Source organism: Dendronephthya gigantea, unplaced genomic scaffold (assembly GCF_004324835.1).
Source record: "Dendronephthya gigantea isolate DGI-Jeju-01 unplaced genomic scaffold, DenGig_1.0 000041F, whole genome shotgun sequence".
Lineage (NCBI taxonomy): Eukaryota > Metazoa > Cnidaria > Anthozoa > Malacalcyonacea > Nephtheidae > Dendronephthya > Dendronephthya gigantea.
In genome coordinates this window covers 501,089-573,177 of record NW_021163051.1, presented here as the reverse complement: position 1 = coordinate 573,177, position 72,089 = coordinate 501,089, and the positions used below count along the sequence as shown (strand labels likewise).

The window sequence follows — 72,089 nt, the reverse complement described above, 5'->3', positions numbered from 1 at the left end:
GTAACATCCTGTGGTTCCCTCTTTTGGTATACTGCCATAGCAGTTCCATGTAATGTCGACTGCCCATTGTAGATATCTTCTGCGAAATCAATGTTATCAAACGCAAAAAATATATGCCTTCCCTCAACGATATGCTATACGATATGTGCTTGCCTTGAAAAAGGTATACAGTGGACTTGCAGGCTGCTTGCAAGGATTGGGACATTCCATCAAGGCCATAATAGCGTCGGGTCGATTCTGGATTGAGCAATTCTGATTCTTGGCATTGACTAGTCTTTAAGAAAAGAAAGGACGAACAAACATTGAATAAGACTGTTGCACATTCACTTGATAAAATATCTGGTTAAATTATTTAATTACAAACACTCCCGTAAAATAAAAAAATAAATTAAATTAAATGAAAAGAAAATGTATAAATAGCGCTTTTGTTTACGTTTCTGCTCCACACTGCAGCGTTGACATTTTGACGAGTGTTATTTACCTCATCTCTTGTGTAACATCCTGTGGTTCCCTCTTTTGGTATACTGCCATAGCAGTTCCATGTAATGTCGACTGCCCATTGTAGATATCTTCTGCGAAATCAATGTTATCAAACGCAAAAAATATATGCCTTCCCTCAACGATATCCAGTGGGATGTATATGCTGTCATTTTTCATACGCTCTAGAACGGTTGCTTCTATTTGCGCTTCTATTCTCATCACTGTAGTATTCCACAGCCATCCCAAAACCGTGGAGCATGTTGACTAAATCTTTGCTCCTTGTCGCTTGGCAAGACCCACAGCTAGTTGTTGGGGCATCTCTCTTGAAAAGTTGAGGGTTATGCTTTTCTTGTTATCACATTGCCTGTCAGTAAGGCACAGCGAAATTGCTGATTGACACAAACTCAATGCCCGCTTTTTTGTCTTTTCTGTCTTCTCTTTAATCATAGATTCTTTTTTAGTCCCTTGGATAAGCCATCTAGCAAACAATAACAGTTCATCAGATACTACATTGTCATCAATGCCAGTTAAGGTTCCAGTAAACTCCCACCTCTTGCTGTTATTTATTACCTTTCTCAGGGTAGCTGCAGCATCAGATAAAACTTTTAAGGTCTATCGCATTTGTAGGTTCGTTGCTTTGTTTAGGCTTATGTATCTCTGGAATCTCATCCTCAAGAAAAGCTTTAATTGTCTTACGGTAACATAAGATACACCATTACCTTCAAATACTTGTTCTAATGTACTTTGTAAATCAGCCACAGTCAATATCTCTCCACGCCTGAGACTGCTCTCTGTTACCGCAAGAAATTCAATTCTCTCTGCAATTTCTGCCATGAAGTCAGATTTAGATTCATCTGGTGAAAAGGTCTTTCGTAGCACATTAGTAACATTTTTAAGCAAACACTTTTTCTGGTAAACATCGTAAAACATCATTCTGAGACAATGTTACTGCTTCGTTGTCTTATTGCAATGAAAGTGCTTACATTGTGAAGAGCGAGCTTTGCATTTTCAGGTTCGTCATGAAAGAAGAGACATTTTATTATGCAGGGTTGTTTTGGACCTCACAAGCAGCAAAGGTTCTGATGTTCTTCTTTGCAACTCATTTGGTTCTTCTAGTTGTCTGTCATATCTAAGGAAAAACTCAACTTAGAATCGTCCTTGTATATATCAACCACCTTATTATATCCACAAACTTAAAGCACCAACTGCAATAACCAATAATTGTTTACCTTTCTTTTGCTCTCTTGGGCATTCTTGTGTTAGACTTGCTCCAAGTCTGCCTCTTGATGGTATAAAATTACTATTATAGCTCAGTGACTGGCACCCTAAAAAAATTTAATGGCACCCTAAAAAAATTAGTATAATGGCACCCTAAAATCGGGCGAGGAAAATGGCGAGGAGAGAGGGAGGGGAGAGGCAGACTTGTTTCCCTTGCAGGAATTTGAATCTTGTTACGAATTTGGCGGGAAAAGTGATTGACATTTTTGTGTTTATTAATAATTTGCATATGGCGAACAAAAACACAACGCCTACGAAAGTTCATTCTCGCCTGGATATTTCACCTGCTTCAAGGAATAAAATTTGCGTTTTGTGCGGTGTATCGGTTGAGAAAGCAGACCTTCGCAGACGATTGTTTGGGCCATCGTTCCAAAAAAACAAAGCTTGTTTAAGTTTAGAACTTCTACTCGGAGTGGAGCTTGATAGAAATTTAGTTTTAACGGATATTATTTGCCGCAAATGTTTCGACCGTAACGAGACTTTGGTTAAAAAGATTGTTGAACTCAGAGTAAGATTTGAGTGTTCGAAAGAAAAATTACACGATGAAGGAGTCACAAAGTACACGAAGCGTATGGCAAAGGATGATCAACATGAGAAAGTTGTCGCATCAGGTGCAATGCCAACGGACAGGAAATCATTGTTTCAAGACCACAGCGAAGTTGAGGAGCCTTATTGTAGTGCAAAGACTTTAAAGACACGCTCAAGTTCAACTGAAACCGTTTCAGTAGAAAAGGATTCTCCTACAGTTTCGTCGGTTGAGGTAAAAAGTAGTTTGTATGTACCTTATTATCTTATATTGCGGTTTGTTGACGATGAGTTTCACAACATCTCTAATTTAAATTATTTAATAGAATTTGAATATTAATATCAAATGAAAAATCCAAACATAAAAAAGATATATCTAATATATGCATTATACCGTGTGTATAAAAAAAACTGAACCCTTTCTAATTCAAATTAGCTATAATGTATCGTAGTAATTAGCATTTCAAAGCCTATACAGCTAAATTAAACTTGTCATCTACAATGCTAAAATGCTATTTAAAGCTAAATAGCTAAAGCCAAGTGGAAAAATTAGAAGTAGGAAAGAACAGTTTTCTTTAGCTGTGTCGAAATTATCCGTTAAATCGAGATATACGGAAAACAATCAGCGAAGAGCCAAAATTTTGAACAAAATGGTACTTTTAGCTTTGTCAAGGACAACCTTAATTCATTTAGCTGTATGCATACAGGCTTTGAAATGCCAACTACAATCTACATTGGATGTTATTCAAATTAGAGTGTTTGCAGTTTTTTTGATACACCCTGTAGTTCATTTGAATTTGAAATTCTATCTGTTGGAGCTCCTCCATAAACACAGTAAATTAACTCTATAAACATTTGGCAGAGTAAAACACTCAATAAAGTTTGTCATCAGTAGCAAAAGGGTATATATACTGAATATATCATATGAACATGTAACTTTCATCATTGATACTAAAAGAAAAAATTGTACTTTTGTTATTTTACACTTTAATTAAGGTAATTATCAACTATCCCAAGAGTACAAAAAGAATTAAATTGCCAGACAATGCATGTGCTATTGGACGCCAGTTAGCAGTTGGCAATCCAAAGTCACTTGCTGCATCTATTATGAAACACAATGACTTTTGTGATGCTGTATATGAAGAAGCATGTTCAATAGTGCAGAAAGAACTAAAAAATCTGTGTTCCCTCTCCCATCCTTCACTTCTTCGTAAAACTACTTCAAATGATCTTGCGTCATTTGAATGGAACAATATGAATGCCGAACTTGTTGAAAGAGCTCCAAGATTTCATCAGATAATAACTGCCACTGTGAACAATCAATCTCATGCAAGGAATGTTAACAAAAAGGAATCTGCTCTAATCCCACCAATGTGTGATGCTGCTTGCCAATTAATTTCTATCTTCAATGATGACATGAATGCAACTAGAAGACTGAAATCAGTAATTTTGAAGAAGGCTGGTTTAAAGAAAATTGGTTTCAAACGTTTGTCTGCTCTAAATAACTGCATGGGATACAAATCAACAAGTCGAATGTTCGATTATTTTGGAAAAGACTTTGACAAAAAGTTGATCATGTGGAAAGAAGAAATGGAAGCAGATGTTCAAAAGGAAAAAGAGATGCTATCAACATCAGATCATGCATTACAGGCTGCCAACAAAGAAGAATTGGACAAACATAGAAAAGAAATGCATCCTGGTTACTCTTTCACAGGAGATAATGTGGACATAAGATGCAAGCCACGGCAGATGACAGCAAAGAATCAAAATAAAGATCACCACATGTATCAATATGTGGCATTCAAAAATAGGATATCGTCAAATCACTTGCCAAATGACAAACCAATAATGAAAGTTGCAAATGTTCCACTCACAACATTCTTGCCAAGTTCTGCTGAACAGAAGATGTTGGTTGACGAGTTTGTATTCATTGTTGGACAAATATGGGCAACACATGTACCTGCATTATCATGGTTTAAAGAGCATCTCCCAGATAGAATTATGCATGTGTACATGGAAGAAACCAAACAGAAAACAGAGAAGGTACACAGAAAATTTATGATACTCTTATAAAATATTGCTTCAGAACATATAGTTGATTTTAAAACATTCATCTAATTACATAGGTAAATCTCGGGGTGTTGAACAAGAATGAGCAATATGAAGCTGAAATGATAGAATTATGTGATTGGATACACCAGTATGTTCCTGGACACTCGGAAAAAGATGACGCATTATCCAGGCCTGTTAAAGTATTGAGTGGAGGTGATTACCTGACATTTGAAAGGCATAAAGAAGCACAAGCTGCAATGCAGGATGCAAGGACACCTTCAAGCAGACTTGAGGGTCTTATCCCAAAAACTGAAGATTTTCATACTCAGGCAGAATGGATAAAGGTACTAACAGTACCTTGATCATTGGCTTAATCATCCTTGCTCAGGGGGCCCCTAATTAGTATAGAGATGTTTAGTACTATGTAAAAAGTAAATACATATACTATCTGGCTACAATTATAACTGTAAGTACTTCCCATGAATAAAGGGTCAAAGTAACAATGTAAGAACCATATTTTCCAAATTTAGTAATTTACATTTGTTAATGCCAAACAAATCCTTAGTCCACAAGGCTACAAATCTGCCCAGTGTGCCCTACTTAATTATTTTTCAGAAAGTTAAATAAGTGTCCAGGCAGGAAAGAGTGAAATTGATTTTATGGTTATTTTAATTGTTTAATTCAAAGGGTTCTGTATGACATCTTAGATTCATGTGGGGGTCAACTCAAAGTCAACACACATTTGTCAGAGTGAGTTTGTAGCAAATATTTGCAGTTTCGTATCATTTGCTCACTCTTGTGCACCATACAGTAAATGTCAATACATTTGAGGTTGACCTCCCACTTGATTCCCAATGTATGATGCTTAATTAATGAAACCGACCAATATTACCAAATTGCACAACACTCTCCTTAAAAAGCAATCAATTATTTATAGGTGATATGGAATCATCTTTACAGTACATCTTCAGGCAGAGATATTGGAACTCTTTATGCAGCCAGAAATGCCATTGATGCAAGAAATGTTTCCTGTGACCATGATAAGAACTTCTACGCATCAAGTGAATTTCTTGACAAGGTCATGGATGCATATTTGATTGTAGGAGCACTGGACTTTTTTGGAATGAAATCTGTAGATGATGAACCCACCAAGAACAAAAGTGATGGCCTTGATGGAAATTGTGATGAGAGGACATATGTCATAAACACCATCACTAAGTTTATAGAGGAACATGTTGTTCACCAAATACCAGAAGTGATAATTCCACCAGAGACAAAGGAGTTGAAATGCCAAATTTGTGGAAAGCAGTATGTCCGTCCTCATGCTTTGCGGGCCCATGAAAGAAAGATCCATGACGTTGAAGAGCCAATTAGCATCCCTATCCCTAAAGAGCCCAAGCAAGTTGACCACCTGTATAATTACACTCACCAGCTACTAGTTATGCTACTGCTCAGAGCAAACCATAACAACGCTATCAAGTTTGGTGACGGTGCACGTGTGATTCGACTGTACAAGTATTTCATGTTGTTTTTTAAAGTTTCTCAGTGCCCGAAATATGCAATTGCAATGTTGCATCTACAAGCGCAGGTCAACTGTTTGCTTACACCAAGGTTAGCACACTCTCTTGTTTGGAACAGGTTTGTAAATCATCAAGGTAAAGCAAACACAAACCATCCAATGGACTTAGAGATCGAACACGACAATAAGTACTTCAAAAATGACTGTCACAGTTATAGAGGCGAATTTACAGATAAAACTATTAATCGAATTGGCAGAAGTACAGATACTTCTGAGAAGATAGTAAAGAATTTTGACCACACTACATCAGTACAAAGGCCTTCTGGGCAGCACACTAGATTGTCGACTGAAGAGGATGTCAAATCCCTTGTTGAGCATATAGTATCAGCAGAAGTATTCAAAAACATTCCTGGACGAGCTCATTTGGCATTCCCAAATATTCCTCACAACCTTTTGGAACAGATAGAAATGGACAAACTCTACACCTGGATGAAGCAGTCTCTGCAAAAAATTAGTAAGAAACATTTTTATAACATTTCTTAAATATTAGGTGAGAGCAACTTGTTTGTCAAACTGAAAATGACAGCATGCACATGATCTAAGCAATGTGAAAACAATATTTCAAATATTTATGGCCTGAATGCCCAGCAATGTGAAAACAATATTTCAAATATTTATGGCCTGAATGCCCAAAGCCATTTAATGTGAAAACAAGGCCTAGTGCTAAATTTTTAAATTTTATTAACTTTGCCATATTATCAGCAATATACATAAAATACAAAAACATGCATATAGACCTCTATAAAATGTCTGCCTTGTAACACAGGAAATTTTAATGTTTTTTGTTAAAAATTAACACTAAGCCTCAAATTGATGTTATTGTTCTAGTGTAATGTGGAAATGAGTTAAATAATATACTGTACTGTTGTAAAAAGAGAGAAAAGGTATCTAACATATTTTAGTCTGAGCAAGTTTCTTCTCCCTCTGAACTACTTACAATGTGCAGCTTTAATGTTCTTTCTGCAATACCAATGTTACTGTCATCACTATCACGAGCATTATCTTGGTCATCACTAGAATCTTCAGCAGCCATGGAATTAGTCTCACAGGAATTAATCTCACTGACTTGATCATGGACAAGCTGCAAAACGTCACACATAATCTCCCAAGTCTTGATGGCATGTTCATCATCATAGAAGAAGAATCGACTTTTCAGTGATTGCAAGCTGTCAATATACTTAGCATTCTTCAAAATGTCATTGACCAACACAGAAGAATAACCAGTTGCATAGTCAAGTCCAGTTAATAATTTCTCGTGACTGCAATGTTGTGCTAGTTCCGATCGATAAGCCATCAGATGATCCTGAAGATCAGCAAGTTCATCCTCAGTGATAATATTCACTATTTTCTCTGTTTTCATATTTTCATGTATTTTTTTAGCATGTATTTTTCGTATTGCTATTTCTGCTGTTGATTGATACTGCTGTTTGGGACAAATGTTGTTGCATTCACATTCACTTGTACGGCAAATACATATGCACCTACAAGATTCTGCACATATGTCACAACAGGAATGTTTCTCAATACTACAAGTGGCCATTTCTGGGTTGCATGAAAAGGGTCTCAGCAACAAGATCCGTCTGCATTCCGAAACATTATTTACATAACTTTTCATTTGTTTTGATATGTTCTTGCTTCTAGTACATCCTTTGTATCGCAAAAGAACAGCATGGTTTACTTTGTTACCTGTTCGTCCAATCCTACCAGACTCTTGGGTAATCATCCAGATCAGTAGATGGTCCAACATGAATTACAAGATGCGCACCCTTTACATTCAGACCCATTCCAAACGCGATAGTACAGAATACAACGCGAACTATACCTTCTTGTTTGCAGAATTCTGTTTCAATTGTAGACTTTACCAATTTATGAGTTTTTTTGTGGTACATTGCAAAAATCCTTGATCTGTCATCAGTTGGTTCTTGTCCAGATGGTCGGTAATAAGAATGTGTACCCAAATGCTCCATAAACAGTTCATAAAGGTCCTTAACATGTTCTTTTCTGCGACAAAATACTAAAACTTTTGATGCTTTTATGTTATTCTCTCTAATATCATCAATAATATGACTAAATGATCCATAAAGATCATTTGAATCAATGTCAATGACAGCATACCTGATATTTGGCTTGTTGGGATTACCAATAACCTTAACACAGTCTCTCATAGTTAAATCTTTTACAATTCTTTCTCTCACCTCCTGTGTTGCAGTAGCAGTCAACGCAATGAATGGTACGTTACAATTTAACAATGACCTCAGTTCCCCAATCCGTCCATAATCTTTTCTAAAGGCTTCTTCTGTCTTAGTATCGGCTCCCCTTAAATTTTTTAATATTAACATATGAATACAGTATGTGCTACTAAAGACACTTCTCCAATTTGCTTGAGTACAACAAAATGAAACTACACTATAATTAAACACTCTCAATTAAAAATATTCACATTAACTTAAAAGAAAATTTGCCAATTTTAGTAAACACACCAAGAATAATGTATACTTGAAATATTAAAAAATTGATTGTTAATCATATACAAAACATAAAACGACACAAAGCTTAGCCAACAAATCTTACCATGACATCTTTATTATTAAGCCATAATTTAAATTTGTATTAGAGTAATCATGTGGCAACATTAAGAGACTCTAATGCTCTGAATGTTGGTATATATTGATTTGATGAAGGGCTGATTCAAAAGGGGCCATTCCATTTAATGTCACACCCCCCTATGTCACACCCCCCCCTATGGATGAATTTTTCTGAAGGGTGACCCCAAAGTCGTTTCTGAGGGGTTAAGCCTGTTGGCATCCTTTGATCTTTGCAATTGTTCTGAGGGGTAATGGGAAATTTACAAATTTCTTAGGGGTGTTTTGTGTCGGCACTTTGATCTTTTTTTCCTAGGGGTTAAAATTTTTCTGACGTCATAACGCCATATTAAATGGATGGCCCAAGGTCGAAAGCATTTGAAGTGTTCTAACTTCTAAACGCAATCCGAATCTTTATGTATTTATTGTCGCTTCAAGCGATGTCAAGGAACATTCTTAGCTTACCATTTTGCAATACAATGACTTTCGTCAACAAATACGGCTTTTAAATGCTTCTTAAGAAGAGAGCCGCGGAAAATACCACGGTGGCTGTTGAGCAGTGCTTCAGGAGTTTCAAATACAATCTTGTAATTGCCTTTAGAAATGTCTCGTATCTTATCTGGGCTTGATTCACCTCCAATACAAGTAGCAGACAGTCCTCGAGAAGTCAAAGAAGCTACTTGATCGTTCATTAATGCAATAAGTGGCACAACAACTAGACATACCGATTGAGCCTCTTCGACAACTGCGTTTGGATCGCTTGTTAGAAAATCAAAAGCATATGGAGCAATCTCAAACGTAAAGCTTTTGCCTGATCCAGTGGGGGCAGACATAAATACATCTCGTCCTGAAAGATATGCTTCTGCAACCTGCCTTTGCTGGTCTCTGATCGTTTCGAAACCACATTTAGTTGCCCCGTATTGAATGGCATCCTTTATTGATCTCATTTTCAGTATTTTTACATTGTATTTGGGGGGCCTCGCGATCGTGTAATATGATCGAATGTCAAACTCGCAAATATCACGCAATAAATAATAGGCCCCGCCTCCGGCTGAAAATTCAACCGGCAAATTTGGCGCGCTGCAAGGGAAACAAGTCTGCCTCTCCCAGTGGCTCTCCTCGCCATTTTCCTCGCCCGATTTTAGGGTGCCATTATCTCCTCTACTATCCCTACATTACCACTATTATATTGTATGCTAAAAGCCTCTGCGGAGGAGAGTGGTGCCAGTATACTAATTTTATACCATCAAGAGGCAGACTTGGAGCAAGTCTATTCTTGTGTGAACAGTGGCTTTGTAACAGCTCCTGTGCCACGATAATATTTTTTCTTTTGGGATATCCACTGATATGGATTTCAATTTGGACCAAATATCAAAATATGCCACATTACCATAACTAGCATATTTTTGGATAAATTCTAAAACTTTCTTGTGAGATGTTGGGTTCTCAACCAGCCCTTCGCTTTTTGCTTTTTACATAGAAGACAAAGTGTGAAATCAAACGCATTTGCTTCCATCGCACATGGTAGAGTTACGCCTTATTTGAATTTGCAAAATGGCGGACACGTGTTGTGATGAAAATAACCGCTGAACAGTGTACAAATCTGAGTCACAGAGACCGGCCCTAAGACGGCAGAATAGCGCAATTTATACAGGCATAAATTTTAGTCTATCAAATCTTGTCGAAAATAGGTTATTTATTCTAGTTATAATGCTCTTTTGTTTTCTAGGAACCAGGTCAAACCGTTATTTTTCATGTATTGCATGACTATAACACTTCATCACACACCCCCCCCCCCATAATCTCAACGACACTGCAGTCGCAGTGTCATGAAAATCGCAGTTGACACATGTAATTATGAAAATTCTTAAATTGAGGTGTTTTAAGATATAATGCAAATCCATATTCGTAACCAAATACACATGAAATCGCAGAATAGGGAATCAGAAAATCAACAATGTAATAGTATTTCATTTCATTTTGCAACTAGAAGCTATATAAACTATCAACACTAGTAGTTTCACACTAATAATTTGCTCTTTTACTCTTTGGTTGTATTTCAGTGTTTTATGTATCCACCATTCAAAGCAGCCTTTTGCCAATGGAACTTGTGAAATTCCTGATAACATCCTTATTAATATATTTTGCTGCATCTTTCATAGCATTCCACAGTTCATCCTTCGAATTGTACTGCTTACCACAAATGTACACTTCTTGTCTGATGATTGACCATAGATTTTCACTGGGATTTAAATCTGAAGAGTATGGAGGCCATACCATGAGCTTGTCATCCTTAATGCCTTGTTTCATCAGCCAGTCTGTGGTGTATCTTGAAGCATGCAAGGAGCATTGTTGTGCGTGTACATGAGAGTTTTCCTTAGCTTAAGATGTTGTTTCTTCCACCAGGGTTGAAAGGTGATCCAGCCTCTGGCCCAGCCATCAGGTGCATCTAATGTAGCGCAGCATCCATCAGTGAATATCATGGAGAGAAATCTGTTTTCATTAAATTTCTTTACCCCCGAAGCCTTCTGTCTTTGTGCCGTTGCGTGAGAGGTGGATTTCTTATGGCTTTACGAATGATTGCTAGTTCTCTTAAAGCTTTGCAACAACATAACAAGCATAAAAAATTTGCCTGCTCAAGGCAAATGGCGTTTGCACAAATTGTCAACGAATTTGGCTTGGTTGTCGTTCATTAATCTTATTGAACTTGTGTTGTATTTACAATAAATGGTAAACAAAGATCATTTTGAGGAAGCATTGGATATATATTGTGAGATTATTTAGGTTCTCAGCTACTAGGTGGATTTAAAGGGGGCTCCCAAGTTTATCGTAAATTGGGCTCATTATGGGTGAATAAATTTAGCACTTTCATAGACACAATTTGTTAAAGTGTATATGAACGATTTTTTAATTTTATAAATAAGAATTATAGTTTTACTAGTATTCATCTTTTTTATGAACGAATTCGATTTGCATTATTTTTATATATTTTGAAATCCAAAACTGCATCAAAAATAGCATTTGGGCTAATAACCCATAAGGAGTATTTTAATGTTAATGTAAACACAGTTTATGTAAATCAATGAGGAAATCAATCAAAGTAGGTGAAGTTAAACCACATTTAATGGCAGCATGTAGATTGCAAAGTTCGAAGCAAAGTTATAGATGAACTCTCAAAAGTCCACATGACAGAATAAATTTAGTAAATCTTTGTCCCTTGATGTTTCTCAAGAGGCTAGGCGAGATCCCTAGAGGCTACACAAGATCCCGTAGGTAAAATGAAGTGATCTTAAATACCTCATAGTGTGTATTTTGTGGTCAGGCGACTTTGACTTCTTATTGCAGTAATTATGGAATATATTTGGCAAGCCTTTGGTTACCCTTCGTCCTGCTGTTCTCACTATTCTTATTCATGACTATAAGAAAATACTGTGCGGTTATTAGCTACTTTTAGTAAGCCACATGTATTGAAGAAAAAATTCCTAATAGATATATTGCTTATGGTTGTCCATTCTTTCATGACCCTTCATGCAACATTGACCTTTATAAGTTCCCCCAAAATAACAATTTCACCTTTTTATGTAGATCCTTGAAAGCAAGTTTGAAATTAGATGGATATGAATCAAGTTTTGAAATAGTAATAAATTTAAAGATGGAAGGTTTAAAAAGTAAAAATTTATAAATATCGATCATGATAAATTTAAAGAACAATGTGCACATTTTTAGAAAATTGTGCAACATGATATGGTACTGTACTCCACAGCTTTGCAATGTAACTTCTTCTAACTATCAAGTTTTGAAGACTTCACACAGCTACTATATTTGTTTGTCATACATTACAGTTTTGACTTAATTTTCCTGGTATTATATAATTGGCTGGCAGTAAAAGACAAAAACACATATTTGTCTGATTGAAAATATAGATGTCCCCTTTACAAGTTAAAATATCTGTTGTAGTATGGTATGTTAAGGTACCATATCTCAACCAGGGGCGGATCCAGACTGATGCTACCGATGCTAAAGCATCGGTCAAAATTTTCTAATATGCGAAATGTTTCATAATACCCACTTTCGTAGCTTAATCACTCAATTAAACGTTGAAACAACACACATGTTTAAAAACTGGGGAATATTTAGTGTCTATGCAGCGCCAGTGGGGAATAATTTGCACCAGTGAAGCATGATTTAGCAACAGTCCCAAGTCCTCTAACCGTGTTTTCCCACAGGAAGTCTATTGTATTCTTGTGGCATTTGAGTTTTACTGATGCTACTAATGTATTTATACATATCCACTGATGCTGACCGCCGCTTCAACTCTTTCATCGCTTGCATTTCTCGAAGCAAAATGGTGGACGATATGCAAATTAGCAGTGAACTTTGCTCATTCTTTCGAGACGAAAAGGCTATTCAAATAGAGTCGATTAGGAAGGATTGTGAGATGAAAGCCTTGTCAAAAGTCGAACAAACAAAAGCTTGGGATCCCTTTCGAGGTGGTAAGCATACTCGTGATTTGTACGCTGAGTTGCTTATTCCTCGGCATATAACGAAGGAATGGGAACGTCAGGGTGGAGAGTTGAGAGCTTTAAAGTGAGTAACTTCAATGACATATTAAATTGCATGATTTTTTAAAAGTAAACATGTTTCAACATCTCATGATGCCATCCTCAGTATGAGATATTGAGTAATTGATATTGGGAATATGTATTTACGATTTAAGATATATTGATATTGGGAAGACGTATTTACTAAATTTACTTGCACACAGCCTGAGTAATATACAGGCATTTTGTGCTAGAAGTTTGTTTCTTGGCGTAATATGATAAACTACAGTCCTCAGCTGCAAAGGTAGAACAGAAGTAGCAAAACCTTCTATTTATAACTATTTCTTGATTCAGACTAGACTAGACATTAATGACATTATAACATTACCAAGCCCATGAGGTTCAACTGGAGTAATTAATTTGTCTTCTAGGGGCTGGGAAGTCTTTATATTCAGAGGTTGCAGAGGCAATATGAAAGCATAATATTTATCAAAGTTAATATGTTTATCAAAGCAATATTCATACCAATTACATGACCTTTCACATTGTTTCAGAACCCTGGGAGATGGAAATTGCTTATACCGAGCATGCTCCAAAATGTTGTGTGGTAAAGACCAACTATGGCATGTGTTGCAAATGTTGACAAGCATTGAATTGTTCAATAATCAGCAGTTTTACGCATTTCATCCTTTTATTAAAGAAAAGTCACATCTCTTCCATTGTGACAATACTGCATTCTCTGCAGCTGTCTCTGATGAAGCATTAGCTGAAGGTTATGACAGGAAAAATCCATCCACAAGAACTACAGTCGTTCAGCGAGAGGCTTTGAGAACAACTGTTAGTGGAAAATTTTCTTCTCTTTTATGCATGTTGGCCTTGTCTTCAGTGACTGGGATGAATATAAGAACTGTTTACCCAGAGAAAATAGCTGAGAAAACCAAGTATTCTCAGTTCATGAATGGCATCATTTCTCCAAGAGCAGCCCATACTAAATTTTCAAACAAGGTCATGCAACATCCTCTTGTTTTCTTATGGTCAAGTCTTGGTACTATCACTACCCTTCCTGGTATGGATTCAAACATCTTTCAACCTAATCACTTTGTTCCTTTGTTGGAATTCAAACATAAAGAAAGTCATGTGACAGAGTCAAAGTGTGAACAACCACAAAAAGTTAGACAGCAGCTGAAGATCACTGATGTCCTAAAGAGCAAGGGAAATATTTCTGAAGGTATTCCCTTTGATTAATATAATTTTAGATATTTAGGTGCTTGTTTTGTAAATGTATAAATATTATAGTGGTGCAAAGTTAATCATACATGTCATTTGTATTTCAGTTGCTCATTGTACATTTTTTGAATTATAGTAATAGTTTTCTCTTCCTATTATAGACAATCCTGATAATCTTGTAAAAGATGCTACAACAAAAAATGAAAAGCCTCAAAACAGTGGTAAGACCAATTACACATCAAACTATTTTTTATTTTAAGATTTTTCAGCAACTTCATTGTAATTTATATCAATTTCTTGTTTTAGATAAGGGAAACAACTGTAAAGATCTTCTGACAGCAGTAAGAGTAGATGCCAAGAAATTGTCAAGTGGTATTTAAAACTTATCTATTCTGTTTCAGGAACTAATTAGAAGTTATAGAATTTTGTTCTATTTTTGTTAAATCATATTGGTTAAATTTAGCTAGTGTACCAGGTTAAACAGGTGCATGCACATTGTTGCCAAGATCATACAGCTTACTAGTTAGTAGTTACGAAAGTACTAGCTGTATATCAATGTATAATGTTTACCAATAAAAATGTTGTGTGGTTTCAGAGTTATTAAAATGGAAAGTTGCAAACAAGGATATGGAGATTGCGAAAAAATTGAAATTGTATGCCTCTGACATTGATCCACTTGACGTTGGAAATTTTGTTGGTAATCAACAGGAAATTGACGATGACACTAAGTTCGACATTATAAAAAATCATTGGCGTCCTTTTTCTACGTTCAACTTTCCATCTCGTAAATATGGTTCCACTAAGAAGCAATTTCGTAAGTTCTCTCCTAATTGGTTTTCTCGTTGGTCCTGGTTATGTTATTCCAAGCTTTACGATGGAGCGTTTTGTCTTTCTTGTGTTTTGTTTGGTCGTGAGACAGGACGCAATGGCACGAAATTGGTCAAACTTTTCAAAGAACCGTTGACAAATTGGCAGAGTGCTGTAAGACATCTTGAAGATCATGAGAAGAGTTCCTTGCTTCATTGTGATTCCATGCTACAATTACAACACTTTAACAACGTGATGTCTGGAAAGGCTAAAGGTATTCATGAGCAGGCCGATAGCCTAAGAAATTATCGTATTCAATATAATCGACGTATTCTTGGTGCAGTTCTGGAGACTGTTATTCTCTCTGGAAGGCAGAATATCGCTTTACGAGGACATCGTGATGACTGGCAGCATTACGATTCAGCTAATCCTGGCAACTTTCAAGCTTTGCTCAATTACAGAATAAGTAGTGGTGACAAAACATTGGAGGAACATTTTCATCATGCAAAGAAGAATGCTACCTATCGCTCAAAGACAACTCAAAATAAGTTAGTAGAGATCTGTGGCAAGATAGTAGAACGAAAAATTGTTTCGGACGTCAACAGTAGCAGCTCTCCATTTTATTCTGTTTTGGCTGATGAAGCTTCCGGTTGTGGTTGGATGGAGCAAATGTCTCTTGTTTTGCGTTACGTCGACTCTCGCAAGGAAATTAATGAACGTTTCATAAGGTACATGGACGTCACAGAAGATATGACTGGATTGGGTTTGGCAGAAAACATTGAAAGTTCATTGCAGCAGATCGGTCTTCCTCTTGAAAATATTCGCGGTCAAAGCTACGATGGTGCCAGTGCAATGGCAAGTGAACAAAAGAGTGTTTCTGGTTGCATATTAAGTAAAAATCCAAATGCTTTGTACGTCCATTGCTCCAGTCATCGATTGAATCTTGTAATCGCTAAAGCATGTTCAATTTGTCAAATTTCAAATATGATGAAGCAAGCACAGTCAATTGCAACCCTTTTTAGCGCTTCTCCTATTTGTTCGCAGTACCTTAGTAAAATTATGTTAGAGTCTGGCTTAACCCGTAAAAAGCTAAAGGCTCCATCTACGACTCGCTGGGTAGAAAGAATATCATCACTTGATGGTTTCTTAGAAGCATTTGAAGCTATTTTCAAGGCACTGGATCAAATACGTACTGGCAGAGACGATGATAAGAAATTCAATAAATCAGCTAGCGAGGCTGAGATATATTGGTTAACGCTGAAAAGATTTGAATTCGTTGTGGCCCTAGTTATTACAACCAACATTTTTGACCACACTTTATCCTTAACCGTCCAATTACAGCAAAGGAAGATTGATATTTCCGAGTCACTAAAGCAAATCCATCTTTTGAAGTCCCAAATGGCGATGTTCCGTGATTCTGTCGAACATTTTCACAAGTATTATGACGAGGCGCTACAACTGGCTACGAAGATAGGATTAAGCGAGTGGATGCCACGGTTGTGTAAAGTCCAAAGTAAGCGAGAAAATTTCCCTGCCGAAACTGCTTGTAATTACTATCGATTGAAATTCACCATCCCACTTCTCGACCATATCATCGCAGAAATTGAGTCGCGCTTTCATCTGAAATGTGCAACCTTTACAATGGCTTTTACATTCTTCCCAGCAATTTTCTTCGCTGCAAAGGTGTTAATTGGAAAGCAGAGTTCATGAAGTTTATGACGGCGTACAAGGATGACATGCCTAATTTTCGAAGTGTGCATGCTGAACTAGATCTTTGGGAAACCAGTTGGAAAACCGGTCTGGAGAAAAATGTATACAACAACGTTGCCGATACTCTACAGAATTGTAACGAACTGTTGTTTCCAAAATTCTAGCGATAATACCAGTCACTACCTGCGAGTGTGAACGATCTATCTCTGCCTTACGTCGCATGAAAACCTGGCTACGCAACACCATGTCGAATGAAAGGTTGACTGGATTAGCAATGATGCACATTAACAACGATATTTCTATAGAAGTTGAAGAAGTAATTGATATATTTGCCCGGCAAACCCTACCCAAATGCAGTTTTTAAATATTTTTGAAGACAATGTGAATGCCTAATAAGTACAGGACGTCGCTTATCTATTATAAATGGAGTATCCATTACTTTCCAGATTTTATAAAAGATTGACTGTGTTATTATCTGCTGCTGTTGGAAGATCCTTTGCCTTGAACATTTTATAAAAGAATGACTGTGTTATTATCTGGTGCTGCTGGAAGATCCTTTGCCTTGAACATTTTATAAAAGATTGACTGTGTTATTATCTGCTGCTGTTGGAAGATCCTTTGCCTTGAACATTTTTTAAAAGATTGACTGTGTTATTATCTGCTGCTGTTGGAAGATCCTTTGCCTTGAACATTTTATAAAAGATTGACTGTGTTATTATCTGCTGCTGCTGGAAGATCCTTTGCCTTAACATTTTATAAAAGATTGACTGTGTTATTATCTGGTGCTGCTGGAAGATCCTTTGCCTTGAACATTTTATAAAAGATTGACTGTGTTATTATCTGCTGCTGCTGGAAGATCCTTTGCCTTAACATTTTATAAAAGATTGACTGTGTTATTATCTGCTGCTGTTGGAAGATCCTTTGCCTTGAACATTTTTCAAAAGATTGACTGTGTTATTATCTGCTGCTGTTGGAAGATCCTTTGCCTTGAACATTTTATAAAAGATTGACTGTGTTATTATCTGCTGCTGTTGGAAGATCCTTTGCCTTGAACATTTTATGAAAGTTTGACTGTGTTATTATCTGCTGCTGTTGGAAGATCTTTTGCCTTGAACATTTTATAAAAGAATGACTGTGTTATTATCTGCTGCTGCTGGAAGATCCTTTGCCTTGAACATTTTATAAAAGATTGACTATGTTATTATCTGCTCCTGTTGGAAGATCCTTTGCCACACCCACACAATGACATTGCACAGGGGAGTCAGGTACGGCAAAGATAGGTATGGCAAAGATACAGGACACAAATTGGATACCACAGTTGAGAAATCTTGTGAAGAAAGTGATCCATAAAGGTTCCAAGCCAAACCATTACCTAATCCACCTGTCGGTAACTTGCCCAAAGAAGGGCCATGGGAGAAGTACCGTTCTAATAATCTGCGTGGACTATGCTAGTCCGATCAAATATAGACACAAGAAGTCCGAAAAGAAAGCTTACATATTACTGTATTCTTGCAGTTTGAGTAGGCTGAATTTTTGGACTTATTACCAGATCTTAGCACAGAACAGTTCATTCGAAGTTTTAAAAACCTAGTAGCCAGAAGAGGAAGACTAAAAAAGGTATAATCTGATAACGAGGGAACTTTCGTAGCAGCTTCAAAGTGGGTCAAGAATGTGATAGAAGATGAGAAATTGCAAGACTGGCTTGCACGAAATGAGATCAAGTGGCAGTTCAATTTGAGCCACGCCCCTTGGTTGGGTGGTCAATTCAAACAAATAGTTGGCCTTGTCAAACAAGCTTGGAAAATCAATTTTACAAGACGATTGGAAACGAAAATCTCAGGTTGAACGAGCTGGAAGAGATCATCATCAATATTGAAACCACATTGAATTCCCTACCGTTATGTTACGCTGAATAATCTGCCACCTCGCTACGGCTCTGAAAAGAATGTTACTTTAAAACATCAAAATTCTTAACGCTCTCAAACGCTTTTGATAAATCTTATCAAACGACTGTAGTCAATTCCTTTCCATCTATAGCATCCAAGACCGCATTTGTCAAAAATAGATTTCTGTTAAATGACTCTTTGTATTACTGCTTTGATGAACTGTAATATAAGGCTTTTTCCCCAGTGAAATACTCAGTAAATTAATTTAGTGTGACCAGCATTTAGCGAAGCTGCTGGGAGTGTGACACAGCCCGGTTATCATTTCGTATATATTTCAAAGTCTCCTTTTTTTAAAAGTGGAGTGACTTTAATGTTGGTAATATAACAGGTAAAGCATCTTTAATCACTCTAAACAATACCTTGTTCATGCTAGGTGCTTTATTTGGTAAAAATGAGTTCACAATTTTATGGATTTCATACATTGATACTGCATAAAAAAGGAATTTGTCCATGTTTTTAGTTAGCCAGGGGTAAACTTTTCGTTTTGTACTAAGATATAGGATTTTACTTTACGACTTTGATCATTCAGCGGAAACGAGTATTTTAGAATTTCAGTGATAGAAATATATACCACTTATTAACCGAATTTGAGGTCCGTACATAAAAGACCAAGGCCAGATATTTTTCCAGTATGGACCGAACGTATTCGGTTAATAAGGGATTTATTATATGTTATATATTATATTAGTTTATTTATTTATACAAATGCGCTTCAGTATCTTGCCGGCTCTTTCGCCAGCCAGTCACTAAGCAAGCACTGAAGTGGCTTCCAAAACTTTGTTGTTTACTCGTTAAATAAGAATGATACAGTAATATAAACAAAATTCAAAGATGAATAAATATAATATTCACATGTACCACATGATGCTCTTCTTCGTCCATTCTGCGTCCATATTTTTTGTGTGAAAAATAAAAGTGCAAGCTTGTTTTTGTTCAAAAATATGAGAGTTGGACCATTACTACAACAACAGTTAAATGAAGTTAAAGGAATCGTTAAAATTAGCAATTACCAAAAATTAGCACCTATACACAATTGCCTTGCAAATTTTGGGATAAATTTGCCATGCTGGCCAATTTGTGGCAAACATGTGGCAAATTTATTGGGTTGCAAAGATGAATACGCAATGGTTGCAAATTCTCAATACAAACTTTGCGGGAAATTTGCTTCTGGTGCAAATTTTGTGCAAATCTAAATTTTCGTCCCGTGTATACATATACATAAACATATATATACACATACGTGTGCATATACATATGCACACATACATACGCAGATGGCGTTGTGGGGACCCCCGATGGCGTGTGTTTTCCCTGCATTGTGGGGCCCTGTGTAAAATTTCATAAAACATGCGTTATGGGGACTTCATAGTGTAAACGTTGTGGGGACTTGGAAATTTGAGTGTAATCATTGTGGGGACCATGCGACGTTTGTGTAAACATTGTGGGGACTTGAATCTATAACCATGGTAATTTTTAATGATTTTAAAAGGTTAGTCTTTTTTAGACAGAATGGTTAATTCTGACAAAGTTTTTTTTAAACAAATAAATAAAGCTTCCTGAATTTTGGGCAGTAATCAAATCATTTTGGCGGTATACAGTATTGATTATAAGTATATTGCTTTGTATCGATTTACGCTTCGAAGTATCCACATCATAAGGGAGCTTTAGCAGTGACAACGAGTACGACTACGAGATTCGTCATTCTTGCGCGTTGTTTGCTGTCGCCATCAGCCAAAACTCGTAGTCCTTGCCGTTGGGCTTTTGAGTACGAAATTTATCAAAAGACTCGTACTCAAAAGCTCGACGACTACGAGTTTTGACTGATGGCGTAAGCAAACAATGCAAAAGAATGACGAATCTCGTGCTCATAGCCACTGCTAAAGCTCCCTATAGACATAATATGCACCGCGGTTTATTTACATTATTTACAACGCAACTATTCTCGCTATTCTTTTGAAATGGCGAGTTTTTTCCAAATATATTACGTTATTGGCAAATTGAAGAAAAATTACAATTGATTATATTATGTTTGACAACATCCTTGTTCCCAGGGCCTAGCTCCGTTGCTTTCCACATAGGCCCTGGGCACAGAATACCTAACAGAAGTAGAACTCTATACTATTTTTTGGTAAGTGTGATTCTTTATGATTCGTCACTTAGCAAGTGCATTTTTTTGAGGCGGTCACCCCCCTGCCAATACTAAAAATGGCCTGATTTTAGACATTGGCAGGGGGGTGACTACTTCAAAAAAATGCACTTGCTAAGTGATGAATCATGACAAATCACACTTACGAAAAAAGTACAGGAGTTCTACTTCTGTTAGGTATTCTGTCCCCTGGGATACGCTGGTTGTCCCTTCATTGTGATTGGCTCTTTTACACTAAAAGAATTTAGCGGGCGATAATTTTATTGCAGGTTACTGGCAACAAACATGGCGGCTGGTAAAGAGCGGGCCTTTTACATGCTCTTTAGAATCCAATGTATAAAACAGTATTAAAGCGCAAGACGAATAACATTTATTTAAAAGACATTAATAGGAACTTAAAAGTCGTATGTTATTCATTTTGAACCTAAAAGAAAGAAACCACAAGGTTAAACATGCCATAAAACAGCTATCGAAGTCAAAGCCAAATTATTTTGTTGATTTGATTAATTTCAGCGATGAAATTGCCAATCAACGACGAATTTTATCCTAGTCCGACAAGCTGATCGTCTCAACAACCGCTAAATACAACACATTTATTCTCATTGACAATGTTTATTACCATTTTCCACGTTCTTGGTCCATTACAGAAAATATTTTTGTTCATATCTATATGAAACGACGTTTTTTGAAACTATATTGAAACTTATATATATATAAAGGAAAAACAGAATCTGTCAACATCAAATATATAATAGTTCAGGGGCCGGTTGTATAAAACTCTTTAAATTTCAATTACCACTACATATAAACAATCAGTTATATTGTAGGCAATTTAAAATATTTAACTATTGATACTAATAACTATTGTACATTATTAAAATAATGCATCAGTCAAACCCTAATCTCACAACTTCCAGAAAGATTTAATTTGTCAAGTAGCTTCAGGAAACATGTTAACAAGTTGTTTAATTGCATGAGGATGATAAGTTGTGAGAACAACCTTGCTGCAGACCTGTAAAACCTGTTAGTTGATGAGCTGGGAACAGATCATTTGTGTATATCCTGTTAATAATTTGTTGGAACATTGCTACACAGGGCCAAATGCAGCAGGGGTGCAAGGGGGCAACTGCCCCCTAGAGTATGTTCAACTTATGAATTTTGAACTGTGCCATGTTGCTCTTTTTCCTCAAATTGCTCTTTTCCCTCAAATTGCTTTTTTCCCTACACATGGAACATCACTACCTCCCTCTCCTAGCTCAAAATCCTCCATACAGGCCTGTTGCTACAAGTCTGCTGTATGTTATAAGTCATGCAATTTGAATTTGCTTGTGATACCAAGCATTGGGCATTACCTTGTGTTTGATAAATTAACCCTAATTAGTTTACCATATATAATAGGAGTTTCAAGATCTTTTGCCACAATTTCAGGTAATAATATGGATAGTATGTACTGGTTAAGGGAAAGTATGTAAAACAGCTATTTCTCCAGAAAACCAAAAATCATGGTTCAATTGACCTGTTTCAGCTCTGATACCACTTTTTTTTTGGCTCATTTACTAGTGTCATTTTCTTTATTTAACCAACAAAGGCAATACCATAACCAACACAGTTTTTTTGTTAGACAGGTTCTCTTACACAAACTCTGTTTTAATAATGCCATTAATGAAAAAATTCATGTACAAGAATGGATTTGATTGGGGACAGTAGCAGTATGCACGCCAAGTATAGTATACTCTTAGCCTATAACCATATCGAAAGGAATCACAGATTTCGATAGTCTATGGTCTAATGTATTAGGATACATGAAGGATTGCCATATTTTTATATTATATATCAATTTTGGATTTTGCAAAGCATTTATAAAACTAAAATAATATTGAACTGTTGGGAGTTGGCTCTTTTTGCCTGAATAATTAAAATAATGTTTTTCAAAGCATGACAACAATCCTTGCTGAGGATCATTAGTGATGACTTATCTTGGCACTGCTAGTATATGTTCAGGTCCTATTATAAGACCATTACCCACTCAGTAATCCCTAACTGAATTTGCACCTGCCTTTACACCCATAACAGTGTTTAATGGAGAAATTACGATAACGATTGTTTCTGGCAATACGGCAGAAACATTGCTTCTTTTTGCTTTGACAAAGTCCAATAAACGTGGCAAAAGTTGGTATACTATATCAGAGATTTTCCAAACCCAGTCACCATTTTTAGGCAAATTTGACTGAGGATGTAAAGATGTATATATATACCAGCCAATTGGCAACAAATTCATCCCAAATTTGACTCAAAGAAAAACGCTATTCTTTTCCACCTCAAAACTGCTTTTGTATTTGTGTTGTTACGAATTAATCATACATTTTGTGGGGCTTTCGAAAATGCAGGCCATAACAACAGAGAACTTACAACGATTTTGCAAGTTTAATTACTTATTTTCTTTATTAGAGAATTCGTGCAATTAAGGGGCTTGCCATTACTGAGAACAATTACAAGGCAGCGGATCACACTTTGCAGAAACGCTTTGGAAAGATGCAGCAAATAATCGCTGTGCTAAATCGCTGAGTTATAGACGATTGTTTGGAAATTATTAGAAGTTTGCAAGTTGCGAGAAAATTGCATAGTGTAACAGCAGTGACAATGTAGATTTTATTAATTAAAATAAAATAAACTTACCAAGTGCATCATTAAAAATCTCTCTGTCAACGTTTGCTTAATAGTGGTCTTTTATGTGTTAGTGTACGTCAAAGGGATTTCTCGCATGTTCCATACTAAAAAAATATCGCAGCAAAAAAGACTTTAGGAGTAAAATAGATATTATTCCATCTTAAATAGCAAATATATTGCCTATGCTGTATTAAATTTAAAAGTTTCCGTAAAATTATATAAACTATATTAAACTTAAACTTAATTAAACACATCACTGATACTATGATGAGACAAAACATTAAAAATGTTTTGATACAGAGATAAAGTCAACTAAGAATGATAAACATCCCCAGCTCCAGCTACGGATTCAAAGATAAAGTCAACTATCAATGAAAAGCATCCCACACCCCTGATGAACATCTCTTAATTCCCAGTAGTGAGACAAAATTAGAATTATGTATTATGCAGAAAGTCAACAAATCCCATGAAGAACATTCCCCTTGATAAACATTCCATTCTATTCTTGATGGAAAGATTAACCTGAGCCAACAATACTATGCTGACACAAATCATTAAAAATGTGAGTACCCCCCCACACAAAAAATGTGAGAATTCTTGCACTAGTCCTCACATTGCTTTACACACTTTTTACATGTACTAAACTTGTGAGGACTTAATGAAATATTTACTACATAGGACTATCTATAGGACTTAAATGAAATATAATTGATCGAATATTTAACCTGAGCTACTACCAATACAATTTAAATTATACCAGCGCCGCACCCGTATAATTATGATTATACGAGCACTCGAAGGGAGAAATGTATGGAATACAATTGGTATGACGGAGTCATTCCGTGTCGGAGCCACACATAAAAAGCACTGGGGCTGAAGAAAAAAGTGCGGGAAAGAGGCCCCTTGCATAAAGTAGGCCCCTCGCACACCCCTTCGACTTGTTTCAGAGCAAGAATGAGAAACGCGACAACATGAATAAGTATAGTAATAGTTGTTCGCAGATCCTGTAAATGTACGTCTATTATAACTAGGGTGGGTAAAGGTACGATTGGGTCGGGTTCCATACATTTCTCCCTTCGAGTGCTCGTATAATCATAATTATACGGGCGCGCCGCTTCGCGGCGCTGGTATAATTTAAATTATACTTCACACTCTCCGGTCGAAATGTATGGAATACAATTGGTAGATTGTAAAGCAGACGAACAACAATTCTATAAGACCAACAAGAAGGCAAAAAACACCTTATTTATTTATACTCGAGGAAGTGGATAACACTGTTGTCCCAAACGCAATAGGAAGAGATGGTCTATAATAGAATTTATTAAATGTTGTCGTGTTCGTCCAGTCGGCCATCGACAATATTGTAGCGATATCCAGGCCGGCTTGCTTTGCTGCTGATGTCGATGCGCCTCGTACCGAGTGTCCTTTAAATATGTTCTCTGCAATCCCTGCATGATAAAGGACATCTTTGAGCCAACGTGAGAGAGTAGCCGATGTAACCGGCTTATGTGGTTTCTTGAGCCCTAGAAATAGCAAATCCTGTGTATTGTCCGATGAGGGGCGCCATGCTTTAGTTCTCTCGAGGTAATGTGATAAACATTGAACAGGACAAAGCTGAGATTCTTGGTCGAAAGCTGGATAAACTGACTCTCCCAGAGGGCCTTTGTGGGATCGTTTACGATATGTTGTGTGTAGAAACTTAGTCCCTTCAGGATATTTACGCATATATCTTACATCTAAGGAAGCCATTATGGAACTTCTTTCTGGACATGTTAATGCCATTAACATACATAACTTCTGTGAAAGTAGTTTCAATGTTAAGGACGCGTTCTCGCCAAGACCTTTTAAATAGGTGGTCACTTTTTGTACATCCCAGGTGTGTTGATAACGGGGTTGTGGTGGTCTGGAAATTGAGATGCCTTTCATTAATCTAATCACCAATGGATGTTGACCCACTGGTTTATTATCTATGTAGACATGTGCCGAAGATATTGCTGACCGGAGAACATTGATTGTTCTGTATTGTTTGCCTTCAGAATATTGTTCCGCTAAGAAGGTTAGAATGTCCTCTACTGGACAAAGTAGGGGATTACTTTGCCGTTCACCACACCAGCGACTCCACTGAGTCCACGAACAGTTGTAAGATTTGGTGGTTGAGGCCTTGACGCTATTTGCGAGGAGCTCAACAGCCGTGCTTGAAAGGCCTGTTGCAGTGAATTGTTCCCTGATATTCGCCATACGGCTAGTTTGAGCACAGGGAAGAGAGGATGAGTTCTTCCTGAATTGGTCACGTCGGTCAGTAGTCCCGGATCGTTTCCCAGATAGATCGGGTACTCGATTAGCATCCCAATTAACAGGGGCCACCAAGGTTGAGCTGCCCACAGGGGCGCTACAAGGGTTAGAGTTGCCTTGTCCGTTTTTGCCTTGTGTAAAACTGCATTCATCAAATTCAATGGGTGGAATGCGTACACATTGAGGTTGGCCCAATCCATTGTGAAAGCGTCGGTATGGACCGCTTGGGGGTCGGGTCTCCAACTGACAACTTGGTCCAGTTGATGAGACAGACGTGATGCAAATAGGTCTAATTGGCACCCCCTGATTAATGGTTTGACTACCGTTGTCTTCAGTTTCCAGTCGTTCAGATCTTGTGTAGCCCGAGATTGGATGTCCGCGACTGTGTTCAATTTGCCTGGGATATGTTGTGCAGTAAGAAATATGCATTTCTTCTCGCACCATTTCCAAATCTCCAAGGTCAGTTGTAGCAGACGAGGGCAATGAGTGCCCCCCATATTGTTTAGATACGATACTGCTGTAGTGTTGTCCAACTTTAGGCAAATTACCTTGTTCGTGTTGTTTTTCAGAAAGGATTTTAGAGCAAAAAGGCTGCTTTCAGTTCTAAGATGTTTATATGGTCCTGGGTTTCCACCTGTGACCACCTTGCCCCTGTTCTTAGCGCTCCGAAGGAAGCGCCCCAGCCCATCGTCGATGCATCTGACGTTATCGTAACATCTGCCGTGGGCGGAAGAATGCGACTTCCTTTCAACAAGTGAAGATTTTCTGTCCACCATAACAAGTCAGCCTTTGCCGCATGAGTCAAGCGTAACTGCAGGTCGTAAGTTTGTGTCTGTCTTAGCGCGCTGATCTGAAGATTTTGAAGCTGCCGATAATGCAGGGGAGCTGACCAGACTGCTGGTCGACAGAATTCTAAAAGGCCTAGTACCCTGGAAATATGTCGAATAGTTGGATGTTGTTCGTTGACAAGCTGTTGGCATTCTTTGCGAATTGCCTGTATCTTGGCTTCGGGCAGAATGAAAAACATTTGTACAGAGTCGATCAGAAGACCGAGAAACTGAATCTTTTTGGTTGGGATTAACATTGATTTGTCGTAATTTATTAGGAATCCTAGAGACTTTAGAAGTTGAATCGTTATTTGTTTGTGTTGATTGAGGGCAGCTACAGAAGGGGCCATTAACAGAATATCGTCCAAGTAAATTATCAGACGAATATTCTGACCTCGTAGCCAAGCCACTACTTGTTTCAGTAATTTTGTAAAGACTCTTGGAGCTACATTCAGGCCGAATGGAATTGCCTGGAACTGGTAGGACTCGTTTCTCCATATGAAGCGAAGGAATCTTTGTGACTCCTGATGAATAGGAACCGTCAGATAGGCGTCTGTCAAATCGATATTTATCATGTAATCGCCCGGGTAAAGAAGGGATTTTAACGTGGAGAGATTTTCCATTTTGAAATGAGTTGTTTCAATAAAAGCATTTAGTGGACTTAGGTCCAGAACTGGGCGGTAACCCCTGTTTTTCTTATGAACTAAAAATAGACGATGATAAAAGGCGTGCTTGTCGAACGGCACTCGAGTTATCGCATTTTTGTTTATTTAGTAAACATTGTACCTCTTGGTCTACTAGACAAGGGTTTAGAGTTCCCGAGCAAGGGATTTTTAACTGAAACGGTTGAGTTTGAAACACAATTTTGTAGCCTAAAACGATGGCTAAAATACTTGGATCTAACGTTACTTTCTGCAATTGGCATAAAAAAAATTGAAGGCGTCCCGTCAGTGGGACGTGTTGTTGACGTTGTTGCCGCGAAATGGCTGTTGTTGATTTCCTTGCAGGCAAAATCAAACCCCGAACGAAGGTTGACGAAATTTTTCGTTTTTCGAATACTTCTGAGAGGTATTAACGCTTGCAGAACTCTGAGATTGTATCGAAGCTTGGTGAGTAGCGAGATTCTTTTGCAAGTTTCTCGAAATATCCGCGCTATCGGCGGCAAGCTTATTTATGTCATTCCCAAATAATGAAGTACCCGCATTGGAAAAAGACGCTTCCGCCAGGGAGACCCTACGCGGGTTTATAGCGTATAAAATTTTCGAGCGGCGTAGGACGGATACCGAGTTTGACGCGTTGCCCAAAAGGCAAAGAGATTTTTCAATCATGTTCAAAATATCGTTGTTAGATACTGATTGTTTGCTTTCAAGCATATCGTGCAGGACTGCCAAGGGGGCTGCAGCATTCAAAACATGACTCCTTGTCACGATTTTCAGCAGTCTTTTTATAGTTTGCAGGAACCTGATCTGCTAATGACTTGTCTAATTTTGGAGTTATAAATACCTCCATGTCCGGAAGTGCAGTTTCTTCAAGAATTGTGAAAATTTGTGAGGATGACAAACTACAACAAAAGTTTGTGTTTAAAAATTCCTTAAAGGTTTCAGTGGGTGCCCAACTAGGCGAATCCGCGGTTGGATTAAACAGTTGACCTCTTTCCGTGTTGTTGTGATGAGGAGGGCTTTTCCCGCCAATTTTATGAGGCGACATAGTCGCTTCTTCGTTGTTGATTGCATTTATATGCATAGGGTTGAGCGATTTGCTCGTTGTGGGGCCATCTTTGTGGCCATTCGGGTCGTCCAGATTGACTGGACTTGTGGTGCCCAAAGCTTGATCTGCTGGGGCTAACACAGATATATTATCTGCACAATCTGAGACTTTGTTTTCGGAAGGATGTAAACAACCCACAGAATTGTCCTGTTCGGGCATGTTGTCGACCTTCGAAAAGTCCATTCGGTTCTCTTGATTGGTCTCCAAAACGACCAAGCGATCGTCTAAATGCCCCAAAGTGGAGGAAATTTGTGTTATCTTGTCTAAGATTTCATTTAGAACTGGTGAACCATTATGATCCTGACTGTCGCTCGCACATGATTTCTTCGAGCGGTGGCGTGATTTTGAGCGAGAATTTGAGGCTTCAGGACTTCGAGACCGAGACCTTTTTGACGAGCTCATCGTTAACCTATCAAAAAATTACACGATACACCCACCAAGGTAGAAAAAAGTAACAAACCTGTTACTAAAAAACACTTTTACTTCCCTTGGCTAAAAAAAGGACTGTGTGACTCCGACCACGAAAGAAAAAAGTGGAAGGGGTATGCGGGGGGGGGGCTACTTTATGCAAGGGGCCTCTTTCCCGCACTTTTTTCTTCAGCCCCAGTGCTTTTTATGTGTGGCTCCGACACAGAATGACTCCGTCATACCAATTGTATTCCATACATTTCGACCAGAGAGTGTGAAGTATAATTATAACATCAACTATTAATAGAAAACATCCCAGTTGAAGTCAACTCACTATATTAATATACAAAAAGCTTTATGTAGTCAACAAATCACATTTCACCTCTGAAAAAAATTGGAAACACACAAAGATATTATTGAGTGAACAAATTTCATCTATCTTGATCAATGTCCATTCCTGCTAATGATGCAAAATAAGAGCCAATGTAGTATAGACATAGCGATTGTCAGCAAATTTAACCCTAACTGATAAGCATCTCCTCAAACCACTGATGCAAAGATAATGCCACCTATGAATGAATAACATCTTACCCTAGATACAAGATACATACAGTAAACAAATCCCACCACTAATTCAAAACTAGAGCCAACTCAGCATACAGGAATATTGTCGAAAAATCCCACCCTGGTATAAAGATGCCACTCTGCTGCTACTCATACAAAAATAGCCATTAATAAAACTATATTAGTGAGAAAAAACCCACTCTAATAAGCCACCTATGCTGTTGCTTTGAAAAAATGAATGACTTTATGGGGACCTGAGTGTATGTACGTCCCCACAATGTGAAAGTTCTTGCACAAGTCCTCACAATGCTCCATTTTTTACACTGCGTGTTTAGTGAGCTTACGTAATTGCATTGTGGGGACTAAAGAAATTTGAATTTGATAAACATTCCTTTCCACTGATACAAAATTAGAGCCAAATTAAAATACACAGAGATACAGTCAACAAATCAGTTCCACCCTAGTAAACATTCCTTACCACTGCAGCTGATGCAAACATTACAGTAAATCATCTAAAAATAAAAGTCATTTCATTCTAATAAACATGCCGTCACGGTATTGATACAAAGTCAAATAATAATGAAAAGCAACCCACTGTAATAAACATTCCCTCCGAATAACTATATAAAATTACAGCCAACTCATTATTATGCTTGGATACTGCAAATCAACTAATCCTGCCCCAATAAACATCCTACTACTGATGCATACAGAGCATCCCATCATGATAAATATAAAATATCATATCCACTACTGATACCACAAAAAATTGAAAATATTCCAATCTGGTAAACATGCTGTCTAGATATTGATAGAATGATATAGTGAGCTAAGAGTGAAAAATATCCTAGAGTAACAACAAGCATACAAAAAAATAAACTCACCACCAATCAACTCTTTGCAGTGGAAGTATGAACATTCTGTACATGAAACAGTCAAACTAGGAAAAGAGAATTGTTTTAAGCTCTATGCAAAATATATACAAAATATTGTTAACTTAGAGTTAAACGTCCCACCATGATGAACATGTCACTACCACTATTAATGTAAAAAAAAACTGATGCAAAATATTGTCAGTTGCAAGGTTTCAAAGAAGTTTCAAAAAACATGTGTACTAAAAATCAGAGCCAACTTAGTATTCACAGTATGGGGTCAACAAATCTCGCCCTGATAAACATTTCTTTCAGCTACTGATGAAAAGGTCAACTGAGAATGGATGATGAACACCCTACTGTATCCTGCTGCAAAAGCAAGTCAATTACGAAAGGGAAACATTTCACCATATCCCATTACTGATATGAAGATAAAATTGACAAAGATTTGACAACCCACCATGCTGAACTGCCATCCCCCATATACAGAGATATAGTGAAGAAATCACATGCATCCCCAGCTACTAATACCACCCGGAAAAACATCCCATTATTCTACCGATGACAAGATAAACTTGAAAAAGATCAACTTCAACCAGCAATACTATGGTGACACAAATCATTAAAAAACTGTTACCAACATGCTGAAATGAGTTTATGGGGACCTGAGCTAGCAGTCTCCCCACAGTGTGAGACTTCTTGTACAAGTCCTCCCAATAGGACTGCATACTGCACACATTGTGACTGATTGTGTGAATGTGTGTACTAAACATGGTTAATCTCTTGTGGGGACCTCAATAAATTCTGATGAATGATCATTCAACGCTAATAATCCCATCTCATAACTGATGCAAAGATAAAGTAAAAAAAATGAGAAAGATCCACCCTGCCTAAAGAACATCCTATCCCTCTACTGATATACAAAATAGTCAACTAAGAATGAAAAACACCCTACCATACTGAACATATACTATCCCACTATTGATACAAAAAAGTTTATTAAGCATAAAAACATTCCACTATAGTGAGACATATAAAATTGAAATTGAAAATATTCTAATGTCATTAACACACCATCCCTACTGTGTATCACTATAAAAAGACATAAACTAAAAGTTAAAGACACAAACAGAAAAAATAACTTACCAAAATGATTTGCAGTAGAAGTACGAATGTACTGTGACACAGTCAGTCTAGGAAACAAAGAATTGTGTTAAACGATTATTTTTTCCATAGGAAAAATAAATATGCCCATGTCAGAAACTCAGCTAGGCCTATGTGCTTGGCTTTATGGGCAAAGTAAGCATATGCTTGCATTTTTGTACTTAAAATTCATTTAACCTTTTAAGCCTACAGTTGCAGCAATGAGGGCTCCGTCGCACTTTTTAAAACTGTACTGTGTCTTCTAAAACAGAATCAGTCAAGAATTTTGCTAGGCAGAATATTCGTAAGTGCATAAGGAGCAAAATTACCTCCTTTCAAAAGATGAGAGCTCAGACATATATAATCTAGGGATCCAAGGATCCAAAGTTTTAGTGCCCTCCCGATGCATTAATGCATGAGCCAACGAGACGTCTATTGCAACATGATTTTCACTTCTCCTCGTGAAACTTGCAGTATACTCAGAGTATACTTAAGTTATGTTTGCCGCGATATTGCATTATTGAATTATATTTTAAGTTGCTCATGCGTTGCTCATTCTATTTATATACTTTTAAGTCGATCCGAATAGGATAAAAAGCTAATACTTAGTTAAAGTATAACAGTGTATAGTATATGTTTGCATGGTGATCGATAGCTACCGTGTCAATGGCACGTCCAATTTTGGCAAAATTTTCAAACATCATTCCTACTTAATCTCAAATTGTTCAAGCAAAAATCTGGTTAATACCTATACTAATTAATAAAAAAAGTGAAACGAATTAGCTACTTGTAAAAAGAACAGTAGTTTAGGTAGGAACAGTGAAAACATGGTGGTCTTTTGACGACTGTATATCTAGGATTTTAATTTGCCTAATTTTTGTTTGTCTTCTTTTGAATTTTTATTTTTTTGTGTATAAAGGTCTATTGCATGGTGCCCAACTCGATCTAGAAATCATGCATGGAGTTACAAAGAAATTACAGAATAAATTAGTTGCAAATGGGGACGATTCAGCAAAGAAACGATTTGTGCAGAGTTAACAACATTGAGCGCCAAATTACAGAATCTGAAAAACTTGGGTAAAATAACTGGCATAAAAATTGATTGAAAGAGCTAGCACAAGAGAGTCATCACGTAGACTTCAGCGAGTAAATAAGAACCGACTGAGGATGTGAAGACATATACATACGTACCAGCCAATTGCCAACAAATTCATCACAAATTCGATTCTAAGAAAAACGCTGTTCTTTTCGACCTCGAAACTGCCTTTGTACAAACTTCAAGGTGTTGTTACAAATTAATCGTACATTTTGTGGGGCTTTCGAAAATGCAGTTTATAAAACAAAAAACTTACAACGATTTGACAAGTTCAAATCCTCGTTTTTTTCATTGAAGGGACCGATCGCGAGTGAGTATTCATCCTGTGTATGAGTAGACTACGACAGACACATAATCTGTTGAAGGACCGAACTTATGAAAGAATATTCTGAAAGTCTTCAAGCAACAGCAACATTTGTGAGTTATTGATGACTGAACTGCAAAAGATCACGATCTGATAAATCGGCACATTAATTACAAACAACGAAAGTGTGAGTTCTGTTTGATGGATCCTGATTGAAGTATCTATACCATCATACAGCATAAATTACCTTGGTGGAATATCAAACAATCAAAATTTACGAGATGTCAAAAGAAATAATCACAGACAGTGGATTCGGGCTTCATACAGAAAGAAACGACATACAAAAGCTTGTGAGAAGAGGTGTTACCACAGATGGAACCGTGGAACCCCTCGAGAACGAGTGTGGCATTGAATAGGTTGAAACTAGGGAACAACAGGTTTGTTGTTTGGAACCGACCATCATTTAACTGGCGATTGCTTTCCAAACACTGCAGAGCAAAATGATCAAGGAGTAACATATCAACAGAAGTTGAAAATTTATCGGTTAATATCATGGGAATACCATGGGATACTGAAAACGATGTTTTCTAGTATGATTTAGGTAAATTAACGGACTTCGTCAAAATGCTTCCTGTAACAAAGCACTCCGCCGGTGTTGCAGTTATCTGATCAATTTGATCAATTAGGTCTGCTGGCTCGGTTTACTATCCGAAAATATAAGCTGCTATAATTAAGGAACTGTTGTGAAGGGACAAACAAGCCTGAACATTTAACTTTCCTTTCCAACACTTTTCTTACATTTGCAATGTAAGGAAATTTAAGGAAACTGAGGCATCTAAAGTTGTCAAATACAAACATTTCTTAGGATCTGCTAACATTTTTTTAACATTTCGAACACTCTTTACAAAATTAACATCCCTCAAAATTATAATTGCATTGCAAGTTGCAAGAAAATTGCATAAAATCGCAGCAAAAAAAGACATTTGGAGTAAAATAGATATTATTCCATCTTAAATGGCAAATAGCTACATTGCCTATGCTGTATTAAATTTAAAAGTGTCCATGAAACTATATAAACTATATTAAACTTAAACTTAGTTAAACTTAGTTAACATATGATGAGACAAAACATTAAAAATGTTTTAATACACAGATAAACTGATAAACATCTACATCTAGAAAACAGAGAAATAGTTTAAAACCTATGCACAAAGAGAAATTTTGCTGATTAACAATAATGCTTTTCAATTATTTTATTATTAAATGTAGGTACTATTACAATCAGATCTTGGGCCTTTTACAAGAAAGCATATCACACAGTTTAAACTTTCCAGAAAAATAAGAGTTTGCTGATTAACATTTTCCATGCCCTAACCCTTGTTGAATCAGCCATAAATTGTGCATATGGGTAACCAACATTATGACTAGACCTTGACTAGAGCCCATTATTTTCTGAAAAAGCCTAGCTAAGAGGAAACATGGGATTTTGTTATTAAACTGACAGATGGTCTACAGTAGATAAGGGATGAAAAACCCATTGATAGTTAATGAATGGGAACATGTCAATATTATCCTGGAGAAAATACAGTATATCATATCAGGACTTTGCAGCTTGGCTGCATTTGCAAAGTAAACATTAACTACAGTAGCTTTTTGTCATTTAATCAGGTGACCTAAAAAATGTTTTATCATACTGTAGTGTCTTATTAACCAAACAATTTCCTGCACAGACCAACCACAAGTGCATGCAATAAAGCTGAACAACTGAAAATCTCTTCATGTGTAACTTTTTTATAGGCAAGGACAGGATTAACTGCAATCACATGGCAAAATTTGAATATTTACTTAAGTCATTTTGGGTACGTCTTCCTTTGAATTTCTGATATGTGGAACCTATGTTCCAGCTCGCAAATGTTAACAGTTGGTTGTAATCCTTCCATCATTAGTTTTATTTGAAGACTTTACAAATTCCAAGATAGTGGTAAAAAGTAGTGATGACAGCAAAAATGGTTTAAAAAGCTGGTGGAAATAAGAATGTAACATACAACGTAGGGTCACTATGCAGAATTAATGCACCCAAAAATTAGTGCTCTTTTGATTTATAAAACAAGTATACATCTATATAGTGAGTTGGTATTCTATTGAATCTATCAGTTTAAACCAGCATCTCGTGTTGAAACATTTCTTTATTTCTGAAGAACATCCTTTAGCTCCCTTCTTCCATGTAGATAATGAGAGCTCAGATATACCTATTATAGAATCTAGGGTAACTTATTTGGTAAAATTAGGTAATTACTTGGGGTTGATCAACCACATAAATTAACTGAAAGCAAATGAAGTCACCATCCGAATACATGTTTTCCTCCAAAAAATGTTTAGCTACTTCATCTGAATGAACCAACTGAACAGTTGAGCAATCTTTTTGTAACAAGTGAACATCTTGACCAAATGAAGCTTGAAACTTAAAAATTTGCTAACCTATGCAGAATGCATTGTGCACCTAAATGCTGCAATGCACATATTGGCATCATTCTAACCTGTACATTAGTTTAAATTAGTATGCTGGGTTTAAGAATATTCCTTTTGAACAAACTTGTAGCATCCCTAAGTAATATAGAGTTCAGACACATGAAAGGTGACTTAAAAAATACAATTATTTATACCACATAATAAAGCATAAAGTAAAGTTGTTTAGACTTTAGAAGTAACGCTACAATTTATCACCACAAAATTGAACGACCTAATATTAAAGTCGTTTTCTGTGGTATAAAAACATTCTCACCTATATTAGCGGGGTTTTTCAGAAAAATAATATCATAACTTCATGAATATTCAAATAACAAATATGCAAATATTTAAGTCAGATTTTATACTTGTAAATTATTCAATAACCAAGAAATAATATCATACCTGGCAAACCAGCAACTAAAGCAAAAGTTGAGAATTTCAGCTTTAATATATACCAAATTGACTGCTGGAAAAATTTCTTTACATTTGACATTTGCATGCTGAAGAAAAACAACCGCCATTTTATTCTTCAAGCCGCGAGGAATTGCCGCCGGCGCCACAGCCATTGATTTTTTTTACATCATTCTAGATTTCCCAGCTTCAGTCCTACAACCTTCAATAATTTCCAGCCAATTCTGAAAGACAATCGCAGCGGGTATCTGGCCCCTGAAGACATTGGAGGACGGACCAGCGCGGTCAGGACGCTTGGTACAAAGCTTCTCTTTGCTTTCAGTAAGACACAGGGCATGATCCATAACATGCAATATATAGTTCTGCTCTAGAAAGAACTAGAAATTAGAATTGTTAATACAAAGTAAATGTTTGCAATTTACAAAAGATAACCGTTATAAAAGAAGCGAGAATAATTGAAATTGGCGGATTGAAGCTTATTATAATCATAGACATGTACGTGGACTTGGGTTTACACGATAGTCGATAGCATTGACGGCGAATGACATGGCAACGTTTGTATGAATATTCAGCCGAAGTTCTGGCAGCATAACTAATTTACCGTAGCTTATTTCAGGCAAATACAGAACTGAAGTCGGGACAAAAAGTCCCCACTTTAGCTAAAATAAAACATTTTGTTCTAGGCCACTCAGTTCTGCCTCGCCGCGTACACTAAGGAACGTATAAGAGCAAGCCTTTCGAGTAGGCTGCTTGCAGAGACAAAATCAGGGACAATTTTTGAAGTTTCAACATTTTGTGCTAGGCCTCTCAGCGTTGGCTGCCCCGGCATATAATTATCAGCAGTGCGCGCTAACAAGGGGACTAGGCTGTGTACTAAGGAACATATAAGAGGCCTAGGGACTAGGCTGAGCGAAGTGGCTGACAATCTCGTTTCCCGAGCCCGCGATTCCTCTTGTGAGAAAACAAAAGCTCTGGGAAAACCGAAATCAGAAATGACTCTGATTGGCTGAGTGAACAATCTCGTTCCCCGAGGAATCGCGGAGTCGCTGAACGAGATTGGCTGAGTGAACCCGAATAAGACAAACGCTCATTCTGTTGGAAGTTTGAAGCCAAGATGGCGGATCATGAAGCCTTTCTTGTAGGTATGATCAAGGCCTCAGGCGCGTAAATTTCGCCTAGGTAAGATGGCGGCAATTTTTATTTTTCCTTTGAAATTTTTGCGCCTGAGGCCTGGATCATACCTACAAGAAAGGCTTCATGATCCGCCATCTTGGCTTCACTCATTAATGAGGGAAAGTTAAGAGAGCCAGCGTTCCAGTCTTATTTCAGTTCACTGGAGTGAACTGAGTGCGCACAATCACATTAGGGGGCTGGGATGGTGGGCTGTGATGCCCCAGATTTTTTAAAATTAGCCTAAAAAGTCATTTCGAAAATCATTAGTGGCGAAGAAAACCGGTCTGGAAACCCGTTTAGGGCGAAAGATATTGGTCCGGCTTAAATCCGAAAGAGATTGTTACTTTGTGCCGAGCTTTTGACTTAAATAATGCACTACCATTAATGAAACTTGTGGCTAAACATATAGACTAAAAATTATCTGGAAATATCAAATAGATATAAATTTGTAACAGTAACCCTTTGAACTATTTTTATTCCCTCAAAATAAAACAACTCTGAAGTCTGAAATGCTCATTTCCGCGGGACAATCTGAAAGAATCAAATTTCAAAAATTTTCTCCCTTTGTGCTGGCGTCCTGGAATCCTGAACATATTCTACGCCCCTGATATTCCAAATAATGGGACCATTCACTAAAACTTTAGTTTCATATCCAATACAAACACTACAAAAGTTGGTTCATGAACATTAGATAACCTCATATATCCATTCACACATGTATGGTGGAACTTAAAATGCCTATAAGCCCAACGGACCGGCTCATCCCCTCAACGGTACAAAGTGCTTCAATAAAAAAAAGAAATTATAGCCCCGTTTACACTACACTTGATTTATTGGCACAGCACGGCTAAAATGGGTATGGGGCTTATCTTATGTTTTGAAGCAATAAAAATATATTCGGTTTTTACAATTAAACTGAAAGCCATTTTTAAACGTTTCCATTGACTATTGGAGTCAATATCCGCTTTCGTGTTCTGCTTCATTCAACGTTTCACCACTGCATGCCGCGGTTAAAGGTAGGTTACAGTCGCTTCTGTGCATGTGGGAAGTGTGCTCACACTTTGTTTTGATTCTTGCAATTTCAAAACATTGTGCAATATTTATTGTTCACAATTCAGGCAAGATGGCCGACTCACTGGGTGAAAAATTTTATTGTTCCTAACGCTTACTAATTTTTTCATCAAAAGAAGCGATACAGTCATTGAATCAATTTCATATCTAAAATAGATGCGTCTGAAGTGTATTTTCGTGAATATGGCTTTGAGCAAATGTTTTAAAATGAAGCATAAATAAAGATGCAACACGTCTGGGGTACGAATCCTTGATATTTATTACTGGCGCGCATTTTGACTCGAGTTTAAAACTATTTGTAATTTTTTACTGGGAAGAGCGAGTAAATAGTGGCAAGTATCGGTGTTATTGTTGGCACGCGTGGGATCAAGTTTTCATTTCCGGCACACAAAAAAATTCTATAATAACAATGCTTCGCAGGCTAGTCTGAATGTACGGAACAGTTCCAATAAGTCATGAAGAGTAAAGACGTATGTATCTTCCTTGATGGAACTAAATGTGAAGGTACAGTACTTGTGGATTGACGGTTTTTAACTACGTATTAAATTTTATCTAACACATCTGCAAGAAATCAGTTTATATAACAACCATATATGGGTCATATGGGATCACCACTCACCATAAACTAATGTAAATTAGTGATTGTTGAGTATCTGCCATATTTTTAAGGTAACATGCATTTTAAAATTTCAAATTTATATAGTGGAAAATAAATCAAAGTGACTATATGTGAAATTATTATTTTTCAACAAATCTTTTGATCACAATAATACTATATGTTTATTATATTTCTTTATTATATATTGGAATGAAACAAATAATTATAATTCTTCTTTAGGTCCAGTTTTTAAAGGCTATTGTTGGAAAAAATTAATAGAAAGATTGGTTTTACAGGTTACAACAGAAGCAAATTTCACAGCAAACATATCCTGAAGTCCTTCCACCTTTAATTAGAACTGATAAAACCCATCAGTTAAGTAGACTACAGACATGCAAGTGTGCATCATTTAGAAACTATGACTCTGAGTATGCGGAACTTATAAGCTCTGAAAGGTACTCCACTTAAAAGAGAAAGTAAATTTTACAATCCTAAACTAAACTATCCAAATTGTATTAGTACATTACTGTTGGTTCAGAGTTACCCAGACATATAATACCATCAAGCTTTAATTTTTAGTGTACCAAAAATTAACAAGTAATTTAAGACAAAAAAATCAATGCACTAATTGTTGTGTTTGAATACATTTATATTTGAATATCTGATATATGAATTTAATGGCTTGCTCCTTATGAAGTAAAATACTACCAGACTTAATCCCATTAACATGCTGAGGATTTTCATTAAAATTTATGATGGTAGCAAGCAAGGGAGGGTGTAATATATGTTTTAAGCATTGCACATTGAAATATATATAAGTAACAGGTGCCAATTACCCAAGTTTCTATCAAGTAAAATATCTAAGACAACCTCCCTTTAGTGGGGAGATCTAACTATCTGTAACACATGGTAAAGGTCCAGAATGTTTTAGGATTGCAACAGCCACATTTGCTACACTGGAACACTTTCTGGTATGGTTGATAGTTTTACCTGGGAATTCATTATTTGTCATCTTCACCAAATTCTATCTATAGCCCCTTCCTTGCAACATGATTGTCTTGCTCATCTCACAGGTTTTAATTAGAGCATGATTTTGAATCCTGCAATAACAATGTAGTATGAAGGTCAGGCAGATGTATTATATAAACTTCTAATTTCACTTGAAATGAGCTCACTATCATCCTTTATCCAAATTTAATAATCAAACAATCATAGTAAACATTACTTCATTTATATGCAGTTTTTCTGTTTCAAATTAAAACAAAATCTCTACAAACTTACCAGCTGGTCACTGCTGCTCTCCCATCTCCTTCGATGCATGTGTTTAGAAAAAACTACAGAAGATTTAGTTTGTAAACTGTAGAAATTTCGCTCTTTCTAAAACCAAAGGATGCAACAAAAACACCGATAAGTTTATGGGCTTCTTTTGAATGTTTCATTATAAACGATCACGCACAAAAAATGCTGAGGTGACCCAAGATATATCCTCGAATAGTAGTTTTTCAAAAGATGGAATTCCTTGCCATTTAAAAGACAATTTTTGAATCGTTTTATAAAGCTCCACTCCTGATGCATCCTCCATTTTAATTTAGTTTCATGTTGTGCAAATGAAATGGATTAGGACCAAAACAAAAAATGTAAGCAAAGCTCGCTCATGCGCAAAAGCGACTGTAACCTGGCTTTAAATTTTCATCAGCAAAAATTTTAGGAACAGGGACGTAACTGCAACGTTAATTGGGGGTCGATCATATATTCTGTTCTGCCCGACGCATACGTGTCTTCAAAAGAAATCCGTCGGGTGGAACAGAATATACGAATATCACACCTCGCCAAAAAAAATTAACGCCCTAGTTACGCTCTGCCCGCATTGTATTTTCAATACAATTTGGCAGATCGTTGATGTAAATTATAAACAGGATGGAGCCAAGTATACTTCCCTGGCACAAGAAGCACAATTTTATAGAGCCTTTTTACAAAATTTGTTTATCTTCCTTCGCAAGATATTGGCGACAAAAAAAAATCGGCTATCGCGATATATCCGCTATCTTGTTTTATAATGCAGAGGCGGCGCCACGGGGAGGACTGGGGGGGACATGTCCCCCCCAGTCCACCTCCAAATCAATTTTCTAATTCGCTCATAACCGATGAGAAATAAGGGGGGGGCAATGTTGTGGTTTTATTTATATATTAGCAATATTTTATACGAAACAAGAGACACAAGGTTGTGGCATTTTTAATTATATACCTTAACGACCTCTTGAACTTTAGAGCTGCTTCAGGCGTTTTTTTGCACAAGATAAAGCAATGATTGATTGAATCGTATATTATCCAAATTTAATAAGTTATTTTGCAATTAAGCATGTCGGAAATTGTTCTCCCGAAAGTGTTGATTTATGTAGGTCTCCTTGGCTAGCGCAACATATGCTTATTAGCTCGTCGGCACGCAAGTGAACAAGTTACGAAAGTATATAGAGAATAAATATGTTTGAAGGGAGAGATCCATCGAATGAAAATGTGTGTGAGGCAAATAGAGCCTTTATTCTTGAGTCTGGACCGGTGAGACCCGCCATAGACTTTCCACCATCGCCAATAGGGGGAAGAAACTTTAAGTTTCAGAAGAAATGGTACGAAGAATATTCTTGGCTAGAATATTCGGTCGCTAAAGATGCCGCTTTTGTTTTTCTTGTAGATGTTTTGGCCAACTTGGTAAGAATATACTTATATATACATATTTATATATATTTGTGATATTAAATAAAAGATTATTATGTTGATATATGTATACAGTATTAATACAGTATATAGTGTGATCCTCTCAATTATGCTATACGCGAATCACGCAAGTACCCGAATCACGCAAGTACCCGAATCACGCAACTGCGAATACTTAAGCACGATACTTATTTAAGCATGATATAACCAATTCTTACAGTCGGCAGTTCGGATGATGCGTTCACAAAGACTGGCTTCAGAAATTGGAAGAATGCTACCGGAGAAAAGGGAAAGCTAAGCAAACATGCTAACTCGCGGATGCATACGCTTTCAACAGAGCGCATTCATTCACTCAAATCAGCAACGCCAATCGACGTGCAATTGAACAGGGAAGCGGAAGCAGTAAGAGAAAGAAAGGAGCATTAGAGAAAAGAAAACCGAGAAATCGTTGAAACGATTTTCGACGTTGTTAGACATTTGGCTAAACAGAATATGTCCTTCCGTGGTCATGACGAGTCGTATGATTCAAAAAACAAAGGCAATTTCCTTGAAGAGCTTCAATTTCTTTCCAAGTACCACGCCCCCTTGAGGAAATGGATGGATACGCATCCCAAGAATGTCTTGTATTTTTCCCATGTGAGTCAAAATGAGATGATCAGTATTCTTAGCAACCTCATTACTGAAGTCATCTGTAATGAAGTCCGATCGGCAAAATATTTCTCCATCCAGTGTGATGAGGTTACCTCTCACAAAAAGGCCTTCATGTCCGTTATATTGCGATATGTAACAGATTTTAAGATAACTGAGAGGTGTATCAGGCTTGTGAGGGTGTCCAGCTTAAAGGGGCGTTCTTTAGCTGAGGTGATCGTAGACATTATGAAAGACCTCAGACTTTCATTAATAGATCTCATTGGTAAAGGCTTTGACGGTGCTGCAAATATGTCCGGCAAGGACGAGGGAGTGCAACGGCATTTGACGGAAGCTGGAGCTGAGTTTTCAATCTATTTTCATTGCTTTGCCCATAAGCTTAATCTTGTTCTTGAACAAAGTGTGGAAACGATTCCTTTAGTCAAAGAAATCTTTACGACAATCGGGGACATTTATCGCTATATGGAAGGGTCGCCTAAGAGTCACAAAAGATATGAAAACCATTTGAAAGCGAATGGCATTACCTCAGGCAAGACTGCTCTGCACTCATTTTCTGATACCAGATGGACTGCGCGCACTGATAACTTGGAAGTTATTGATGAATGTATATCCAGCACTTTTATCTATGTTCAAGGAAGAGTCTGAGCAGAACAACGACAGCGTTGCAACCGGATTACTTGTGCGTTTAATCCCCTTTCGATTTGTAGCTGCATGTCAAATCTTAGTGAAGTGCTTTTCTCTTAGCACACATGCCTCAGAATATTTGCAGAGAGAAGACATGGATCTAACATCAGGAGTTACTGCTATTCAGGATCTGAAAGCAACGATTGCATCTTTTCGCACTGATGAACAGTTCGACTTGTTTATAAAAGAAGCCAATTCATTTGCCGAAAAATGGGGCAGCGAAGTCCTTGATGTTAGTTTTAGTGATGCAAGTCCAACAGCCTCGCAAACCAAACGCCGCCGAAGACTCCCCACCCACCTTGCTGATGGCCAATCCATTTTAGATATGTCTACTCTGCAAAACAACCGACCAGATGGCGAATCAGCGTTAGATTGTTTTAAAAGAAAACTGTATTTTCCTTTCTTGGACAAGATACAAAGTGAGCTGAACAAACGCTTTTCTGAAACAGCGTGTGAAATGATTAGTCTTTCTGCAACCTTCCATCCACGAAACCTAACTGAAGAAAATGTCCCTAAAGTTGAGAAGATAGCTCAGTTCTATAAGCGTAGCAGTCATCGTGTTGGTCAACAATTCCTACTATTTTCAAAATCGAAGCAGTGTGATGATTGGAAGAATGCATATAAAAAACACCAAGTAAAGGAAAGAAAAGAGAAAGGCCTCAATGAAAATTCTCCAGTTACACCTTGGGTCTGTTTGCCCTCATTGCTCGATGTTTTCAGCGATGATGACCTACACCATCTTTATCCCGACTTGTTCGAAGTCATTAAGATCGTGGCTACCTTGCCAGTAACAGTGGCATCATGTGAGCGCACACATAGCAAAGTAAAAATTATAAACAATTATTTGCGAGCTCCCATGTCACCAGAGACTTGAGGATCTAGTCCAGATAAGCTGTGAACGAGATGTGGCAGCAAATATAGAACTCAGCAAATTAGTGGAAATATTTAAGCTGGCAAAGCCTCGAAAGCTTCCACTGTAGACATGGATACGACTATGCACTTAAACTCTGTTCTTTAAATTGTTTATGTAGATCATATCTTATTTACTTACATATAACGTAAATTCAATACAGTTTTAAAAGTTTTGTGAAAGATTTAACTCATTCTTAACTCTTTGTAGAAAGCTGGTCATCTTATTTTTAGGCTTAAGTGGCATAGGTTTTCAGAAAAAAAGACTTCCCAAAACGCAGGAAAACGCATTTAAGAGACTCTAGATTTCAAAATTTTCCGGGGGAGCATGCCCCCGGACCCCCCTAGTTTTCTCCAGCCTTCGGCGGTCGAAAAGTCCCCCCCACGCTTGGGCGGCTGGCGCCGCCCCTGTTATAATGAGATCTAATTTCGTAACGGTGGAAGACTTATATATAACAATATTTATTAACTAAACTTATACAACTTACAAGTACTGGAGTCAACTACAACAGTTCAACTACTTGAACAGTTCCAACTAACGTAATAACTACATGAAACAAAACTTTATACTGCTAGTGTTCATGTGATCATGACACGTGTTCATAAAACTTAAACATATAATATTAACATTGATAGAAATATAACTATTTACAAAAATTGAGTTTACTCTGCTAGGATACGTTTCAGAAATACTTTCATTTTTGATCCTGTGACTGGCTTCGTAAATACGTCAGCCAAATTATCATTCAATGGAACATACATTACTTTTAACAAATGTTTCTCAGTCTCAGATCTTACAAAATGATATTGTACATCTATATGTTTTGCATTACGAATCTAGATAGGACTTTCTCTATGTATTTAGTCTAACTCATCTTAATAGTGCCTTCTGTACAGTTAAATTCTATTCCTAAAAACCACAACAACACACCTAGGTCTTTCATTTGAAACTGTCTCCTAGATTTCTCTTCACCTGTGTTAAACTGTCTGTACTATTGGAAGCTACTAGAATATCGTCTACCCAAACTATTAGGATTGTAGTTGCACTACTTTCTACCTTAACATAAATGCAATTGTCAGATTCCGACTGAATAAAACCCTCACTTGTTAGATAAGAGGGTAACACACTATTCCAATTACGACTGCTTTGTTTCAAACCATACAACGATTTATGCAATTTTAGAACAAGGTTTTCGCCAATCATTGGTTCTTTAGTCATTGCTTGTGCTTGTTTTGGGGTATCGCTTACAATTTCAAATTTATCAGAAAAACGCAGAATGCGGCAACGTTTAATAGTTTCGGTTTGGGGAAAGTATACTAGATAAGCTGGACTTCCCTTATCGTACCCTACAAATATTCCTTGTTCCCCTCTCGTATCTAGTTTCTTCTTTTCCTGTTTGTATGCATAGCAAACGGTACAAAAAAAATGCATGTTCTGAATATTTGGCTTGTGCCGTGTGAAATTATGTTTAATACTACGTTCTTATTCTTGTGTTAGGAAGTGCCTTTTTAGGCTATGGGAATGAAAGTCTCTGATTTGCGTTCACTAAATTTTTAAATCCCATGCGGCATTTTTTCATCTTTCACTGCTTCCACTTTCAAATCCAAATTTCCTCTTTTTCTCGTAAAATGCCCTTAAATATTCTTAAAGTTTCCTTGGAGGCACCAAAATATTATGCGAAGTTTATATCAAACTACAGATACACGCCTGTATTCAAAAAGCTCACTCACACTCACACTCCTTGAGTGTGACATATAAATTTTGTTAATGCTGGTCAATGAGAAAGTTTTCTCTCAATAGATGGAAAGATATAACATAAATCGCTGTAAATTAAGCCTCTATTCGGCTCGAAATACGGCCATTGAAACGTTATGAGAAGATTAAGATCTCCCACTCAATGAGTGTGAGTGTGAGTGAGCTTTTAGAATACAGGCGACAATGTTTTAGGCCGTTTTACTGCTGTTTGGGCGATTTGAAACGTGAAATTTTTCTAATGACTAGCTATTTTTTCGAATGATTTATTTTGTGAATTTTTTATGCGGTAGTTTCTGGAGTACGCGGGTGGTGAACGCAAATCAGAGACTTCATTCCCACGGCCTTAGTGTGATACTACATAGAATTCCTCTTTTTTGTTTTTTAGATATTTTGTGCAAGGCTATATAAATTTATTTCATTAAATATTGATATTTTGAACACTCTGTGATTGAGTGTTCAAGACATTCTTGAGCATTGTTCTCAGGGTGGTTTACTGACTTGTGTTTGTAATAATTTGTTTTGGTGTAATAACTGCGCCTCGTTTTAATACATGTGTTGTTGTGTTTACTTTAAACACTCGTTTTTACAGTTCAAGTTTAGCCAGTTTTATAAAGGTTTATTTCATGTTTTGACACTGTGAATAGTGAATACTGTACATGCATTTCAGTAATTTAATATTTTGTTTATATTAGACGTTTGCATTTGTTGAAGCGCATTTGTTGAAGACAGCGTATTAAAGGTATAAGAAGTCTGCAGTGACTGTAAGTAGTGACTGTATCATTATTGAATAAGTATATACACTGTTCGCATGTTGTCAATATGAATATAAAATTGACAGAGGGTTTTAGGTTCACCCCTTTGGACAGATGTTCACAAGCATTCATGTGTAAAACTATAAATTTACCTTTAATATGTGAACTCCAGTCTGGGTTAAGAAAATGCCTTGAGCAGCCTTCTAAACTGTATAGTATAAATGGTGATGGGAATTGTCTGTTTCGTGCCTTTTCTTACATTGTAACAGGTAGGCAAATGTATCACAACATTATCTGCCATAAAATACTGCAGCATATGACCGATATTGAAAACCTATTAGTGCCACACATGAATATGTCTTTGAGTTCATATTTTGAACACAGTAACATGACAAATGATGGTGTATGGGGTAGTGACATTGAGATTTTTGCTGCTGCATCAATGTTTAGTACTGATATTTATGTTTATACTAAAACGGGTGAACGTTTTACGTGGCAAAAATTTTCGAGGTCAATGTTGGATGGTTCTTCCCCTAAGAATAAATGTGCAATTTATTTACAGCATACGAATGGGGTGCATTATGATGTTGTATTTGATGTGTGTTCTACCATGCGTGGGGCAACCCTAAAAAATGAATCTCGTTCTCAAATAAAAAGAAAGCATGTTTCTGTAGTTGAAGACTGTTCAACTTTATATGAACCTGTAACCAAGATACCACGATTAAGTATGAGTAAGCAGTCTGCCTTTGAGACCAGTAGCCATGATAATACTATTGACTGTGTGATAGATAAAAGTTCACAGAATTTAGCTACTTCATTCAACTTTAACCCTATTGACAAAACCACACAAGAACATCTATGTTCTTTAGTTAATTTGCCATTGATTTATAATATATCATATGGTGATGACAAACTAAATGGTCTTGAGACACCCCTTGACTTGCAACCAATACAAGGTGATGGAAATTGCCTGTTTCGTGCATTATCTTTTGTTATAACAGGTAGCAAACTGTATCACTACATTATCCGCCATAAAATAGTTCACCATATGACTAATATTGAAAATTTATTGGTGCCACACATGAATATGTCTATTAATTCATATTTTGAACACAGTAACATGACAAATGATGGTGTATGGGGTAGTGACATTGAGATTTTTGCTGCATCATCAATGCTTAGTACTGATATTTATGTTTATACTAAAACGGGTGAACGTTTTACATGGCAAAAATTTTCAAGGTCAATGTTGGATGGTTCTTCCCCTAAGAATAAATGTGCAATTTATTTAAAGCATACGAATAGGGTGCATTATGATGTTGTACTTGATGTGTGTTCTACCATGCATGACAGAGCCCCACAAAATGAATCTTGTTCTCAAAGAGAAAGTGAAGGCTCTTCAAAAGTCAAACATGATTGTATTTCACAAAATAAACCTTTTTGCAAAATAAAAACTTTAGAGAATAGAACCTGTAACAATAATGAAGTGTGCAATGGCAGTTATGGCACTGCTATGAACAAAAACACATATGGCACAATTATTAAAACCGCTGTCTCTGAGAAATCCAAAAAAATTACATCTAATACCAACAAAAAAGGTCAGTCTCCTATTTCATGCAGCAAACAGGAGTTTAACATGGATTCTGAAAAGACTGAACCACTTAAGGTGTGTCAAAGTAGTCAACCTGTTATTTCTATTCATGCTGAGGAGAATAATGCTAAATTTCATAAATCCATTCAGTTTGCTATTCATCATTGTGTAATATGTCAGGAAGCATGGCCTTTGAATGCAAAATTGAAACCTTCATCCAACTATACTTGCAGTAGATGTTCTAGAGATAAAAAGGTTCCAAAAAAGTTTTCAGCACAAAATTTTATGATACCCTCTTCTGTGCCTACTGAGTTGCAGAATTTAACCCAAATTGAAGAAATGCTTCTTGCCCGTGCACTGCCTATTATGAAAGTTTTTACCAATGTGGGAGGGCTATAGTGGTCATTGTATTAACTTGCCACAAAAGGTTGAAGAATTAGCTCAATCTTTGCCCAGATGTCCAAAAAATATCCCAATGATTATTGTGACAATGAAAGGAAATAATAATAATTTTAGAGATGTGGTTGTTAGAAAGCATAAGGTTGAAAAAGCTTTGTTTTGGCTGGTTAAACACAACCCGTTATATCATGATATTTGTATTGATAGGAGTACACTTGACAAATTGCCTTGCAATGGTGTGCCCAATGACTTGAGGCTGGTAGAAACACCACCTAATGAATTGAACAATATTAATGAAAAAATAAAATCTGCTGACATAAACAAGGGTAATGATTTAGAGCAAGTTTTCAATCATGAGACACCAACCAGTAGTTTTTTACCTACAAATATCAATGATCAGCTAGAGAATGATGCTATAAAAACATGTTTGGGTAATGCAAAGATAAAATGGCCTTCAATCAGCAATGACCCATTAAACGAATATACTACACCATTTCTGGCAACAATGGCCTTCCCTGCATTGTTTCCTGACAGTAAAGGTGACCCAACTAATCCGGGTTTGTTATGTGAGATTTCGTTTTTAAGTAAGGTACAACATCTTATTAAGTTTGCACAGAATATTGAAGGTAAATGGGTATACAGGTTTGCATCACATCCAAGATTTTCTTATTGGGCACTCAATATGATTCAAAGACAACGAACATTACAACAATCTGCAATTTTTCTTAAGCAAAATCCTGCAGAGGCCCACCTTACAATTGATGAGCTGCGAGACATGACAAATGCTAACAATTCTTCCATGTTTATGTCCAAACTCTCAAGATATGTTAGTAATATCACTGGTAGTCCTTCTTATTGGTTAAAAATTCGAGAAGATTTGAAAGTAATTATTACTCACAAGGAAGCTCCAACAATATTTTTTTTTTATAATTATGAGCAATTAACTCAATTGAATCAGCCTATAGCTGTAATAAATGCGAGACATTCAAGTGATAAGGTAAAGCATATAAGTCCACAGCAAATGTTTGGACTTCAGCCATGTCTTTTCATTTGCAAAGGTGCTAAAGTCATGTTGACAATGAATCTCTGGCCTTCTGTTGGTTTATGTAATGTATGGTATCGCTTGATTTTTCGAGCCTCAGATACCCTAGAAACTTTACTTCCCATAACTCATACTTTCGTTCATCACCGTCGAACAATAAGCGGCCATGACTGTGACTGGGCCCATAACCTGTTAAACTCATGACGGTGGAAGACTTATATATAACAATATTTATTAACGAAAACGTATACAACTTACAAGTACTGGAGTTGACTACAACAGTTCAACTACTTGAACAGTTCCAACTAACTTAACAACTACATGAAACAAAACTTTATACTGCTAGTGTTCATGTGATCATGACACATGTTCATAGATAGACTGACGTCATTTGACTCACTCCCGTCTGGTCACTATTGACTCACTCCCGTCATTTGACTCACTCCCGTCTGGTCACTATTGCTCCTGACAATATTGTTAAGAAAAGCAAAACTTAAATATCTCAGCGAGTATTTGGGCTAAAGACCCAGGAATAACACCAAACGATAGAGCTTGAAAAGACGATTTAAATGGTATTTTCAAACCTGCATGTAGTAATAAACTGCATTTGTATTATAAGTCAAAACATGAATCAAAATAATAGGTTGCCTTGTTATCTCAATTTACTCCCCATAGCAACCATATACTTTAGAAATTCAGTATTTTCTCGCTTTTTTTGTTCTCTGTGTTCTTTAAAATGTCTGAATTTTACATACTATCATTCTGTTATAATTCTGAGTAATTGTTGGGGTAGGATGTGCAAAAGAAGCGGAGAAAATAGCATTTTAAAAGTTCTAAGCGATCATTGTTGCTAAGCACGTGCTTACCGCATGCTCGGAATGTTGTCATGCGGTTGGAAAACGTGACAAAACTCCCTAATGCATCCCCCCTAGGGTAAATTTGACCCCGGAAATCGATTTCTAGCGTAAAATTGGACCAAGGGGGCAGATTTTCGGCTTTTTTTGCCCGAAATTTTTTTCGATATTTTTATTATTGTGAAATAATATCGCCAGTGACGCAAATTCATATCATCAATGTATGTTTATATAAAAAATTGGCAAAAATCTTCTAAAAGCTCGATTTTGACGCTAAAGATATAAAAATAATCCTGAATATGTGAACTAAACCACCACAACGGGTGTTTCTTTGCATTTTGGGCAATATTTTAAGGATTAGGCCGCTTTGATGTGCAATATTGAATAATATAAAAAGCACATGCACTTTAAAGTGAATATCTTAGCGAATTGACAACATATCAATATAAAAAAAAACATGTATCTACCGAGGAGAATTTCTTCTCTAAATCGCTTCTATTTTTGTTAAAATCGGTCAAGTATTCGAACAGGAATCGCAAGTTATAATCAGCAAACCAGTTCGAAATGTCACCTGATCGGACGGCAATGAGTTAATGTTTGTCTTAACAATTACCGTATCCATTTAAGAATAACTTTGCATCAAATGTGGTGTAACAACTGTCTACTGAAATAGACAAAAAAAAACACTTCTCGACCTAAGGGTCTCCGTCCGGACAAAGAAACAGTTCTCAACGTTTTGACCTATAAGGAGAAGCGTTTTTTTTTGTCTATTTAGGAAGTTGTTATACCACATTTGGTGCGAAGTTATTATTAAGTGGCTACAAATAGAATTCAGGCCCTAATAGCCGCTAATCATGGCCACATTAGCAAAACGGACCTCTTAGATCGGTCACTTTTCACAAGAATTATAAACAATATTTCCTCATATTATACATATTTTCACAATTTATCATGCAATGATGCATCAATGTTGTGATTTTATAATACAAAACAAACAAAATAGAAAATTCTCATGCGACCAAAACTGCGCCGGCTGCTGGAAATCCGGTCTCATTTATTTCTCTTCTCCGAGGAAGCCAGTGGAAATACAATCAAACTTCTAGGTGAGAAAATTGATACCAGATGTTGGAGAATAAGGTTGCTGACTTTTGTTCACATGCAGCCGGCTGTACTTATTTTTCTTGCCTTGGTCCTGTTAAATACCTTTTCAGGTGAGATAGTGTAATGTTAACAAAAGTTACAATGGCTATTACAAAACAATGAGCAGCTTACCTACCCCTGACAAAATAAAGGTAAACGCAAATTTGGATGCTTTCAACTTTTCGCCATTTACCAACTAAAGTTGTTGACTTCAGTGTGTTGATTCTTCTTGATGGAATAACAGATGATCAACTTCAAGTGTGTAATAATAAACAAGTTGTAGCTATGAATTACAAAATAGACATATCTTTACTGAGAAATGGCCCAGAAAGTATAGCATTGAGCTTTGGAATCTGTTCAAAATTTATCCCAAAAAAATTAGTAATTAGTGAAGCACCCTGTGCTTAAGTCGATCAATGGAGCTTTTGGGGGGACTACCAACAGGATTTAACACATTACAAATTGGCACATGAATAACCACAATATTATAACCTTTTACTAAAGGTCATGTAATTTGTAGAAAACAGTAGACCTTTAAATTTATTTGATTGGTTGATCAATTAAGTCACGGAACAGATTAGGTTGCACTATCGCACGTGGGTGCACTATTGAGCTAGGTGCAGCCAAGCGGACAACATAAGAATTATGTAGGCTTGGGACTTGTGTTTAAATAAATAGTTTCTAAAAAGCAAACGCTTTTTACATGGAGCCTGATATGGGACGCATCCAAAGATCATAACAAACACGCGGGAGAAAAGAGAAAAAGATACCAATAGTGTGTTAAAGTCGGCAACAGTGTGTCCTTCGTGAGCGGTGAGAGCATATGTGGCAGTGTGGAGGTAAACTCTTTCTTGTTGTAAACTTTTTTTGGTCTTGTCGTAGTGAAAAGGGGGTAACGGTAGTTGCGCAACGTTCGTTTCTTTTAATGTGTAATATATATGATGTATATTTCTTGTGTCATGTGTGTGTAACGGTGTGTCTTGTCTGAGTGTATAGTGTTGTGATCTGTGAAGTCGGTATCTGATATTTTATATGTTAAGATGACGGAAAAGCTAGCAAGGGCTAAAGGCAGACACATTGGTCTTAGCACGTATTTAAAAACTCTTTTAATTGAATTAAATGGTTATGTAACTTCAGAAGACGGTGACTGTGAGCAATCTAAACTCCTCGGATTAAGAAACAGTGTGACAAGCCTTGTCGAGCAGTTGGCAACTGTCCATAATGAAATTTTATCCTTAGTTTATCCTGAGGACATCGGGCTAGAAATTCTTAATCACATGAAAGAGGTAGAACCTAGTTATCAAGTTTTGGCAAAGGCGGATCTAAAACTCGAAAAAAATTAAACGCACACAAAGTCTTAGTGATAGTAGCGCAAATTTCTCTTTACACACAGCTGGCTTAGATACAAGCAGAAGGGGCGCGCATTGTAAATTGCCAAAATTAGCATTACGTGAGTTTACGAGGAAACTTTTAGATTGGCAGGGATTCTGGGATCAATACCAAGTTTCGATTCATAATAATCTGACTATTAGTGATATAGATAAATTTAACTATTTGAAAGGTTGTTTGAAAGGGGAGGCCCTTTCCGCTATATCGGGGTTAACTTTGACATCAGAGAATTATGAAGAGGCTATCCAGGTATTAAAGGATATATTTGGGAATGAACAGATGCTCATTTCCGCGCATATGGAATCTTTACTTAAACTTAATAAAATTAATTCGGCGGACAACGTGAAAGAACTTAGGACCTCGTGCAATCACGTTGAAAATTGTGTACGGAATTTGAAATCTCTAAAGCTTGACACCAGTGGGTATGGTTCCCTACTTATACCAATTTTAAAAGATTGTTTGCCTGATGAAATTAACATGATTATTTCAAGACAGTTTTGTGGGAAGGTGTGGAACCTAGATAAGGTTATGGAGTTTTTCAACAATGAGCTTAGGGCTAAGGAAGATTGTAGTTCTTCGCTGAGAAATAAATCGCAACATTTTAGGAATAGAGAGCCCTATATCGCAAGTGGGTTGTTGAGTCAAACCGGCAAAGCCCCGTGTTTATACTGTAATGAGGGGGGACATTCCCATCAAAATGTACTAAAGTTTCTAATCACCAGTCTCGGAAAGACATTTTGCGACAAAAGGGAAGGTGTTTCATTTGTTTGGATTCGAGACACATTGCAAAAAATTGTAAGTCAACCTATGTTTGTAGACGATGTATTAAAGGTAAACACCACATTTCCATCTGCGGAACAACCTTGCCGGAACGGGATCCAAGTAAGGATGATGAGGATAGCAAAGGTCAGGGAGGAAGTGAATTTGTAGGTCATACTGGCTGTGACCAACAGGGTATATTGTTACAAACGGCTAGGGTACATGTATGCTTGGTAGAGGATACTGATTTTGAGATTAGCAATAGGATTTTATTCGATAGTGGCAGTCAGCGCTCTTACATCTCAGCTAAGGTTAGAGCCAGACTACAGTTAAAGACAGTCAGATCAGAAAAGGTTCTTATTAAGACATTTGGCCAGGATAATGATAGTAAAATTAAAAAGCTGGACGTTGTGCAGTTTAAGGTTAAGAATCGGACTCAAGATCCACTATGGTGGAAGCCTTATGTGTACCAACTGTAGTATATTCAAATTAGTTGAATTTCTAATTAAGTGTATATAAACCAGAACTACAATAAAGTCAAAGTCAGTTGTTTGTTAGTCCGATTGTGTACACATAATATTACATGGTGTCAGGTGTGAGTAACTTATGATGGAATTTAGTTTCTCGGGAAAAGGTCCGAGTGAAATGAATTTCGCAGCTACAAACGTTGCGGAGACATGGCGAAGATGGAGACAAAACATGGAGTTGTATATAGACGCCACGATGGCAAAGAAAACCGAGAAAGAGAAATATTTGTTTTTTCTGTTCTCGATCGGCGAAGCAGGACGAGAAATATTTAACACATGGATCTGGCCAAAAGTTGTCGATGACAGGGGCGAACCAACAGACGAAGACGAGATAACAGTAGCGGCTCTGTTTAAGAAGTTTGATGAATATTGTAAGCCCAAACGAAATCTAATTGTAGAGCGACACAAATTTAATACAAGACGCCAGAATCCTTGGGAATCAGTCGACCATTACATAACAGATTTAAAAACTTTGGCTGCATCGTGTGAATATGGCAATCTCCAAAACGATTTGATAACAAGTCAGATAGTTGCGGGAATCCATTCAGACAAAGTAAGAGATAGACTTTTAAGAGAAGGATCTGAACTATCGTTAGATAAAGCTGTGGGTATTTGTCGCTCGCATGAAGTCACTAAGCAACAGATGAAATTATTCCATGGGGAATGCGAAATCGATGCTGTAAACAAAGGGCTGAAGCAAAACAATAAAAGGGCGAATCAGTCTTCAACAAAGGGCGGTAAGCTCCTCAGAAATGACCAGAACAAAGACGGGAAAACGGACAGGTCAAATTTAGCTTGTAGGAATTGTGGCAGAATCCATGAGGTGAGAAAATGCCCTGCGTACAGCAAAGAGTGTTACAAATGCCAAAAGAAGGGTCATTTTGCGAAGATGTGTCGTTCGGTGCCAAAGCAAAATGAGATGTCAAACATAAGAGTTAGAGGGATCGCAGCACATTCGAACGATGATTTTGTTATTAAGGCAGTGTATGGTGAGGAAAACAACGTGGGAAAAGACAAGGAAGCTCTGGCTCCCTGAACCCCCCTGACTAATCAGTTTATTTCAATAACACATCATTTAGAAGAATTTAAGGATCTAGAATTTGCGGACTATGAGGGTGATTCAGCCACCCTCCCAGTGGGAATTTTAGTCGGGGTTGATTACTACCATACTTTCATGACAGGCAAAGTTGTAAGAAGCAAGCACGGTCCGGTAGCATGCGGCACAAGAGTGGGATGGGTATTAAGTGGTAGAATCGGTTCAGGTCTTTCTGACCTGCATTGTTTTAAGACCCATATTCTACGAGCTTCGGCTGAGAGTGAACAGATAACCGATATACTAAGACAGGATCTAGAAAAATTCTGGTCGGTGGAGGCTGTCGGTGCTTTAGAAGACTGTGTAGTCAGCCGGTTTAAACAAGACATAGGGCATGACGGGACCAGATACGTAACTAAGTTGCCTTTCAAGCCAGATCATGAACCATTATCCGATAATTTTAATGTTTGTGAAGGATGCTTAAAAGCTCTGAAGCCCAGGTTAACCTCTAAAGGGATTCTCATGGCGTATAATGAGATCTTTAGCGAGTATGAGAAAAACGACATAATTGAACGCGTTCCCTCACATGAGATTGCTAAGGAGATGGGTGGGGCCCATTATCTTCCTCACAGACCCGTTGTGCGTGAGGACAAACAGACTACAAAAATACGCGCAGTTTTCGATGCCTGATGCAAGGTTAATGGCCCCTCACTAAACGAATGCTTGTACTCAGGACCCAATCTTATTGCGAAGATTTTTGACATCCTGTTAAGATTTAGGCTTCATAAAATTGGTATATTAGCAGACATAAAGCAAGCATTTCTTAATATCGCTATATCTAGTGAACATAGAGATTTTGTGCGGTTCTTGTGGTATGATCTCGATTCGGAAGATGAGAAAATAGTAATTTATCAGTTTCTAAGGGTAGTTTTTGGACTAACGAGTAGCCCATTCCTATTAAATGCGACTTTAAGACACCACCTCAGTAAGTATGTGTCGACAAATGCAGTTGTAGAGCGTATTGGCGAAGATTTATACGTAGATGATCTAGTTAGTGGGAGCGATAGTGTAAGCGCGGCTAAGGAATTATGTGACACCATCAAAGCTATACTACAAGAGGCAGGGTTTGATTTACGTAAGTGGGTAACTAACAATCCAGAACTTCGTAAATATATTTCTTCGGCAATGGGTGAAACACCAGATTCCCAGCCATCAGGGGATATGACTTATTTTGAAGCAATGTTGCCCAATTTAGTTACTCCAAATCAAAGTGTATTGGGCATTTCGTGGGACACACGTACTGATGAGTTTGTCTTCCAGTTTGATTCCTTTGTGAGCTAATGTGCTCTTATGAATCAAACAAAGCCCAATTTATTAAGTGCATCGGCTTTGATTTACGATCCATTGGGTTTGATTGCTCCGGTTACTGCCAGAATAAAAACAATTTTTCAATTATTGTGCAAGGACAAATTAGATTGGGATGATCTCATTCCATCAAACCTTGCGGCATTATGAAACAAATTTCTAGAGGAACTAAAACTTCTCCGGGAAGTAAGACAAGGTCGATTTGTCTTTCACTTAAATTTTCCTCCGGCGGACCGAGTTGAACTTCACGGTTTTTGTGATAGTTCAAAGCAAGTATACTGTGCGGTTGTTTATCTTAGGTCTGTTTACAAACAAAATGTCAAGGTGTCTTTTCTAGCGGCTAAGACCAAGGTTGCTCCTTTAAAAACCCTTTCCATTCCCAGGTTAGAGTTGTTAGGCTGTTTGTTGTTGAGCAAGTTAATTAATGAGGTGGTGAGTGGTATACGGGGTCGTGTAGAGTTGGACGAAACATTCTGTTGGTCGGATTCAGAGATGGCGTTGTGTTGGATAAAGGGAAAAGAAAGAAGCTGGAAACCTTGGGTAGAGAATCGAGTTGTTTCAATTAGGAAGGTTGTTGGTCGTGACCAATGGAATTTCATTAAAGGAGAAATCAATCCTACTGATATCCCCACCAGGATAATTTGGTTGAGTGTTTCTCCGGATGTTGGTTCACAGGTCCTACGCTGTTGTTGGGTCAATCTGTTTGCATTAGTCATTTTTCTTGGGCGGGAATGCTGGTGAAGAGGTTACGGTAACCTGTTCTACTGAGGCCAGTGTCAACACTGCAATACGAAACAACACACGAGATGAAACGGGTTCATTAGTTGCCGTCATTGACTGCACTAGGTATAGCTCATTGAAAAAGTTGATTCACACCACCGGTTATATCATAAGATACCTAAACAATCTACGAAAGCGAGCGAACAAGCAAGAGGGAGTAATCACGGACAGTGTTCTAACGGCGGATGAATACAACAACGCATTAGCGAGTGGATCAAAGAGGAACAATCAGTGTTAAAAGAACAATCTAACTTTGCTAACTTTCGTTCTTCTTTGAATTTGTACGAGGACAATGACAGTCTCCTGCAGTTAAAGGAACGGTTTGCCAATTCACATTTGGAGTACCAAGAACAGCACCCAATGATACTTCGAAGCATAGAGAGCCACTTCACACGTTTACTTATCCACGACGCACATGAAGCCAGTATGCACCATGGAGTGGAGTCGACCTTGGCAAGAGTATGGGCAACCTACTGGATTGTGAAAGGAGGAAAGAGTGTGAAGGAAGTCCTCAGAAAGTGCGTGGTTTGCAAACGGTACCAAGGAAGACCCATGCGTGCTCCTTCATGTCCTGACCTGCCGCAGACCAGAATCGATCATTCGGGATTCGCGTTCCAAGCAACGGGCTTGGATTTTGCGGGACCTTTATTTGTGAAGGAAGGCTTGGGCACGGTTAAAGTATACATTCTTTTGCTGAAGTGTGCTACGAGCAGAGCTATTCACCTCAAACTCGTGTATTCAATGACAAGTGACGGGTTCCTACGAGGGTTCCGACGATTCGTATCTCGGAGGGGTGTGCCTGATCTTATCATCAACAACAACTTTAAGACTTTCAAGTCGGCAGAGGTCAAGCGGTTTATGTCATGTCAAGGCATAAAACAACAGTTTATTCTCCCAGCGTTTCCATGGTGGGGTGGATTTTACGAGCGCCTCGTACCGTCAGTAAAGTCCTGCTTGAAGAAGACACTCGGGAGGGCGCATACAAGGTTTGAGGAGCTCCAGACTGTTCTGTGCGAGGTGGAAATCGCAATAAATAATCGGCCCTTGGCGTATGTCAGTGATGACGATCTGGATGAACCGTTTACGCCATTCCATCTAATGCATGAGCACGGTTATTGCAAGTGGATGAAAGAGATGAACGTTTCACTCACGGCGAGCCTCGGACTGTACAAGCAACGATTAAAACATTTGAGGAAAATCCTCAAAGATTGTTGGACACAGTTTCGGAGGGAATACATAAACGAGCTGCGACAGATGAATCTTTACCGGAGGAGAAAAACCGGTTCGCGAGATCTCACAGTTGGCGATATCGCGTTGATCAAAGATGACCCACCTTCACTGCGAGCGCAGTGCAGGATGGGAAGAGTTCTTCAGCATGTGAAGGGGCGTGATGGCGTGGTTAGAGAGGCCAAACTCAAGGTCCTCGCGAAAGGAGGAGCGCAGACATGGTTTATTGACCATTACAAAAGTTGATACTGTTCGAGATCGTTGAACGCAATGATACGACAGATAAAGAAGGGGACGAAGACACAAATGAAGAAACAGGCGAAACCAGGGAAACGGAGTTGGAAACGGAAGATCAGACCACAGGAAGGAGACCACCGAGGAAAGCAGTGATCCAAGGAGAAGAATTACGTAGACTCTGCGAACAATATTCATGAACATTCACTATAGTTAACGACTTTCTTTGGATGTAGAAAACAGTAGACCTTTATATTTATTTGATTGGTTGATCAATTAAGTCACGGGACAGATTAGGTTGCACTATTGACAGATTAGGTTGCATGTGGGTGCACTATTGAGAAGTCAGCCAAGCGGACAACATGAGAATTATGTAGGCTTGGGACTTGTGTTTAAATAAATAGTTTCTAAAAAGCAAAGAGTCTAACGCTTTTTATATAATTGATGTGACCTGGTCATCTTATATTGATGGTTTTAATATGAACCTCTTAACGTATCAACTAGTTTTTGAAAAACGTACCTATATGTGATTGATGTTGAGTGCAGACAATATTATCTCACAAGAAACAATGAAGACTTAAAGGCTGCTAAGTAATAAGCATGTAAAATCAATTATCCACTATTTACCCAAATCATTATTTTATTGTTCAAATATATTCAAATATATCAGATGATATAATATTAAACAGGAAACATTGAACAAGGAAGAATTTTTAAATGTTGTCAAAAAAGGATGATAATGAGGTATAAAAACACTGATATACAATTGAACATTGTTTGTTTTTGAACTCATCAATTGTTAATTCATGCAGAGTGTCTCAAAAAAAAGGTAATCCAACTTCAACTTATGAATATAAATATAAATACTATTTATACTATGAAAGAACAGTGTTTTAACTATCGAATGCCATGTTGTTTTTAAAATATGGAGGGAAAATGAGAAAATGAGAGAGCATTTAAAAATCTTGGTCAAAGTCACATATTTTCACCTCTGAGTCAAGTGAGACAAAAGAAAAACAAATTAATAATAAAGGTGTCAAAACGTATTTACACACGATTATTTAAAAGGCCACATGCCATTCCACATGCCTTCAACCAGAAATGTTCCCCGTTTCGTAAAAGCTAGGTTTCAACAATCCCAAGAGAACAATTCTTGCAGTTTCACATTGATTATGTCAATGCATTGCTTTTGTGTAGTTGCTAGGCTGTAATTTCCTGACTAAAGTCCCCAAAGGGCCTATAATCATTTTCAAAAGGTTTGTACAAGCTTAATTCCCAGAGATGAAAGAATGTGATTTCCACCGAGATTATTTAACATGCTTGCATTCCCTCACAGGGTGTATAAGAAAGTACCTACTGTTGCAGTTAAGCTTTTGTTGGAATTTAAATGCCTTATTATTATACTAAACCCACAGATGGGTAAAATTGAAAGCGAGATGTTAATATGCATGCCCATTGCACATACAGGGTGTCTCAAAAAATTAAATGATACACCCTGTATTTTAGAAACAACATGACATTCAATAGCTAGAACTTTGTTGTTTTACAAAACCAAAAAATAATGCTCCTCTGTAATGTAATTCATGCACACCAGCACGCTAAAGTTGGATGACCTTTTTTTTAGACACCTTGTGTATATCAGACATTTCAGTCTGGCATTGGAAAGTTTTGTACAGCAGTGCAATTGCTTGGTAAAGACAAAGTTAATCTGCAGGTACTCACCACACCACTGAATCTACTCCAAATGGATGATGGTTATGCACTAGATGGAAAATTTATTTCTCCAGTTCTAGAAAAGAAAAATATGTAGTAGATACTATAAACATTCTCAAGAAAGTTAGTGTAGTCTACTATTGTGAATATGATTATACCGTAGGGAATGCATATACACTTTTTTACTAAAATAAACATGTAGCAGACTTGATGCTAGTTGCAGCGGGAAGGAGAGCCTCTGTACTATATTTATATACATTTTAGTTCATACACATAAACCATGCAGCTATTAAGTATAGGCATAAGACATAAGCTATTAAGTATTAGCACCCAGTTTCATGAATGTTTTAATAATTAAATATCCACATATCCGTAGCTTCTTTCTTTAATTCTAACAGGCTTGATATGTGTTTAGTAAAATCAAAATAAAAATAAAAGAGATTATGACTTTGCATGTCTGGTTATTGGATCAACCTCTTCTAGTATTCATGCCTTTTAAAATTTTTTTTACTTGTGATGCCATATTAATGTACGTCACTTCTCAGCACAGATAAAATAGTGGACCATTGTGGTATGGGACCTCACACCTGCATAGCTCAATAATATTTGTAATATTTTCATAATATTATTATGAAATAATATTATTATATTATATATTATATTATATATATATATATATTATATTATATTATTATATTATTATTATATATTTATATTATTATTTATATATATTATATTATATATATATTATATTATATATTATTATATATATTATTATATTATTTATTTTATATTATATATTATATTATATATTATATATTAATATTATTATATTATATTATTATTTTATTATATTTTCATAATATTATTATATTATATTTGTAATATTTTCAATAATATTTTCAAGTCTATTTGTAATTTCAAGTCTATTTGTAAAAATTAATGTTTTATTAGACTTAAATACCCACAAATGACATACATAACATACATTCATTGATGCATTGATTAAATCCAAGCTTGCAGTGGCTGGGGAGAAGTATTAAGTGACTAATATTCATATATTCACTGATTCACATTTTGCATTAATTTCTTTTCAAATTGATTGTTTTTACAATACTGTGTTACCAGAAGTTTATAAATATTAAAAATTTTACCAGTATGCACACAACAGTTTAATTGTTTGGTGTGTGACACATTGTAAAACATCTATCCAATGTAAATTTGCAAAGAATGATATTTTTAATTGACATATCTTCATTTATTATAGGGCAAACTGAGTATAATACTTTAATTCCCACATACTTCCCCATCTATTCTTTATTCTCACTATGACTTAATGTAAAATGATACCTTAGGTAAAAATAGATGACTTATCTAAAGTTTATAGTTCATGGTATTTATAGTTACATTACAAATTGAATCTGAAAAAACTTTAATGACTTTGTTTAAAGTTATAAATTGGCCACTAATATTTATCATTAAAAAAATGTTTTCATCCTAACTTTGTTTTGATACCAGAAAATCATTAATTCAATTTAGAGACCTATAAAACCCCTTGTAAATTAAGGCACTGGAGATTCCATATATAAAGCAACATGACAAGCCTTATGCCCCTAACTTTAGACTATTTAAAATTAAAAGTTGACAACATGCATTTCAAGGGTAAGGAGCTGTTAATTACTAAAACAAGGCAAACTTCATACTGATAAAAATACAATAAATCTGGGGCTTTTTAATAAATCTAGAGAGTAAAATGTTGGAAAGCCATGCAGTTTAAGAAATGGCAAGAAACAAAAAATAGCTTATAGGCGTGGTCAAAATGGTAAGTTGTATAAAGACCGTTTTCCATTACAGCCGTATATCTCGTAGCGACTAGCGAAACGTATACGTAGCATATTCCTTTGTTACCAAGTCATGAGTGCCAGAGTTCTAGCCGGGTGGTCAGGAAACAATGATGTACACCACGATTATTCGATTGAAATGGAAAACAGCCTTAAGATTCATTTATATTCTATGAAGTGTTATTATTCGTCAAAAATCTGGAGATTTGAGCAATGAGCATACCTTCAGTTGACAACTGACAAGCTTTAATATATTGTAAAATAAATCATAACTGGCATGGACAATCATGAATCAATCATAAACAAAGCTAGTTAGTATACTCACATGAGACCATTTTTAATTCACCAAGTGATTTCAGATTTTCAGTTTCAGAAATTCAATTTTAGTCTTGAAAAACACCGTAACAGTTGAGAGATGCCATTGTAAATCCGATAATCATCTCATTTAATTTTGTTACATTGCTCAACGGTATTAGAGAGCTTTAGCAGCGACTACGAGTACAAGTACGAATTTTGACCGCGCGCAGCTTGGCAGGAGGAAGTCGTAGTCGTTTCCGTTTAAATTTTTGTTTAGCATAAGTAAACAAAGAAATTGCAACAGCGACGAGTGTTGTTAGTATGGCTGTCAGCAACAACTTGCTTTTCGATGCAGCTACGGCCCTTTTTGCCAATGATGCTATTGATGAACTGGACTTTATAGCTGTATATGATCAACTAAACCGAAAGTCCCCACAATATCAGTACTGGGAGTACGAAAGAGTGGAAACGCAGCTGCAATCAATGACCAACGATGAGTGCAGGGCGGACGTTAGAGTGGATTTGGCAGATCTCCCTGTTTTGGCAGAAGCCTTGCAGATCCCAGAGAAGTTTGTTTGCCCTAACAGGGATGGAGGGTTTATGTGTGGGGTTGAGGCATTTTTCTTACCCATGCAGATTTAGCAATATAATGCCTCGCTTCGGTCGATCTGTGTCAGAGTTGAGCTTAAAGGAGCTATGTCACTATCTGCGCATCTTTTCTGTGCATTCTCAACTTGAAAAAGTCAGACTGACTTTTTCATTATTGTTATTTCAATATGGCGGAAATGCTAGAGCGGCCACTGCATGGCCGTGGTGGAAAGCGAAAGAATTCTGGACGCAAAAGAAAGTACGAAGACGACAATACCAAGAAAAAAATGTGGAACCGTGAACATAGACGGATTTATTTAAGCCGAAAACTCCATGAGACTTGGAAGGAATCTAAATTATCTCGCTGGGTATGATTCGTATAGCGACAGCGATTTTGCGTCCCATTTGCTTTCACTCGAATATTGCAGGAGGTATTATTTCTACTTTTTCTTACGTTTTTCGTTTTATCAGCATTGGATTTTAAGCGAAATAAATAGCTGAGATCTAAACATTTAGGACTGCAGTGAACAAATGTTTTGAAAATCGAAACAAGTGGACGAAAGAGATAGCTGAGACTTCAGTTGAAGATGCTTCTGATGATTTGAACATCAGCAGCATGGACGTGTTGGACACGGCTTTGGAAGGCAAGTGTAATTTATTGCCAGCAATTTACAAACACGAAAAATGTCTTTTGAAAAACTCCACATACCTGTAATTACTTACTGTTTTATGTCGTAGGCCCACATACATCGACACCTTTGAGAGCCCCAATGAAATTATCCCTGGCACAGAACCAATCACCTATTTTGAAAGACAATGGCACTGACACAGCAATTGTTAAAGAGGAAGCTGCCACTGCTGTTGAAACGTCGCTTGACAAGTATGGTACAACCATAGAATACCCTGCTAATGATATTCATTGGATATTGTGTTTCTATTGTGTTTCTATTGTGCGTATTAATCTCATTTGCGAGGTATTCTACAGGGTGTATCATAAAAAAGGCTAGTCTTTGAAATTCAAATTAGCCATATTCTATTGAATTCATCTGACACGTACAGTTCTTGTCATGTGAATTCAATAGAATATGCCTAATATGGATTTCAAAGACTAGCCTTTTTTATGATACACACTGTATAGTTATTCCTTTTACCAAAAGGTATTGTATTGAACAGGTTAAACGTGTCCCTTTTTACTGACGATGAAGGAGTATCCTTGGATGAAGTAAGCTCTGATGAAAGGGTTAGGTAAAGAAAATCATTGCTAGCAAGCTAAATACGATAGCGAGAGGATTGCCAATATTGTGTGGGTTTTTGTATTAAATTTGTAATGTGAACCTTTGTTTTTGTTTTGCAGTTTGCATGACATTTCATCTTCAGCTGTACGTTGTTTACGTATCAAAGAGAAGGGTCTTGTTGAAAGAGACAACCAGCATTGGAATGAATCAGATGAAGAAAGGTATTCTTAAACATAGTGATGCTTAAGAAGTGATCTTATTTAACCAATAAATATGAACCTGATAAAGATCGCTATCAGTAGATCACTTAATGTTCTAAAAAAATATGTCCTAGTTACAATTCATTTATAACCAATTAAAACGCTGACTCCTCTTTATTACAATTTACAGTAGCACAAGCCAGCTCCCACGTGATGATAGTCAAGATGAAGACAGTTCAGATGAGGAGAGTGATATGCTTCTGTAAGCAAGATATGGAACTTTTTAATATAAATTTTTAAAATTAATTTTGCATAGCTTGTTTATTTGTATTGTGTACTGGGAAGCTATATGAACAGAGCTTAAATTCAGTTAATGCTGAGCTAAATATAATTTATATGATAGTTCTTCTTCTAGAGCATACAATGTTTATTGTGTACAACTGTTCCAGCTGGCTTATAGTTGGAATATGATGCTACATATAAGCAATTGTGTATTTATTACTATTTAAGTGTATTGTCATTATTAGGGAACTTCAAAAAAGCACTAAAGAACTTATACTTGTGCAAGATGTCAACACTAGTTCCAGCACCCTTACATATGGCCCCCACAAAAAACTGAGCAGAGGAGAGGAACTTAATCATTATACCCGAGAAGTTAAATTAATAAGCAGCAAGAAAGTCATTTGCTCACTCGACCTGCTGTTGAAAGTTTTCCAAGACGGTTGTCAGACACCCGGTTGCACAAATACCACCACTGTGAAACACCATATCATTGGTACTACTGTCATAATTCATTGTTCTTGCTTGTCGGGTCATGATTTCAAATTTTGCTCGTCACCGGAGGTTAATGGGATGTACATCAACAACATACAGGCAGCAGCCTCAATCTTGCTGTCGAGTAACAGTTTTGCTAAAATTGAAAGGCTTGCAAACTTTTATGGTTATAATTTAAAACTCCAATGTGATTCTCCAGGCTTCAATGCCAAGAATTTGTGTTACTTCCTGGTTGAAGCAGAAACAAATTACATCATTGACATTGAAGTCTTGGACAAGAGACATGTTGGCCTCGCCTCGACAAACATGGAGAGAGAGGCTATAAAGAGGGGATTAAATGTCATAACAAAGACTTTAAATGTTGTGGAACTTGTGACTGATGCATCAACTTCAATAATAGCCTTTCTTGGTGTGTTAATGTTATGATCGGTAAATTTATTGAAAACACTTTAAATTGTAAAGTAATTAGTGATATACAGTTTACTCCAGGGCGTTAAGGCCATTTAAACCACATGTAAAAAGTATCATTTTTATATACAAAATATTTTTGTTTAATAAATATCATATCTTATACTGTATATTCCATTTTAGAAAAAGAATTTGGGGATATTACTCACAGCCTTGATGTTTGGCACAAATCAAAAAGCATCAAAAAATGTCTTGCAAAGGTATGGTTTTCTGGATAGGTCAGTTAATTATTTCACAATTTGAACTTACATGGCTTATAATTCTTCCCATGTTGACTTTTTTGTTTAAAAAAGATATTTTGATAGATTACCACCCAGAGAACACTTTTTATTCTGTTCATTTTATATAGCATTATAATCTAGCACATTTAAGTGGTAGCTTTTTTATATGAAAGTTGTTGGTTTGGTTGCCATTTATGGAAAAGTCTCTATATCAAAACATGCTTTGTATATATTCCAGCTTGGTAAACCAAAGGCCATGAGAAAAATTCAGGATTGGTCCCCACACATTGTAAGGCATTTTTGGCACTGCGCTAATATGTGCAGAAGAGATGGCTCAACATCTGATGAAGAAGCTTTAAAAGTAATGAAGGTATGATCCTTATGGAATTGTGTATTACACCACCAATTCCATGACATTTAGAAATTTAAGCACTGTTACGTTCTCTAATAACAGCTGATCTTTAGTACTACACAGGATGGGCAGACCCTCCGATTCCCTTTGCCCAGATAGCCATACCGAGCCAAAATAAACTGCCGGTATGCTGCCTTGCAAAATGCTCTAGTTGAGTTGTCCTCTTGGTCATTTCGTATATCACTAGTGTTTCTGATGCATAATTCTAAAACATCAGGATCCATACATAATTTAGCAAACCTTGATGAATATGTTATACATTTCTTTTGTCTACAGCATTTGTTTTCCACTTCCTGTGGCATTGGTCTACAATGATGACATACACCAGTCAGGCACTGTTCCTTCCATGGGTTCATCAGGTTCAGCTGTTTGTGCTCTTTCATTGACAGTTGTGTTGGAAAGGTCTCCTAACTGTTCTTCAAATTCTCTTGTTCCATCTTCCTCCTCACTGTCAAGGTCGTCTTCCATTATCAAGAGAGAGTGGATATAATCCATGCTCCCAATGCCTCTTCTCAGGCTCCAAACAGCTAATTTTCTAACCATGCCTCATCTAATGTAGCGATGAAGGCCTATATATAAATTAAAAACATGCCATAACTATACATTTATTAGAAGTGCTTTTCCCATGCACATATTATGATATAAGAGTTAGGCACAAAGTAAAATTCCTTTGCATTAGCTCTAGCCATTCTGGGCCAACAAGCATTACTGTGAATAACAAATGTGCCATTTGTAAACAGATAACTTAGAGGATGATAAACTGATATTAATATCCATACAATAGCAAAAGTACGACAGCAGAATACCTTTACATCTTTATCTTCCTTTTCTCTGATTGCTTCCTCGGATTCTACTGGCTTGTGTGTAAGCCGAAAGCCAGGCTTTTTCTGTTTACCACGGCGAGTCGGACGAGGCGCAAGTGTGTTTAGCAAGCACTGTTCTCCTGTTTCCTGAAGAAATATCAGATTAATTCAACATTTCATAATTGCATCACCAAACGCTGAAAGAAATAGGACAACTCTCGCTGTGATGAATAAAATATTTATATACCTTGTTTTTACAAGGTTTCGAACGAGTACCACATCGGCAGTTCAAGGAACACATTTCATTTCGGCCCTTGCATGGACAACCACAGCTACTGTTTTCTTTCCGTTTGGTGCAGCAAGAACTCTTACAGTTACAATGTTCGACCTATTATAGCACAAATATAGCGATCAGTATGCTTGAACGAATCTTTACAAAAGTAATAAAAAATGCAAAGATATTCATATTTTTCTTACTGTAGTGTGACTAATCGTAACATCTGCAGGTGACGACATATTTAGATGTGCAGCCCATCTGTCGCCCTGGAAAACATCAACGGGAGGCGTACAATGGCCATAAATGCGTTCATTCAATCAAATTCCAGTCTGTGGTGGCACCTAATGGCCTTATTGCAAATCTTTATGGTCCAATAGGTACATTTTTATATTTTAAGTGAAATTAACCCATCACTATTCTACTGTTTACATTCATCCAGTTCATATTTCATATATCCATGCTGCTTGTAGTTTTTCATATCCATGTATTTTTCCACTTTCAGAAGGAAAAAGACATGATTCTGGAATGCTGAGAATGTCTGGCCTCCTAACCCAACTAGAGGAACATGCAAATACCCCCCCTGGTGAGCCCCTCTGCATATATGGAGACCCTGCCCATCCTCTGAAAAGACATCTTCAGAAGCCATTCCAGCATCCCAACCTGAATGCTAGAGAAGCGGAGTTCAACCGGTCAATGAGTTCTGTTCGGGTTAGTGTTGAATGGGTTTTTGGTGACATCATAAATTATTTTAAGTTTCTGGATTTGAAGAAAAATTTGAAAATTGAATTGAGTGCAGTTGGAAAGATGTACTCGGTGTGTGCCCTTTTGAGAAATGCTTTAACTTGTCTATATGGATCAACTATTAGCTCTTATTTTGGACTTGACCCTCCTACATTACAAGAATACTTTCAAATAAATTAAAACAGTAATTAATGGATATTTAATAATACAGTATTATGATCCCTTAATTGTTATAAAAAACCTTGTTACACAATGTAATTTAACTTGCAGTGCAAATTTACCTTTGAGATATGTAAATTTGGTAACTAAAAGGTTTGTATTTATTATTTACTTTCAAAATCTCTTCACTGATTTACATCTCTCAAAACTAAAATTACATTGCAAGTTGTGAGAAAAATTGCATTGGGTAACAGCTAGGGCCTTAAGGAGTAAGGGTTATTTAAGGATGGATGAATCTGCTGTGCCTAGGGACAACTTTGATCCAATGTTTCGTCCAATGTTATTAAGGTTAAAAATTCCTATTCACTGGAGTGCCTAGCTTTTACATAGGCTTTTGAAGGATACTATTTATTAAGTGACATGACTCCACTGTCCTTTTGACAAGTAAAATAGTCTACAATTAAACATATTGAAAGTCAGAGAAATTGCCAGTCAATAAGTTGAATATTTAAATTTGAAAATTTTAACACGTGGAACACTGATCATACACTTAATGTACACTACCTCGGGAAATAGCAAGTTTTGTTTTCCCAAGAGTCTGAAGTCTGAATGTTTGTTGAGGGGAATTGAATATGAATGTTCAGAGCATATAGACAGGGTCTCCATATATGCAGAGGGGCTCACCAAGGGGGGTATTTGCATGTTCCTCTAGTTCGGTTAGGAGGCCAGACATTCTCAGTATTCCAGAATCATGAGACTCAAGGCAAAACAAAACTCGCTATTTCCCGAGGTAGTGTACATCAAGTGCTATTGCACATCATTGTAATTTATTGCACATCATTGTAATTTATTGAACATTGTAATTTATTGAACATCATTGTAATTTATTGAACATCATTGTAATTTATTGAAGATAATTGTAATTTATTGAAGATAATTGTAATTTATTTAACATCATTGTAATTTATTGAAGATAATTGTAATTTATTGAACATCATTGTGATTTATTTAACATCATTGTAATTTATAGAACTAATTGTAATTTATTGAAAATGATGACATCAATATTAAATTGTTTATGAACATTCATCAATAAATAATGGAATTTAATGAACACAAAATTATTGATTAGAAGTTATTATTAATAAATGACATGTTGATAGAAAAAAATTCATCTTTTTAAATTTTTAGTGATTTCAGCCAAGGTGTTCAGCATGGCCATTGTCACAGCTTGTTGTTGTTGCTGAAATTGCTGTTGTTGCTCCAACAATTTTTTTTGAAAGTCCTCTTGCCCTTGAACTTGCTCTTAGGGTCAGTTCTCTCTCCCTTAACTGCTTTGTTTCTTCCTGTTCTTTTCGTTTCATTTCTATCAATCCTTTTAACACTTCTATAACATCACTGTTCCTTCTCCGCTTTCTCTCTGGTGTCACTAAATCCTCATTCTCTTCACCGTGCCGTCTCCTTGTTTCCCCGTACCTTTCCATTGCTTTCTTTCTTATGTCATCGGCTGTTGCTTTTTCTTCCATTTCTTTTTCCTTAAAGGACATTGGCAACGAAAATTTTTATTTGCCAAATCTGTTGAAATCATCTAGGAAATACTTAATTTAATGTTTTTGTGTGTCTATCGTATTTGGTTCTTGAGAAAATTTCCAAAAATGTTCATCGGTGGTCCGCCATTTTGAAAATCGAGCCTTATGCTAATTTATGCTAGCATACATTTGTGACGTCATTTGATGGGTTCGGGAAATATTATTATATAAACTATTGTTGTATTCTCATATGGCAACTTGAAAAACTTGGTAAAATAGAGTATAGAGGGGGGACAGAATCAAATACCTATGCAAAATTAACGCATCAACATTGCGGGGACATGTTTTTCAAAATATTTGGAAGAGAACATTGAATATGAACTATGTACACACATATTTACACATGCAGTGCACGTCGATACACAACAGGACGTTACGGTGGCAACACAACACAACTAATAACCAATCTCCCAAAGTTTAGAATTCTACTTATATTTAGATTTATACTAAAGCTAAGGCGCGCATATTTTCCCCTGCTACAATTTTACTATATTTTAGCATAAACAAGACGCCTTTTCTGGCGTTAACTCCGGCGTGCCGCGCACGTGCTAGTCTTCAATATAAAGGCTCTGAACATAAACAATACTATGGAATGCCATAGCTGTCTTACGTGGTATATATTCATCATATGCGGTGCTTTTGTCTCTATATGCTGTCCTTTTGACATTATATGCGGTGCATTTTTCTTTATATGCTGTCCTTTTGACATTATACGCGGTGCGTTTCTCTTTATATGCCGTGCAATTGACATTATACGCGGTGCATATCTCTTTATATGCCGTGCAATTGACATTATATGCGGTGCATTTTATACAGTTCATATTCATTTAGATGCCTTGCAAACCTAAATGTTGTTCGATCGCGAAATTCAGAAGCTCATTGTACTTTAAAAAGTATAGAAGTTTAATTGTTCAAAAATGTAAATAAACCGCATGATACGTTCACTTTGTCTTACACTTTGGAATTCGTGCTTTATATATTAAATCTTCAATCCTGTGCAAATTAACTGCGACGTGTCAACGCAACCATAAGTGATCATATCTTGTTAAATGGCGAAATAGCAGCGATAATATTAAAATAGGACCAGAATCTACATGTACTTAATATATTCTTTCCCCAATTAAATCGAAACTTAATCGAACAGCATCAAACGCACGGTTTATTTGTTCCTTTTAGAGGAATTGCCGTATCATGTGAGAGAAATCAAATGAACATGTCATACGACACGACAAAATATTATTTGAGTGACCACACGACGAAGCGCGAGTTTGCGAAATGTTCGTATTCGTCGTACTCTAGTGCTTTTCATAGCAGCAATAACATTCTACAGCCCTTGTTAATAATGCGCAATGTCCACATTTACACCAACTAAGTTCTTCAAGGCGCCCGGCATTCGCTCTTTCGAACTCGCAATCAAAATCCTTGTCAGAGGAAGATGGATCACTACCGTTTTTGGCATCGCTATCATCGCTAGATATATATCACAAGATTTTCCCTGCGCCTCTGGCTCATATTGGTAGGGCAACACTTCCTCTAACTGCATGGTTTTCGTTAATATGTTCCATGACAATCATAAAAAAAACTACAACTCCCTTTTTAAAGCAAAAAATCTCGATAAACACAGTAAACACGCTAGTAAAATATATTGATGTGTTTAGGGAACCCATCAAATGACGTCACTTCCACCAAATATAATTTTTTCAAAAATTGATCCAATATGGCAGACGAGGTCCAAATTTTGGCTGAATTGTGGTGAAAATAACTCATAAACGAAACATTTTTGGAACAAATTAACACCATATCCATAATTAGACAGTTGAACACTTTAAAAATAGCGAATAAAAATTTTCGTTGCCAATGTCCTTTAATTGACTCCTTTGTCAGCTCACATTCATGCATCCTTTCCAAAATATCACACATAGCTTGATCCCTCTCTGTATATTCAATATCTATACCACTTGCTCTCTCCTCCATTTCTTCTTTTTTCTTAAAATCTTTCACCAGCTTTTCAAATTTCTCCCAAACAGACCTCTGAGTTGCTTTAATCTCCATAGCAGTCAAATTTTCAGCAATTTTGGTCCATGCCACCCCCTTTTCTTTGGAACCTTGTCGATACTGGTAAGGTTCTATAACCAACACCACTCTAAGTAAAATATTCTCATGCATAGTTTTCCATGTAAAATTTGTACGTTTGTTTTCAGTGTTTGTCATCTAAAAAAAATGGAAACAAACCAATGGTTACATATACAAGTATATAAGTAATATAACTGAAATATAAGGAAACCAACTAGGAAGGACAAAATTCAGCCAGACTTTAAAAATTGGATTTTTTTATGTAGATTTACTGAAACGCTTAGGTTGTCTAGCAAATAGAAAATATGCTTCGAGTTGTTGGA

The 72,089-nt window shown here is 36.8% G+C and overlaps 2 protein-coding genes across 2 annotated transcripts; both read left to right on the top strand.

Moving 5' to 3' along the window:
* The first annotated feature begins 41,778 nt into the window (after nt 1-41,778).
* LOC114526765 (zinc finger MYM-type protein 1-like) lies at nt 41,779-42,579 on the top strand. Its single transcript, XM_028548291.1, has one exon. The coding sequence runs from the start codon at nt 41,779-41,781 to the stop codon at nt 42,577-42,579; it is 801 nt and encodes a 266-aa protein (XP_028404092.1).
* A 12,331-nt stretch (nt 42,580-54,910) lies between these two features.
* Nucleotides 54,911-58,387, top strand: LOC114526764. Its single transcript, XM_028548290.1, has 5 exons — nt 54,911-55,412; nt 55,503-56,066; nt 56,472-56,797; nt 56,847-56,980; nt 57,121-58,387. Exons 1-5 carry the CDS (start codon nt 54,911-54,913, stop codon nt 58,385-58,387), a joined length of 2,793 nt encoding a protein of 930 aa, XP_028404091.1.
* The last annotated feature ends 13,702 nt before the right edge of the window (nt 58,388-72,089 follow it).

Coding starts and splice junctions, on each gene's coding strand:
- LOC114526765 (XM_028548291.1), top strand. CDS start 41,779: ATGTCCTTCCGTGGTCATGACGAGTCGTATGATTCAAAAAACAAAGGC.
- LOC114526764 (XM_028548290.1), top strand. CDS start 54,911: ATGACAGGCAAAGTTGTAAGAAGCAAGCACGGTCCGGTAGCATGCGGC. Junction 55,413..55,502: donor TCCTCACAGACCCGTTGTGC/GTGAGGACAAAC, acceptor GCTTGTACTCAG/GACCCAATCTTATTGCGAAG. Junction 56,798..56,846: donor GGTTGAGTGTTTCTCCGGAT/GTTGGTTCACAG, acceptor TGTTTGCATTAG/TCATTTTTCTTGGGCGGGAA.